The 72,089-nt window shown below is 37.3% G+C and overlaps 1 protein-coding gene and 1 long non-coding RNA gene across 2 annotated transcripts; both read right to left on the bottom strand.

The window, feature by feature from the left end:
- Window positions 1-51,800: 51,800 nt before the first annotated feature.
- LOC132273404 (pentatricopeptide repeat-containing protein At1g71460, chloroplastic) lies at window positions 51,801-54,322 on the bottom strand. The gene has a single exon (XM_059774361.1). The coding sequence runs from the start codon at window positions 54,296-54,298 to the stop codon at window positions 52,181-52,183; it is 2,118 nt and encodes a 705-aa protein (XP_059630344.1). The 5' UTR covers window positions 54,299-54,322; the 3' UTR covers window positions 51,801-52,180.
- Window positions 54,323-55,348: 1,026 nt separating this feature from the next.
- On the bottom strand, window positions 55,349-58,301 carry LOC132273403 (uncharacterized). The gene is made up of 2 exons (XR_009470103.1): window positions 58,032-58,301; window positions 55,349-55,556 (listed from the first exon to the last, which is right to left on the bottom strand). It is a non-coding gene; the product is annotated as an uncharacterized LOC132273403 (long non-coding RNA).
- Window positions 58,302-72,089: the final 13,788 nt, after the last annotated feature.

The raw sequence follows: 72,089 nt of genomic DNA, 5'->3' as shown, positions 1-72,089 counted from the left end.
AGTGTACAGGTCAAGTGTACGGTTGATGAATCTTGTAGCCGGTTAGATGAGTGTGGGCAATGATTTGGTCACTGATTTTTGCTTTCTAACCGGTTAGAAAGATCTCCTAACCGGTTAGATGGTCTTGGGTTGACTATTTTGACCGTTTTGCCCCTGTTTCTTCCGTTAGCCATATCTTATTCATTCGAACCCTGAATCAAGTGATTTTTGAGTTTAAGTTTATTAATTTTTCATTGTCTTTCCAATGGTATGCTCGGTGGTACCCACTTTTAAGCTGGAAATGACGTTTTTTCCCCTAGGTTCATTCTTGTTCGTTTTTGAAACGTTGCCTCCGCATTTGTTTCCTTTGGGTTCCGTGACCTTATTGAGGGTCACATTGGTGTCCTAGAGTCATGTTATATCTCTAGAGACCGTTGTTTGTCTTTTGTTTCCGCATTCTGGATCCGTTATCGGGTTATCTTTCAGTTCATCACTGACGCACCGAGTTGAAAAACTTCATAGGTTCCCTTTAATTATGTATGAAGTGTGGCCAAGGGCCAAACGGACTTTTGAAACCATTTGATAATTTTAGTTTCAAGTTTCTCTTTTAAAAGCCATTTTTGACAAAATTTGAGGTTTAATAGGTGATATTTTGTATTTAGCGACCATTGAAGCCATAGGCTATTGGAACGCGTGTAAATATGTATGTTACGTTTGCGTAAAGGCTCACCTTACACAAAATATCACATTTGTATGAAATGGATGCTTGTTGGTCTCAAGTTTTCCATTTAAAGCATTTTCTTTGTATTTTGAGGTTCAAATAGGTCGTATATTGTATCGGGCATTTTTGGGAGCCGTGGACTGTAATACCCCTAATTTTAAAAGGATATTTCTGGTATTTAATTGCATTTTTTTAATTTTAATTAATTGGTTTGTTATTTGATTTAATTACTTACTTGACGTAATTGATTGAGTTAATTGTTTTAATTGGATTTAATTAATTATTTGAATTAATTGGCTTATTTGATTTAATTGTATTCTTTTTGATTTAATTGAATTATTGGATTTAATTAATTATTTAAATTACATTAAGTGCTGAATAATGTGTAACTTGGATTAATTACCTATTTTAATTACCGTACTTATTTAATTGATTTATTTAATTAATTCATTGTGTATTTATTTTCTTTAGCGTGCCTTAGGATTTTAGGTTTCAAGGTTTTGCCGACTTATGATTTAATCAGTTTCATTCTTGGATTAGAATTGGAATTAGCGTTGAGGGTTTATAAGTCTATATATATGCATGTATACGTTCTGCCTAGGGTTGAAAACAAAACCCTATTCCCGGAGTGAGAGGCAGAGAGAAGAATTGGAGAGAAACACAGAATAACCTTGGGTGATTAATAAAGTAGTTTAAAGAGGATGGCACGGGGCTGTTTCTGGGTTTGAACCAAAGCACTGGAGGAGTAGACTTGTAGTTTAGGACACAAACGTATCATATAGAAAATGTGGAATTAAAGTTTCAAATCTGAAACTCAAAGGTAAGTTCTTTTCTTTCCCCTTCCCATTGGTTTGTGTTCTGTGCACCTAGATAGCCTCTCGGAGGTTAATTGGACATTAATTGAACTGTGCATGACCTTTATATGTTTTACTTAATTATATGTTATTGGTGAAATTTAATTTGAAATCATTCTGACATGTATAGTTTGTATCGTTTCTGTTTTGGCATAAAACGGGCCACTATTTTAATTTTATTTTGAATCTTACTGCATTAAACCAAGGTCTAAATTAATACTAGATGGAATTTAAGGTCTATAAGTTTAATATAGAGGATGTGCAGTAAGGTTGGAGTGGCCAGAGACGGAGAGGATGAGCTGAAACGGAGCAGAAGGAGGCCGGACGCTCTCAGAAGAAGTGAGAGCCGGCTCCATAGAAGTGGGAGCCGGCTCCCACCTATGTAGATCCGGCTCCAAGGACCTTGGAGCCAGCTCCAGGCTATAAGAGCCTGCTCCTAAAGTTTGGAGTAGGCTCCCTCCTCCATTTTACGTTTTGTTTTTTTGTTTTTTTTTTTTTTTTTACAAATTGTTTGATACTGTTGGAGCATGGAGACTATTCTGATAAATCTGGGATTGTACAGAGTGATTAAAAAGATGGTTTTAGGTATTATTAAGACTTAAAATTAATTAGAATTCAGTTCTAATTACTTAGAACAAACAATATCAAATTAGTGTAATTATGTATACTGTTAACGGATGAAAGATGGATTAATTGCTTAATTTAATTTTAGCAATATAATGGGATGTAGGATGTTTATAAAACCTATTTTAAATGCATGGTAGGGTTCTCTGTGTATTTATTTTGATCTATACATGCATTGGGATGTTAATTGACGAATTATTAAACTTTTTCTGCAATTACTTGGATTATCGTTGAAATTTAATTGCTAGAATATTAATAAACATCTCTGCAATTATTTGGATGGTAGTTTGAACTATAAATTACCATCTACAGATTTACTTTGTTCTATACATGCTTTGGGATGATTAATTTTTGAAATATTAAACTTTTCTGCAATTAATTGGATTACTATTGGATTTTAATTGCTAGAATTTTAATTATTATCTCTGCAATTATTTGGATATTAGCTTGGACTATAAATTACTCAGTATGATTTATTTGTTGTAATTTACATGGATATGGAGGATTGTGTACACCAGTATGGGACGGTGGAACACTAGGGACGGCTTGGCTTCAAAATGCTAAGACCTAACCTATCGGATTAATGGAATGGATTGTAAATTGTTGAATCCTAAAATGTGTAGAAGTCAGATCAACTAACTAAGTTAAATGACTTCCCGGATTAGTTAGCTGTGGTCAAGTCATATCAGCTGAATAAGTTGAGTGACTATTTGGACTGTGTTTTATATGTCTCCTCAATGAATAATTGAATGATATACTTTGGATTTGGACGGATTTTAGATTTATGATTATGGTATCACAAGATGAGCTTGAGTCTCAGGTTCGTTGGTTAGGGTGCGTATATGCAGTGGATGCGTAGCTGGATATAGTAGGTAGGTTTACCCTGTTAGGTCTAGGTACTCATGCCCACATTTGGGTGCGTTTTCACATATTACCTTCTATTCAGGTTGAGACCCCTATTATAGTCCAGTGAATGTCCCTAGTGTGGATATTTATATACGTATGAACTAGATAGCTATTGTGAGGATATCTAGGGTGTATCTGCATATCAGGTTGTTGTATGGATTACAATTAGATTAGAACTTGTTCGTGGGCCTGACCCACTCCTTTATTCTTTTCAGGTACATGACGGTTCCAGCCTTAGAGCTTGATTGTGCTGGTTGAGGACAATTTCTCATTCATCGGATTACGTAGGACTTCTCTTTATGATCTAGCTTAGTTTTATTTGCCAGTTCAGTTGACATTTTTATTTAGGTGTCCACTAGATGGATTCCCAAGTTGTACTCATGGAGGTTTTGGATTTGGAGTATTATTATTCAGTTTTATTTAGAGGATTTTATATTTCTTAATTCTTTTAGCTTTGAAATTTTAATTCTTAAATCTTTATATTTTGTGTTCGCTTTTAAATATTAATTGTTAGATATTCCCTCAGGTTTGGGCCTGGGCCTGATCAACCCGTGTCTCGGATTCGAGGAGTATCACAGTTGGTATCAGAGCACTCCAGGTTCAAGTGTCTCTAGGATGTTTCGTATTAAAACTTTCGCGTAATGCTTTCTCTTGATTAGAGCTTAAGGTAGGATTCATTGTATTCTTTTACGGTTCATTTAAACTCGTACTGATATCTATCTTTCTTTGTTAACAACATGGTTAACACTAGAAGGGTACAGATGAACAATCGATAGAGGAGAATGGCACGTAGGTAGTAGGAATGCCTGCGGCATCAGGAAGAGCAACATTTACCAGAGTTTCAGGATAATGGTCAGTTTTATGAGGAGTAGGAGGATGTTCAGCAGACTCAGGATCAGGGAGGAGATCCAGAGTTTCCTCCTCACATCAATGACCTTATTGCTCTGGCTATAGAAGCGGGGGTAACCGCTGCACTTCGGAATCTGCCCCAGGTATAGCTGGCACCATTACCAGCTCCGTTACCAGCACCAGTTGTTCAGACTGATACTTGGGAGAAGGCCAGGAGTTCTTTCACAAAGGGGAGCCCACCTGAGTTCACAGGCTCCACCGATGCGAGAGCAGCTCACCAGTAGAAATAGGACATCAAGAGACATCTTTGCTTGGTTCAGTGCATGGAGGTTCAGAAGTAGATGCTTGCTACTTTTAAGCTAGTTGGGGATGCACTGCAGTGGTGGGAGTCAGTTACCACCATAGAGGAGAGGATGGCATTGACTTATGATGAGTTCAGTGCACGCTTGGAAGAGAAGTACTTCCCTTATGAAGTCAGGGTAGCCATAAAGACTGAGTTTTTTAATCTGTAGCAGGGAAACATGATAGTAGTGGAGTATGAGCAGCAGTTCACACGCTTGTCTCTCTTTACACCGGAGGAGGTGGATATAGAGGAGAAGAAGTGCAACAGTTTCGTCAAGGGACTGATGTGGTCTATCAAGAGAGCTATTACAGGTAGTCCAACCTATACTACCTATGTTTAGGTGGTAGACGCCACTCTATAGCAGTATCAGTTGACCGTGGATTTCAGACAGGCCAAGGGTGAAAAGCAGGGTGACAGAGACTTTGCTAATCAGTCAGCTGAGAAAGGGAATGGGAACGGACACTGACAGAATGACAAGGGCAAATTCCAGGGACAGCAGCCTTGGAAGAAGCACAAGGGTGGTTTAGATGCTACCAGGGATGTAACACCTATTCAGTGACAGTAGAATAGGGGACCATAGGCAAGATAGGGTCAGCCACAGGCTAACCGACAGAGGAGGCCATTTGGTACTTTCCAAGGTAGTTGCTACACTTGTGGAGAGTATGGTCACACTTCCAGGCAGTGTCCTACAGCAAGACAGGGACAGAGACAAGGACAGGGATAGCATGTGCAGCAGGGGCAGAGGGCGCCAGTGCCTTTACCAGCTCCACAGGTTCCACGGATTCAGGGACAGACATATTTGGCTTTACCAGCGCTGCCGCAGCCTCAGGGACAGGCACTGCAGTAGTTACATTATGGCAGGGTGTATAACCCTATGCCATAGGATATGCAGGCACCTTAGGCTGTTGAGGGTAAGTTTTTTATTCATGGTTTACTGGGACGTGTTTTATTTCATATGGGTGCTACACACTCATTTGTAGCTAGATCTTTTGTTACTTTGTCTGGGATGACGACTCGGGTATGCAGTAGACCTCATGGTATTTCTACACCGTTAGGCAATACAGCCATTCTTCATGAGAGTGATGGGCCTGTGGCACTAGATATTGGTAGACTCAGATTTCTAGCCAATCTTTTGGTCCTGGACATGCACACTTATGATGTGATACTTGGGATGGATTGGTTATCGTATTACCATGCCCAAGTTGATTGTTATGATAGGTCAGTTATTTTCACCATACCTGGTCAGGACATATACGTCGTCGCTATGCCGTATTCCAGCGGGGTCACTAGCACCTATTTGTTTCATATGGAGGAGGAAACGGAAGAGGGGATTACTGTATCATTGGATAACATACCAATTGTACAGGATTTTTCGGATGTATTTTAAGAGATTCTAGGGTTACCGCCTAGTCGCGAGATCGACTTTGTGATAGACTTAGCTCCAAGCATTACGCGTATTGCTAGGGCGCCGTATATGATGGCACCAATGGAGATGCGAGAGCTGAGGGATCAGATTCAGCAATTACTCAGCCAGGGTTTTATTCGCAGGAGTACTTCACCCTGGGGAGCACCAGTTCTGTTTGTGAAGAAGAAGGATGGTTCACTTTGGCTGTGTATAGATTACAAGGAGTTGAACAAGGTTACCATTCATAATAAGTACCCTTTACCAGGATTAATGATCTTTTTGATCAATTGAAGGGAGCTACTTATTTCTCTAAGATTAATTTACTGTCTGGATATCATCAACTTTGGGTTCGGGAGTAGGATGTTCAAAGGACAACATTTCTCACTAGATATAGATCTTATGAGTTTCAGGTGATGCCGTTCGGGTTGACTAATGCACTAGCAGTTTTCATGGATTTAACGAACAGAGTCTTCAGGGCTTACTTGGATCAATTTGTCATTGTCTTCATAGATGACATTTTGATTTACTTGAGTTCAGAGGACGACCATGTTAGACATCTACGGATTGTGTTGCAGACACTTCGTGAGCACCAGTTATATGCCAAGTTCAAGAAGTGTGAATTTTGGCAACAGGAGGTAAAGTTTCTGGGTCACGTGGTGTCAGAAAGGGGAATAGCAGTGGATCCAGCCAAGGTTTCAGCGGTGGTTGAGTGGGGACAGCTTACTTCACCTACTGAGATTTAGAGTTTCCTCGGTTTGGCAGGATGTTACAAGAGGTTCATCCAGGGTTCTCAAAAATAACGGGACCACTCACTCATCTGACTAAGAAGGGTGTACGGTTCGTATGGGATGAACATTGTCAGAAAGCTTTTGATGAGCTAAAGACTAAGTTAACTTCTACACTTGTTTTGTCTACCCCACAGAGCAGAATAGAGTATTTGGTTTACACGGATGCTTCATTGCAGGGTGATTTGAGGAAGGATGTGATGACTGAGACTCACCATTCTGAGTTTTCTGTTCATCCCGGGGGTGACAAGATGTTCAGGATATGAATCGGCAATTTTAGTGGGCAGGTATGAAGAAGGACATTGCTCTTTTTGTTTTGCAGTGTAGTACCTGTCAGATGGTTAATATTGGTCACCAGAGGCCGCCAGGAGCTCTACAGCCACTACAGATACCGGAGTGGAAATGAGAGAGCATTTCAATGGATTTTGTGGAGGGGATCACAATTCCATCGTGGACAGTTGACAAAATCAGTTCATTTCTTACCTATTTGCACTGACTTCACCTCGGAGCAGTTGGTGAGACTTTACATTTCGCATATTGTAAAGCTGCATGGCATTCCATTGTCTATTATATCGGACAGGGATTCGAGTTTTGTGTCAGGATTCTGGAAGAGTTTTCAGCAGGCTTTGGGTACAGAATTACACCTTAGTACTGCTTATCATCCTCAGACTGATGGACAGACTGAGAGGGTTAATCAGATCATGGAGGATATGCTTTGGTCGTGTGTTCTTGATTTTAAGGGCCATTGGGAGGATTACTTACTACTTGTGAAGTTTACTTATAATAATAGTTTTCAGAAGACTATTGGGATGGCACCATTTGAGGCGTTATACGGCTAACCGTGTCGATCGCCTATTTGTTGGATGGAGGTTGGCGAGAGCAGATTCTTGGGTCCTGAGTTCATCAAGGATACTTCTGAGAAGATTGCTCTTATTAGGGATTGCATGCGCACTGCCCAGAGTCGGCAGAAGAGTTATGCGGATCGTCGCACATGTGCTTTGGAGTTTTACATTTGGGATCAGGTTGTTCTCAAAGTGTCTCCTATGAAGGGTGTCATGCGCTTTGGGAAGAAAAGGAAGTTGTCTCTGCGGTTTGTCAATCCATTCATAATTATGGATCAAGTTGGAGCTATTGTTTACCGATTGGCACTTCCGGATAATTTGGATCGCGTACAAAACGTGTTTCATGTTTCCATGTTGCGGAAATTTCTACGAGATGAGGATCGATATCAGCATATCGATGTTGGGGAGATTGAGTTGCAGCCGGATGTAACTTATTTGGAGCCACTGTGTCGTATTGTCGACCGCCGGGATCAACTCCTTCGTAATAAGGTTATTCCTTTGGTGCGTGTTCAGTGGAGGCATCACAATGAGGCTGAGTCCACTTGGGAACAGGAGGATGCCATTCGTTCATAGTTTCCTAAAATATTGGAAGAAGGTAAGAGTGAATTCCGATGATGGAATTCCTTTTGTTAGGGGGGAAGAATGTAATACCCCTAATTTTAAAAGGATATTTTTGGTATTTAATTGAGTATTTAATTGCATTTTTTTAATTTTAATTAATTGGTTTGTTATTTGATTTAATTACTTACATGACGTAATTGATTGAGTTAATTGTTTTAATTGGATTTAATTAATTATTTCAATTAATTGGCTTATTTGATTTAATTGAATTATTGGATTTAATTAATTATTTAAATTACATTAAGTGCTGAATAATGTCTAACTTGGATTAATTACCTGTTTCAATTATCGTACTTATTTAATTGATTTATTTAATTAATTCATTGTGTATTTATTTTCTTTAGAGTGCCTTAGGATTTTAGGTTTCAAGGTGTAGCCGACTTATGATTTAATCAGTTTCATTCTTGGATTAGAATCGGAATTAGGGTTGAGGGTTTAGAAGTCTATATATATGCATGTATACGTTCTGCCTAGGGTTGAAAACAAAACCTTGTTCTCGGAGTGAGAGACAGAGAGAAACAGAGAGAAGGATTGGAGAGAAACACAGAGTAACCTTAGGTGATTAATAAAGTAGTTCAAAGAGGAAGGCACGGGGTTGTTTCTGGGTTTGAACCAAAGCACTAGAGGAGTAGACTTGCAGTTTAGGACACAAACGTATCATATAGAAACTGTGAAATTAGAGTTTCAAATCTGAAACTCAAAGGCAAGTTCTTTTCTTTCTCCTTCCCATTGGCTTGTGTTCTGTGCACCTAGATAGCCTCAAGGAGGTTAATTGGACATTAATTGAACTATGCATGACCTTTATATGTTTTACTTAATTATTTGTTATTGGTGAAATTTAATTTGAAATCATTCTGACATGTATAGTTTGTATCGTTTCGGTTTTGGCATAAAACGGGCCACTGTTTTAATTTTATTTTGAATCTTACTGCATCAAAACAAGGTCAAAATTAATACTAGATGGAATTTAAGGTCTATAAGTTTAATATAGAGGAAGCACAGTAAGGTTGGAGTGGCCGGAGACGGAGAAGATGAGCTGAAACGGAGCAGAAGGAGGCCGGACGCTCTCAGAAGAAGTGAGAGCCGGGTTCATAGAAGTGGGAGCCGGCTCCCACCTATGTAGATCCGGCTCCAAGGACCTTGGAGTCAGCTCCAGGCTATAAGAGCCTGCTCCCAAAGTTCGGAGCAGGCTCCCTCCTCCATTTTACGTTTTGCTTTTTTGTTTTTCTTTGTTTTTACGAACTATTTGATACTGTTGGAGCATGGAGACTATTCTGATAAATCTGGGACTATACAGAGTGATTAGAAAGATTGTTTTAAGTATTATTAAGACTTAAATTAATTAGAATTCAGTTCTAATTACTTGGAACAAATAGTATCAAATTAGTATAATTATGTATACTGTTAACGGTTGAAAGATGGATTAATTGCTTAATTTAATTTTAGCAATATAATGGGATGTAGGATGTTTATAAAACCTATTTTAAATGCATGGTAGGGTTCTCTATGTATTTATTTTGATCTATACATGCATTGGGATGTTAATTGACGAATTATTAAACTTTTTCTGCAATTACTTGGATTACCGTTGAAATTTAATTGCTAGAATATTAATAAAAATTTTTGCAATTATTTGGATAGTAGTTTGAACTATAAATTACCATCTATGGATTTACTTTGATCTATACATGCTTTGGGATAATTAGTTGTCGAAATATTAAACTTTTTTTGCAATTAATTGGATTACCATTGGATTTTAATTGCTAGAATTTTAATAATTATCTCTGCAATTATTTGGATGTTAGCTTGGATTGTAAATTACTCAGTATCATTTATTTGTTGTAATTTACATGGATTTGGAGGATTGTGTACACCGGTATGGGATGGAGGCTCACTAGGGACGGCTTGGCTTCAAAATGCTAAGACCTAACCTATCGGATTAATGGAATGGATTGTAAACTATTGAATCCTAAAATGTGTAGAAGTCAGATCAACTGACTAAGTTGAATGACTTCCTGGATTAGTTGGCTGTGGTCAAGTCATATCAGCTGAATAAGTTGAGTGACTATCTGGACTCCTCAATGAATAATTGAATGACATACTTTGGATTTGGACGGATTTTAGATATATGATTAATGTACCACGAGATAAGCTTGAGTCTCAGGTTCATTGGTTAGGGTGCGTATATGCAGTGGATGAGTAGCTGGATATTGTAGGTAGGTGTACCCTGTTAGGTCTAGGTACTCGTGCCCACCTTTGGGTGCGTTTTTGCATATTGCCTTCTATTTATGTTGAGACCCCTATTATAATCCAGTGAATGTCCCTAGTGTGGATTTTTATATACGTATGGACTAGATAGCTATTGTGAGGATATCTAGGGTGTATCTGCGTATCAGGTTACTGTATAGATTGCAGTTCGATTAGAACTTGTTCGTGGGCCTGACCCACTCCTTTATTCTTTTCAGGTACAAGATGGTTCTAGCCTTAGAGCTTGATCGTGCTGGTTGAGGACAATTTCTCATTCATCGGATTACGTAGGACTTCTCTTTATGATCTAGCTTAGTTTTATTTTCCAGTTCAGTTGACATTTTTATTTAGGGGTCCACTAGATGGATTCCTAAGTTGTACTCATGGAGGTTTTGGATTTGGAGTATTATTATTCAGTTTTATTTGGAGGATTTTATATTTCTTAATTCTTTCAGCTTTGTAATTTTAATTCTTAAATCTTTATATTCTGTGTTCGCTTTTAAATATTAATTGTTAGATATTACCTCGGGTTTGGGCTTGGACCTGATCAACCCGTGTCTCGGATCAGAGGGGTATCACATGGACCATTCCCGCGCGCTTAAAATCACTATTTACGTTTATGTGCATGATCATTTTAGCACACAACACTATTTAGGGTTAAATGAACACTTGGTGCTAAGTTGTTTATTTATTTTTCATTGTTTTTGACCTAACCTGATTTAGGGGCATTTTGGAAATTTTTTAAATAAAATAAATTCCGGCCTTGACATGGTAACATGGAAAATGTGATTTTAAGGGGGGTTTCTTCACAACATTTTTCCAGAAAAATGCCGTCTCGGTCTCGAAAACCTCATGTCAAATCTGATTTTGTATACGCACATGCATTTTTTTGAAAAAGTCTGTTGTAATGACATTTTGGGGATGTCACGTCAAAAATAATTTTTTCTTTCAACATGGTTAGCTTGAAAAAATTATTTTGAGGGGGTTTCTTCTTGTTGTTTTTCAAAAAAAACATCGTTTAGTGTCTCAAAACGGTACACGAATTTCAGTATTTTGCCCAAGTTACCCAAGTCACTATTCACTACTGTCAAAACACTATTCATTGTTATCAAAACACTATTCAAGGCTGCGACGACGTCAAAACTTTGTTTTCACTTTTCTCTTCCATCTGGACTCCGAATCAAGTGATTTTTTAGTCTAACTTGATTAATTTTTTGTCATCTTTTGAATAGTGTGCTTGGTAACACCCAAATCTTGCTAGAAATTATCATTTTGCCTTTGGGGCTAAACTTGTCCGCTTTTAAAACGTCGCTTCCGCTTGTTTTCTTTTTGTTTTCGTGGCTTCATGAGAAGTCATGATTGTGTCTTAGGGATGATGTACATTTCTAGAGACATTTCCATGTGAAAAGACCATTTTGCCCTTGAGGGCTTATTTGGTCTTTTTTCAATCTTTTACTTCCGCGTTGTTCTCGTTGGGTCTCATGGAAGGTCACTTTGGTGTCTTAGAGATGCATTGCATCTCTAGAGACTTGATTTTTGTTTTTGCTACCGCTTTCAAATTTGTTATTGGGTCAAACTTCAGTTCATAACAGGACGCACTGGCTTGAAAAATCAGGGCTGTCACATAGGTTATCACACTAAATGAGCTATATGTGATACCCCTCGGATCCGAGACACGGGTTGATCAGGCCCAGGCCCAAACCCGAGGGATATCAAACAATTAAGGTATTTTAAATCAAACACGGAATATAAAGTGAAATACGAAATAATATAATAAGCTGAAAGAAACTAAAAGAAAATCTATCATAATTAATCAAATCCGATAATCCAAAACTCCATAAGTTTACAACTCAGGAATCCATCCATTGGACCCCTTATTAAAAATTCTCAAACCAAAACTGAAATACTAGAAATAAAATCCAAAGCTAACATAGAGAAGATTCCTACATAATCAGAGGAATAAATATCTGTATCTGCTCTGCACGTCCAAGCTCTAACCCTGGAACTGACGAACACCTGAAAAATAAAGGAGTGGGTTAGGCCCACATCAAGTCCTGATCTACTACAATCGAAATAGTAATCTGATATGCAGATACATCCTAGGAAGACTCAATAATATCTAGAATAGTCCATATATGTATATAGTACACACTATAGGACGCTCGCTAGTCCAGTAGGTCTGTTTCAACCTGAATAGAAGGCAACATGCAAATACGCACCCTAAGGTGGGCATGAGTACCTAGACCTACCAGGGAACAACACCTATGTCCAGTTATCCATCCTAGGCGACATACGAGCCCGAACCATGGTCCTGAGACTCAGGCACATAACATGGCACATATAATATATATATATATATATATATATATATATATATATATATATATAAAGTCCGTACTCCTCCTAATACAAAATATCATTCAACTTTGTAGTGGTTTTATATAATGTATAACGCATCAATCCTGAAACCAAAAGTAGGTCACTCAATTCACAATTGATATGACACATGTAGGTGCAGGACTTAGCCTTTATGATTAATCCATACCTTAATCCAAATTAGGTATAACTTAGTGTTTTAACTAGTCCATACCTAGTATGTCACCGTCCTATACCGGTACATACAATCCAATCCATCCAACATAATTATTAAGATAATTATTGTTATTTATCAACCATTATCCAGAATATGCATAAATACAATTTAATACATATCACATGACTTTAGGAAAATCATTACAGAGCCTAAACATCACATTCCATCCATTAAAATTGCCAATATGAGTCATAGCATTCAAATCCTCCATAAAATCCATAAATTGATAGAATTTACAAAATATACTTATCAATTTATTCCATATCAAGAATAGATGATTTCAAGTATTTACTGTTCTTATACTTCTGTTTAAATACAACCAAACAGTAATAAATTATACATGCCAGAAAAATTCCAAGTTCCAGTACATCGTTTAAATGTTCAAAATAGTTAGCAATTCCGAATATTTCTTAAATTTAATTTGCTCCAATCCTTAACCCAATCATGGTTTAATATTTTCCATAGTATAACAGGTTTATTCCAGACCCAACAACAATTTAAACAGCTTAAACAAAGTTCCAATACCCCATACAGACCAAACAGTGCACAGAAACCAAACTGAGTGCGTTCGTTTGAGAGCAAGCTCATTCAGAATAAAGAGCCTGCTCTTTTTTTCAAAAGAGCCGGCTCAATTGTCCTAGGAGCTGGCTCCTAGAATGCTAGAGCCGGCTCCACATTCATTTGGAGCCGGTTCTAAGGTAGAAAGAGCCGGCTCCTCCTCTTTTTAGAGCCTGCTCTTCTCCCCTTAGTTGCTGTCGTCCGTTCTGCTACATCTTCTTCAACTCCGGTGTTTTCCAGACCTCTGTAAGGTTCTTAATGGTTGTTCTAGGGTTCAATCTTCATTCTAGGGTATTCTTAACCCATTGTTAACCAATCCTAACTTGTATAGAACACAACTCTTTTTGAAGCATACAATTACATAATTCTCGGTTCTAAACTTATTCAATTCAAAATAGAGTTTAATCTTAGCCCCATATTAATTACTAATCATCAGTACATAATCATGATCTCAACTTAATCAAAACTTAGACATAAACATCGAGAAGAAACCAATAACAGAAACATCAATGATTACGCAAATTTCTTATGTCAATGAGATTAATATAATTCATACGTGCATAAAAGACTTGATATAATATTCGTTTAATCCATTTTAGTCTTTAAATAAATCCCTGGAGTCTAGCTAGGCATTCACAGAACACGAATTATCGGGAAAGAATAGAATAGAGACCTGCCTTTGAGTTTCAGATTACAAACTCTAAACTATCGTCTCTAAATTGTCCCTTGCTCTGCCTTCCTATGCCCTCTCTTTCACTCTCTGTTTCTTAGCAGTCCCTTGTGATACAGACGTAACTTATGATTTATTTTTCTAAAACCCTAACCGCAGTAAGCTGAAGTATATATAGGCTTCAATTTACCAAACCCTACTCCAACTCTAATTATAAGTCTGCCAACGTTAAATCCTAAAACCCTAAATTCAGATAAATAAAATAACTACACCGTGAATTAACTAAATAACCTAATTAACCAATTAAGGTAAGTAAAACAAATTACATAAAAATAAGCAATTATGTTAATTTAACTCAAGAAAATAATCAAGAAAATAATTAAATGTACCAAAACAATTTAAAACAATTAAATCACACCAAAGAAATAAACAAATGCAATTTAAACAACAAAATAAATACCAGGACTATCCTTTTGAAATTAGGGGTATTACATTCTTCCCCCCTAACAAAAGGAATTCCGTCCTTGGAATTCGTTCTTGCATTCTTCCAAAATTTTAGGAAAGTGCGAGCGAATGACGTCTTCCCGTTCCCAAGTGGACTCAGCCTCATTGTGATGACTCCACTGAACACGAACTAATGGAAGAACCTTGTTACGAAGGATTTGATCCCGCCGGTTGACAATACGACATGGTAGCTCCAAATAAGTTGCATCCGGCTGCAACTCAATGTCCCCAACATCTATATGTTGATACCGATCCTCATCTCGTAAAAATTTCCGCAACGTGGAAACATGGAATATGTTGTGTACGCGATTCAAATTATCCGGAAGTGCCAACCGATAAGTGACAGCTCCAACGCAATCCGTAATCATAAATTGACCAACAAATCGCGATGACAACTTCCCTTTCTTCCCGAAGCATATGACTCCTTTCATAGGAGACACTTTGAGTAAAACCTGATCCCCAACCTGAAACTCCAAAGCATGAGTACGGCAATCAGCATAGCTCTTCTGCCTATTCTGGGCAGTGCGCATGCGATCACTAATAAGAGCTATCTTCTCAAAAGTATCCTTGATGAACTCAGGACCCAAGAATCGGCTCTCGCCAACCTCCATCCAACAAACAGGCGATCGACACGGTCGGCCGTATTATGCCTCAAATGGTGCCATCCCAATAGGTTTCTCGAAACTATTGTTATAAGCAAACTCCACAAGTGGTAAGTAATCCTCCCAGTGGCCCTTGAAATCAAGAGCACACGACTGAAGCATATCCTCCATAATCTGATTCACCCGCTCAGTCTGTCCATTAGTCTGAGGATGATAAGCAGTACTAAGGTGTAACTCTATACCCAAGGCCTACTGAAAACTCTTCCAGAATCCAGACACAAAGCTCGAATCCCGGTCCGATATAATAGACAATGGAATACCATGTAGCTTTACAAACTCTGCAATGTAAAGCCTTGCCAACTGCTCCGAAGTCAGTGCGAATAGGTAGGAAATGAGATGATTTAGTCAACCTATCCACGATGACCCAAATGGAATTGTAACCCTTGAAAGAAGTAGGCAATCCCTCCACAAAGTCTATAGAAATGCTCTCCCATTTCCACTCCGGTATTGGTAGTGGTTGTAGAGCTCCTGGCAGCCTTTGATGATCAATCTTAACCATCTACCAAGTACTACACTGAGAAACAAAGAAAACAATGTCCCTCTTCATACCTGCCCACCAAAACTGCCGCTTCATATCCTGATACATCTTGTTCCCCCCCTGAATGAACAGAGAACTCAGAGTGGTGAGTCTCGGTCATCACATCCTTCCTCAAATCATTAGTAGAAGGTACCACCAAACGTCCCTTGTACCTTAAACCTCCGTCAGTCCAAACATGATAAAATGGAACCTCCCCAGAAGCTATCTATGCAACTTTGTTGATACACTGTTGATCGGTGAGTTGCACTTATAAAACCTTGCGAATGATGGAAGGTGTAACCACCATGCAAGCCATAAGAGCTTTTGAAAACTCATCTACATTCTTCAAAGCATTCTAGTGGTGAATAAGGCAGAAAGACTACCAACAGGTCGGCGACTGAGTGCATCCGCCACCACATTCGTTTTCCCTGGATGGTACTGTATAGAGAAGTGATAGTCTTTCACAAACTTTAACCATCTGCGTTGTCTCATATTTAGCTCCCGCTGAGTGAACAAATACTACAAACTCTTGTGATCGCTGAATAATCTGAAGGACTCACCTAACAGATAATGCCTCCAAATACATAAGGCAAAGACCACGGCTGCCAACTCCAAATCATGTGTCGGATAATTAAGCTCATGAGGCTTAAGCTTCCGAGATCCATACAATTTCGGTCGTTCCTCCTGCATCAAAACACATCCAAGACCCTGCAATGAAGCATTCGTGTAGACCAGATACTCTATCCCGCTCTGTGGGGTAGACAAAACCGGTGCAGAAGTTAACTTAGTCTTCAGCTCATCAAAAGCTTTCTGACAATGTTCATCCCACACGAACCGTAGACCCTTCTTAGTCAGATGAATGAGTGGTCCGGCTATCCTTGAGAACCCCTGGATGAACCTCCTGTAATACCTTGCTAGACCGAGAAAACTCCGAATCTCGGTAGGTGATGTAGGTTATCCCCACTCAACCACTGCGAAAACCTTGGCTGGATCCACTGCTATTCCTTTTTCTAACACTACGTGACCTATAAACTTCATTTCCCACTGCCAAAATTCACATTTCTCAAACTTGGCATACAACTGGTGCTCACGAAGCATCTGTAACACCATCCGAAGATGTCTCGCATGATCGTCCTCAGACCTAGAATAGATCAAGATATCATTAATGAAAACAATGACAAACTGATCCAAATAAGCCCTGAAGACCCTGTTCATTAAGTCCATGAACACTGCTGGTGCGTTAGTTGTCCCAAACAGCATGACACGGAACTTATAAGAACCATATCTCGTGAGAAACGCGGTTTTAGGAACATCCTGCCTCCCTAGCTCTCAGCTTATGATAACCAGAACGCAGATCAATCTTGGAGAAGTACGTGGCTCCCCTTAACTGATCAAACAAATCATCAATCCTAGGTAAACGGTACTTGTTACGAATCATAACCTTGTTCAACTCCCTGTAATCTATATACAGGCGGAGCGAACCATCCTTCTTTTCACAAATAACACTAGCACTCCTCAAGATGAAGTACTCCAGCGAATGAAACCCTGGCTAAGTAGTTGCTGAATCTGATCCTTCAGCTCGCGCATCTCCACTGGTGCCATCCTATAAGGTGCCCTAGTAATAGGCGCTGTACCTAGAGCTAAGTCTATTACAAAATCGATATCGCAAATAGGTGGCAACCCTGGAATCTCCTGAAATACATCTGGAATATCTTGTACAATCGGTATGCTATCCAGTAATACAGTAGCCCCCCCCCCCTCCATTCCCTCCTCCACATGAAACAAATAGGTGCTAATGACTCCGCTAGAACGCAGCATGACGATGACATACATGTCCTGACCAGGTATGGTAAACACAATAGACCTATCAAAATAATTAACTTAGGCATGGTAGTGAGACAACCAATCCATCCCAAGTATCACATCATAAGTGTGCATGTCCAGGACTAATAGATGGCTAGAAACCTGAGTCTGCCAATATCTAGTGCCACAGGCCCAGCACTCTCACGAAGAATGGCTGTATCACCCAATGGTGTAGAAACACCCTAAGGTCTACTGCATACTCGAGTCATCATCCCAGACAAATCAACAAAATTCCTAGCTACAAATGAGTGTGTAGCACCTGTATCAAATAAAATACGTCCATGAAAACCATGTATAGGAAACTTACCCTTAACAGCCTGAGGTGCCTGCATATCCTGTGGCATAGGGTTGTACACCCTGCCATAATGTAGCAGCTGCAGTGCTTGTCCCTGAGGCTGCGGTGGTGCTGGTAAAGCTGGATAAGTCTGTCCCTGAATCCGTGGAACCTATGGAGCTGGTAAAGGCACTGGCACCCTCTGCCCCTACTGCACATGCTGTCCTTGTCCCTGTCTCTGTCTCTTTCCCTGTCTGGCTATAGGACACTGCCTGGAAGTGTGACTATACTTTCCACAAGTGTAACAACTACCCTAGAAAGTACCAAAAGGCCTCTTCTGTCAGTTAGCCTGTGGCTGACCCGTCCTGCGTATGGTCCCCCATTCTGTTGTCGCTGAATAGGTGCCACATCCTTGGAAGCATCCGAACCACCCTTGTGCTTTTTCCAAGGCTGCTGTCCCTGAAATTTGCCCTTATCATTCTATCGATGTCCATTCCCATTCCCCTTCTCAGCTGACTGGTTAGCAGAGTCTCTGTCACCCCACTTCTCACCCTTCCCCGTCTGATATCCACGGTCAACTGGTACAGTTGTAGAGCGGCATCTACCACTTGAGCATAGGTAGTATACGCTGGACTACCTGTAATAGCTCTCTTGATAGACCACATCAGTCCCTTAACGAAACTGTTGTGCTTCTTCTCCTCTGTATCCACTTCCTCCAGTGCAAAGGGAGACAAACGTGTGAACTACTGCTCATACTATGCCACTGTCATGTTTCCCTATTGCAGATTGAGAAACTCAGACTTCATGGCTGCCCTGACTGCATAAGGAAAATACCTTTCTTCAAAATGTGCACTGAACTCATCATAAGTCAAAGCCATCCTCTCCTCAATGGTGGTAATTGACTCCCACCATTGTAGTGCATCCCTAACTAGCTTGAAGGTAGTAAGCATCTGCTTCTGAACCTCCGTGCACTAAACCAATCGAAGATGTCGCTCGATGTCCTGTTTCTACTGGTGAGCTGCTCTCACATCAGTGGAGCCTGTGAACTCAGGTGGGCTCCCCTTAGTGAAAGAACTCCTAGCTTTCTCCCAAGTATCAGTTTAAACAACCGGTGCTTGTAACGGTCCCGGCTGTGGCTGAGGCTGATTCCGAAGTGCAGCCGTTACCCCTGCTTCTATAACCCGAGCAATAAGGTTATTGAGGTGAGGAGGAAACTCTAGATCTCCTCCCTGATCCCGAGTCTGCTGAACTTCCTCCTGCTCCTCATAGAACTGACCTTCCTCCTCCTGACGCTGCCTACAGGCCGCTTCCCTTTGTTGCCGATTGTTCCGTCTGGTTCTTACGTTAGCCATTATGTCAACACAGATAGATAGACATCAGCACGATTAAACCAAACCCTCAAGAATATAATGAATCCTAATACTTAAGCTCTAATTAAGAGAAAACGCTAGGCAGAAGTCTTATACAATAGAATCTTGGAGACACTTGAACCTGGAGTGCTCTGATACCAACAGTGATGCCCCTTGGATCCGAGACATGGGTTGATCAGGCCCAGGCCCAAGCCCGACGGATATCAAACAATTAAGGTATTTTAAATCGAACACGGAATACAAAATGAAATACAAAATAATATAATAAGTTGAAAGAAACTAAAAGAAAATCCTTATATCATAATTAATCAAATCCGATAATCCAAAACTCCATAAGTTTACAACTCGGGAATCCATCCATTGGACCCCTTATTAAAAATTCTCAAACCAAAACTAAAATACTAAAAATAAAATCCAAAGCTAACAGAGAAAAGATTCCAACATAATCGGAGGAATGAATATCTGTATCTACTCTACACGTCCAAGCTTTAACCCTGGAACTGACGAACACCTGAAAAATAAAGGAGTGGGTTAGGCCCACATGCAGGTCCTGATCTACTACAATCCAAACAGTAATCCGATACACAGATACATCCTAGGAAGACTCAACAATAACTAGAGTAGTCCATATATGTATATAGTACACACTATAGGATGCTCGCTAGTCCAGTAGGTCTGTCTCAGCTCGAATAGAAGGCAACATGAAAATACGCACCCTAAGGGGGGCATGAGTACCTAGACCTACCAGGGCACAACACCTATGTCTATTTATCCATCCTAGGTGATATACACACCCTAACCATGGTCTTGAGACTTAGGCTCATACCATGGCACATATAATATATATATAAAGTCCTTACTCCTCCTAATACAAAATATCATCCAACTTTGTAGTGATTTGATATAATGTATAACGTATCCATCCTGAAACCAAAAGTAGGTCACTCAATTCACAATTGATATGACACATATAGGTGAAGGACTTAACCTTTATAGTTAATCCATACCTTAATCCGAATTAGGTAGAACTTAGTGTTTTAACTAGTCCATACCTAGTATGTCACCGTCCCATACCGGTACATACAATCCAATCAATCCAACATAATTATTCAGATAATTACTGTTATTTATCAACCATTATCCAGAATATGCATAAATACAATTTAATACATATCACATGACTTTAGTAAAATCATTACAGAACCTAAACATTACATTCCATCCATTAAAATTGCTAATTTGAGTCATAGCATTCAAGTCCACCATAAAATATATAAATTGATAGAATTTACAAAATATACTTATCAATTCATTCCATATTAAGAATAGATGATTTCAAGTATTTACTATTCTTATACTTTAGTCTAAATACAACCAAACAGTAATAAATTACACATGCCAGAAAAATTCCAAGTTCCAGTACATGGTTTAAATGTTCAAAATAGTTAGCAATTCCCGATATTTCTTAAATTTAATTTGCTCCAATCCTTAACCCAATCATGGATTAATATTTTCCATAGTATAACAGGTTTATTCCAAACCCAACAACAATTTAAAACAGCTTAAACAAAGTTCCAATACCCCATACAGACCAAATAGTGCACAGAAACCAAACTAAGTGCGTTCGTTTGAGAGCATGCTCATCCAGAATAAAGAGCCTGCTTTTTTTTTCAAAAGATCCGGCTCAATTGTCCTAGGAGCTGGCCTCTAGCATGCTAGAGCCGGCTCCACATTCCTTTGGAGCCGGCTCTAAGGTAGAAAGAGCCGTCTCCTCCTCTTTCTAGAGCCTGTTCTTCTCCCCTTAGTTGCCGTCGTCCGTTCTGCTGCATCTTCTTCGACTCCGATGTTTTCCAGACCTCTGTAAGGTTCTTAATGGTTTTTCTAGGGTTCAATCTTAGTTCTAGGGTATTCTTAACCCATTGTTAACGAATCCTAACATGTATAGAACACAACCGTTTTTGAAGCAAACAATTACAGAATTCTCAGTTCTAAACTTATTTGATTCAAAGCAGATTTCTTTGGTGAAATTTGAATACTGTTTTTACTACTTCATTCAGAGTTTAATCTCAGCCCCTAATTAATTACTAATCATCAGTACATAATCATGATCTCAACTTAATCAAAACTTAAACATAAACACCGAGAAGAAACCAATAACAGAAACATCAAAGATTACGCAAATTTCTTATGTCAATGAGATTAATATAATTCATATATGCATACAAGACTTGATATAATATTCGTTTAATCCATTTTAGTCTTTAAATAAATCCCTCGAGTCTAGCTAGGCATGCACAGAACACGAATTAACGGGAAAGAATATAACAGAGACTTGCCTTTGAGTTTCAGATTACAAACTCTAAACTGTCGTCTCTGAATTATCCCTTCCTTTGCCTTCCTATGCCCCCTCTTTCACTCCTTGTTTCTTAGTTCCCTTGTGATACAGACATAACTTATGGTTTGTTTTTCTAAAACCCTAACCCAGTAAGCTTAAGTATATATAGGCTTCAATTTACCAAACCCTACTCCAACTCTAATTATAAGTCAGCCAATGTTAAATCCTAAAACCCTAAATTCAGATAAATAAAATAACTACACCGTGAATTAACTAAATAACCTAATTAACCAATTAAGGTAACTAAAACAAATTGCATAATAATAAGTAATTAAGTTAATTTAACTCAAGAAAATAATCAAGAAAAAAATTAAATGCACCAAAACAATTTAAAATAATTAAATCACACCAAAGAAATAAACAAATGCAATTTAAACAATAAAATAAATACCAGGACTATCCTTTTGAAATTAGGGGTATTACACTACAGGTGCACAATCCCATATTGCCTGGGTGTGGGTGATACATCGGTTAGCTACCACAATGGCTGCGGTGTGATGACTGTGTCATCATTTTTTTTTTTGGGATATATATTTTTTATTATTATTTATTTAATTCTTTATTTAGTTGTTTATCTTTTTTCTTATGACCTAAGGGTTTTGTTTGACCTGAAGTAGGTTTCAGTGTCCAGAACTGATTTTTGGCACCACGTACGTTACATTATTTATTCTTTTACTGCCCACGTAAGTCTTAATTTTGTTGAAAAGTATGCTCATTTATTCTTATTTTCTAGGAGTATGAATGCATAATTTCTTCGAAAACATTTTCATTTTTTGAGATTATTTGTGTAATTAAGTTTTTGAGATATTTTGGCTTAGAGACCGCTTAGCAATTATTCTTTAAGATATTTAGAGGAAGGACTAACTTGCAAATAGGGAAAAAGAGTGACAAGTGTAACGCTTTCTATAGGGTAACTTGTTGACTTACCATTGGAACACTTATTGCCTTAAGATGGTGACAAGTGTAAAGCCTAGATTGATTCTTTTAAGGAGGTCTAGGATGGTCACAAGTGAAGGGTGGATGTGTGTGTGTGAGAGAGAGGTAGTGTTGGTGTAGTACATTTGACTATTAAGGGTTTTAGTTAGTGGAAAAATTAGAGAAAGTCATCTTCTTCACCAAAGCCACCATTGTTAAACCTTGAAACCCTAGACTCCATTTCTGAAATTTGACCCCCTTCCCTTGGGATTTTAGTCTTCCACCTTAAATACAAAGTTCCCTTTCTTCCTTATCTAAAACACGTTTTCTTAGTTTCTCCATTTACTTTCATTTGCCTTGGATTCTAGAGGAACAATCCTCTAGTGAGGTATATTGATGAACTTTGAAACCCTAGCCTCTATTTCTGATTTTCGACCCCCTTCCTTTTAGCTTTTGGTCTTCCACCTTGAAGACTAATTCTTTCTCTCTTCCATCTCTAGAACACTTTTGCTTAGTTTCTTTATTTGCTTTCGTTTGCCTTAGATTCTAGAGATTCAATCCTTTAGTGAGGTAGGTGATGTCATATGTTTATACCCTCTGTGTTTTCATGTGTTCTTGAGGTTAATATGCATTGTATGCATGTATTTTGAATTCTAGGGTTGTATCTAGATTTATATTGCATGAAATTAACTTAGGGCTTTATTTGTTTAGGGCTTTTACATGATCTTTAACTTGTGTTAATTTTGTTTCATTAGGTGATGTTTTGAAATCTAGAGATTTCATTAATGCAATTATATAAATTCTAGATATTTATTATCAATGATTTAATTGTGTATTTGATACTATGTTGTTGTTTAATTCATGGATTTGGAGCTTATAGTATATTAGCATGAATAGATTTCATAGGTTGATTATATAGTAGTACCTTGATTTTGTAATGACCCGGATTTTCACGAATATTTTTTTTTCCGTTGTCTTTCCTTTCTGAGTTCAGTTCCTCTTTGCTTAGTGTCATCTCGAGTGCTCTGGAGTGATTTCTGAGACTCTTTTCTGTGGATTGACAACTTCCTTTGAGGACCGAGTCGTTTCCACATTTTTCGTTTTTTGACACTATTCACTTTTCGTCCTTTTCCCAATTTCGTCCTTTTCCCTATTTTGTTTTTTTCCCGTTTGACACTTTGTTGGCGTAACCATATTTCTTGTGTTTGGAGTTGGTTTTTGACTTCATGTATCTCCATCTTGAGTTGTTTCCACGAAATACGTATCTTTACTTTTGCAAGAAAGTACTCTTATTGCTCCCGGTGTCCATAGGGGCATGGATGCAAAGTTCTTTGAAATTATTTTCTTTTCTTGGGGTGTTTTTCATAAATATCTTTTGAAGATATTTTATTTCAGGGGTTTTTAAAAAAATATTTTTGGAAGATATTTTCATTCTGGGCTATTAGTGTAGTTTTCACTTTTTGGAGGGGCCATTGTGCAATTAATGAAAGTTATTGCTAAATGCCTTGTTTTGAGCTTGGATCCTCGTACGGGATTCATTTGCACTTTTCGTCGAGTCGTGTACTCTTAGAAATTCCTTCTGGTTATTATTTTCCAGTTTCAGGGTTTCAGGCCTCGGTTTGCACCAAACTTGTTTTGGGCATAACTTTCTACTCGGAACTCAGTTTTCAACGCCGTTTCTTCCTTTATTCATATTTTATCATTTTGAATCTTTTTCATTCACAAAGTTTTGCCATTTGAGCTTGTCTACTCAAATTTTACTTTTTCAGATCCGGCGAGGCCCATTTGGGGCACTTTTTGAGATTCTTATAAATGGGGATGAGATATTTCATTTTTCATCTTCTCCCCTCTTCATGCATGACCTGGAGCTCCCATGGCAACCCAAGGGGTGGGGCCATCTTCTCTCTCCTCTTTTGGTTCACTTTTCCTTGATGGAAAGTCTTCGGCTTTAACGTTTGTTGTTCCCCTCGCCGTGCTCTACCTTTCCCCCTTATTAGAATTCAGTTTCTACCATTTCTTGAGTTTGGTTTTGAAGTCAAGTTATGATTTTGATTGGGCTTTCATGGGGCTTATGTTCACGACGTTGTCCCCGACAAAACCTAGTAGTTTCGTCGGATTCGGAGCCGTTCCATTTTGATGGCTTTTGAGATTTTCATCTCAAATTGAGGAAGGGAATATTTTAGGCTTTTGTGTGTATTGTATTGAGTGTTTAGCATGATTATACAACTTATATATATGCCTTGTATCAAATTCTGAAAGTTATTAATTTTTATTTCTTTGTATAAGATTTAAAATTCATGATGATATATAACTTTGATTTGAATTGTGGCATGTTAAAAAATCTAGTTTTAATATGTTTGTTAACATATATTAAATTGGGATTAATTAAATAAGAATTGCTCTTTTTAATTAATATTTATCTTTTGTGAAAGATTGAAGTGCATGGCCGTACCTTGCATGAAATTAAGTTGTAGTATGCTTCTAAATTAGGTTTTGGCATGTTGTTTAACGTACTTTAATTTGAGAGCATTTGGACAAGTATGAAAGTCTAGAGATTTTAATTAAAATGATTAATTAAAATCTAATTAAGGGTTCCGTTGGCCTAATTGAGTGTTTAGCTTGATATTTGTGATAACCATGACTTATGTACTAGCATATGTTAATTTGGGACCATTTAGAGTTGTTTTAGAATTGAGAGATTTAATTATCATGATGTAATTAAATTCTACCTTGTTGAACCATTGATTGAATCATGTAATTGACATTGATAATATTTTTAAGGCATGATTTTAGGCTTATAATGGAATTATGAGTTTATGTTCCAATATTGAATTATATTGTTATAGCGTGTAATGAATCGCACACTAAAGATTTGACATGTGATGTTATTATAGTGAGTAACGAATCGCGCTCTGAAGATTCGACATTGTCATCCTATAGTAGTTGTGGATTTAGAGCATGTGTTGTGTGGTTACAACCTACTTGTGCATGAAGGTAGTTTCGTGTACTATTTAATACGTATATAAGTTGTTAACTTAATTATTTTAGAGTCTTGGGACATTGTTACTGTGATATTGCTAAAGTTCGGCTTTAGTGCGGGAGGTATGAGTTCTCTCCAATTGAGATAGTGAGCACTAGGGTGGTCTTCCCAGCTGGTTAATGCCCTGAATAACCAATTTGTTTTTGGTTTAGTCCGAGACGTGATGTCCAAGTCTTCCACTATTTGTTTTCACATTCAATTCCAAGTTTGCAATCATGTTTATATTGTGACTTGTGGTTTTGGCTATCGGCGATTTGATGTTGTTAAGTACATCTATACTAAATTGTTATATTTAGTTGATTTCACACTTTTAGATTTCTAGTTGATAACTTAGAGAATCTTTGTCTTGATGTGTTGTATTAGATATTCTAATTATGCTAAATTGTTATATTTAGTTGATGTTGCATTTTAGACTTTAAGTTGATAACCTTGAGAACCACTATGTTGTTGCTTTATGTAAGCATGCTCCTATGTTGTTGCTTTGTGTAAGCATGACCCTATGTTATTAAAATTGCATGAATGAGGTGATTGATGCTAGATATGATCTTAGGTAGCTAGGATGCTCCTTGAGTCTCACCTTGACATAGACGTTAGGTGGAATGAACCACAATAATTAAATCATGCAACTTGTAAAACTTTAGGTCGATGCATGCTTATTTCCTATGAGTAGCTTTATGTTACTCACCCCTACGATACTGGGGCATATTTCAGGTACAGGATACAAGATTGGAGATTGCAATTGCTTGGGTGATTTGCTAAGTTGAGCTTTTTTAGAAGCATTCTTGTTCATATGCAAGTGTTAGCATGTTCATGATTTGTCTATGAAATGTAATTTGTCTAACTTGGAGGTCTGACATGTCAAATGTTGTAAATGTATTGTAATGAGGCCATAGGCCATTGTAGCACATCTATTTTATCATATTACATACACTTGCATGCTCACTTTGGCAAACAATACCTTCCTTGATGAAACAAAAACTCTAAGTAGCATTTTTAGGGAGTTTTACCCTATTCTGTTCCAGGGGCATTTCGGGTATTTTACAATGCATTTTTTTCATTTTTCCTTGCGAGTCACATAGAAAACTCAATTTTTAGGGGGATTTCTTCTTTATGTTTTTCAAGAAAACATCATCTTAGTCCTCAAAAATCAATATTTTTCCGAAAAATCCTTGCTGCCAGGTTTTGCAAATTTTTAGTACAAATGTAGTTGGTACTATTCTTCGACTTTTTTTTGAAAATCATCACGACTGATCCGAAACTTCTGGAGGTCTTGTGGGTGTATTTTAAGACTGCATTTTCAATTTAGGCAATTTAAAAACCTCCCGAAGCCCTATTTCCAAAACTTGGGCAGTAGCTCGGATTATTTTTTTTCCTCTTGACCTGATTTTCTTGGGGGCATTCTGGGTATTTTACAATGTATTTTTTTTTTCCGTCTGCTAAGGGGGTAGAAAACTTGATTTTAGGGGGGGTTTCTTCTTTGAGTTTTTCCAAAAAAGTCCGGTTAGATGCTCTTTTTACTCTCAGTTGCAGCAGTGGTGGGTTGTCCTCGTCGAGCCACTACGACATCATTTTTGTTTTTGACCTTTCTCCCCCGTCCGGACTCCAAATTGAGTAAAAAAAAAATTTGAACTTAACTAATTTGTCATTGTCTTTCCAGCGGTGTGCTCGATAGCACCTGAATCCACTCTTTGCAAAATGAACATTTTGCCCCTAGGTTCTTTTTGTCCGTTTTTGAAACAACACTTCTGCATTTGTTTCCTTTGGGTTCCATAACCTCATTGAGGGTCACATTGGTGTCTTAGAGATGCATTGTATCTCTAGAGACCGTTGTTTCACCTTTCGCTTCCGCATTTCTGATCCATTATCGGGTCATCTTTTGGTTATAACTGACATAGCGGGTTTACAAAACTTGGGCCGTCACAAGTGGTATCAGAGCTCCTAGGTTCAAAAACCTTAGGATTACGGGTTTTGGGTGCATATCATGCTTTTGTTGCCATGCTCTATGTGTTTTTATACTTTACGATAACATGTTTTGGTTGATAACATGTTTATGTGCTTACGTGCTACATGTTGTATGCCGTTCGTTTAGCATTGTTTCATTCTAATGTGAAGAGCATGACATGTGACGTATGCTAGATTAGAATTGTATATACATAATTATGTTGCATATTTGGCATGACACGGGATTGGTCATTGAGGCACGAGTTGAGGTTGATGGTGATTGTAGTCACAGTTTTGTGGTAGTATAAGTTGTTGTCGACCTAGTATTGGTTTTAAGGTAGGTGGATGGTCACCTTTTGTTTAGGCTCTCGTGAGATGAGTTGTTTGGCGTTACCATAGTACTGGATTTGTTGGTTTAGGGCCATTATGAGATTATGGACCTCTTAAGATCCTTGATTGTTCAGGATGATTCCTCTGGAACTTGCGTTTTTCGTAGGTGGGTATGTTGTGGGCAGGTGCATGGCACTGTCATGCTACCGTACTGGCATGCTACATGTGCAGTTTGGATAGAATTAGTGTCGATTTTGTTTTGATAGGCGTTGTCCTTTTAATCGATGATGATGGTGTTTGTTTTGAGGATTAGTCGTAGTGATTGATTTGGTTGTTGTTGGTATGGCTGTAGTTGCCATTTTCTTTGAGGAGTTCTTGCGTGATGACCTTTTTGGGATCAAGTCGATTGATTGATCCTTCGGGTAGAGTGAGAGCACTGCATTGTTAGTGTCACTTGTAGTGTCGCCTCTAGTTTCAAAGATGGATTGTTAGAGTCTTACCATTATGGTAAAGGCTCCCGTTTGTTTGGAGACAGGTTATTGTCGCGCTAATTTTTGGAGACAGTTTATGGCTAGGAATTACTTTCCTTTTTACTTAGGCACTCTAGGACACGATGTCCATAGGGTTCATTATTGCATCGTTTTTTTTTATCTTCTGCAATTTCATTTTCTACTATGTTAGTAGTTTGATACATGATATTGTGATCCCTGAGTAGGTGGAGGTCTATTTACATTTGCCTTCTTGTCATGTGGCATTAGCATGCCTTATTTATATGCTTAAAGACGCCATGTTGTTATTGCGCTTTAGTGACATGCTTTTGTGCTTATGTGGAGACGTGTTGCATGTACCTTTGATTTTTATCTATGTGAGTAGATTTTCCCTCTAGTAGTTGCATTCCTTATTAAATACATGATTTTCAGGGTTGGTTTTCCCTTTTGTTTTCCCTCGGTTGCACGTGGAGTGTATGTGGGTTTCCGTAAGGGTTTTGCTGTGAGATTCCTTGTAGAGGAGTTGTCACATCTGTTTTATCTTGAGCTGTTCATTTCCTTAAGGTGGGAAGGATGCTCCATTTTCATGGTTGTCATATCGACACTTGTGGGAGGATAGGGTTTCTTCTCTCTTCTTGGTTCGAGTAAGGGACTTCACAAGGAGTGAGTTTCTTCTCTTCGTTGCGTGGTGCAGAGTTTTGGGGTTGGTTGGTCCGTGAGGATCACTATCGTTGTTTAGAGTCCTTAGTGAGGATTTGATGGGATTTTGGTCGACTTACTTCTATAAAGGGGGTGAAGTCTTTGACCTTGTTGTCTTCCATTTCAGAAATGGATTCGTGGTGTTGTCCTTCTTAGGACTGGTGGATTCCTTTCTTTCGTGTCTTCCCTTGGGGAGTTTTTACCGTGGTTATTGATGGTTGTGGTGCTCAGAGTGAGTTGATTGGTGTGAGGTCATTTTACGGGGACTTATGTCCATATCATTGAGGATTTGTTTGATTTATGAGGTGAGCTCGATGCACTTTTGAGAATGTTTTTCAGAGACTTATTTTCATTTTGGAGGCCTTGATGTGGTTGACTCTTAGGAAGAATTTTGGAGGATTGTTGTTGGATATGGCTTGTTATGGAGTTTCTCTCCTAGTTATAACTAGGCATGGTTTTAAGGAATCGTAGTTCTAGTGGTTGTTTATAGATCGATAGAAATTGAGGAATTTTGATTTAGCTTGGTGTTGCCAAGCATGGTTTTGAGAGATTCATCTTGTGACCTTAGTTGTTGGCATTTTGATGTGTGTGCCACTTGGTGGATTTGTATTTTGAGGATTTAGTTATCCGTGATAGGGATGTGGATCTGATGTTTGATCATGGTGATTGGTCTTGTAGTTGATCTATTTCAGGGAGAAATGTGAATGACTTTCGATGAAATGTCTTATTGTGAGGTTCGTTTTGATTTCTGTAGGCGTTGATTTGTTTGTCAAGTTTTGGATTCCTGATTAATGTTGTTAATAGGGGTATTTTGAGACATTGGAGATGTTGGTTTTGTTGTATTAAGGATTTAAGGCCTTAAGCATAGCGGTACCTATGACATTGTTGTCAGAGTTTTGGGATTGGCTAGGATGGTCTGGCCAGACATCTTTGGACCATATCTCAACTCTCACAAAATGTTGGTCTCCGTAGTGCTTTTGGCAATGATCATTTTTGACATTGATGTCATTTGTATCGAGAGGTTTCTTGGGTAGACCTAGTGGGGGGCAGGTTATGAATTAGTGCCTTATACTACTGTACAACCATACAAAGTTGTGTGTTGTGGGTGAGTACTAGTTGCCGTCGATGCTACCTTACTGACGAGTAAGTGTGGGCGGGCACTAGGCACTGTCATTTCTACCACACATTTAAGTACGTCGTGGGTGGGTTCTGGTCGCTATTCATACTGCCGCATCGTCTTGTTCGATACCCTGATATGATACGTGGTTATCTTGGAGATCTTTTGGTGGTCGTTGTTGGATCGGTATGATGGTTCATCTAGAGGGATGTTTACGGTTGTTTTCTTCCGTTCCTTTGTCTCACCTTGGGTTCTGTGTGTGAGTTCCGACTTATTGGGTGGCCATTTAATCACTTTCCTTCTGAGAGGTTGTCCTGTCATTAGCACGTGGGTGCGAATGACATTGGTTTATGCGTTGTCTTTCAGCTTTGGGATTGCTTTTGTATCGCGTTGTGTGGGATACTCAGAGATGTACTCCGTAGTTATCCTGGTTTCGCCTTTTTGTTTTGGTTGGGGTTGGATTTCGGGGATGAAATCCCTTTAAGGTGGGAAGGTTGTAATGACCCGGATTTTGACGGATTTTTTTTTTTTCCGTTGTCTTTCCTTTCTGAGTTCAGTTTCTCTTCGCTTAGTGTCGTCTCGAGTGCTCTGGAGTGATTTTTGAGACTCTTTTCTGTGGATTGACAACTTCCTTTGAGGACCGAGTCATTTTCACATTTTTCGTTTTTCGACACTATTCACTTTTGGTCCTTTTCCCTATTTCGTCCTTTTCCCTATTTTGTCTTTTCCCCGTTTGACACTTTGTTGGTGTAACCATATTTCTTGTGTTCGGAGTTGGTTTTTGACTTCATGTATCTCCATCTTGAGTGATTTCCACGAAATACGTATCTTTACTTTTACAAGAAAGTACTCTGGTTGCTCCCGGTGTCCATAGGGGCATGGATGTAAAGTTCTTTGAAATTATTTTCTTTTCTTGGGGTGTTTTTCATAAATATCTTTTGAAGATATTTTATTTCAGTGGTTTTTAAGAATATATTTTTGGAAGATATTTTCATTCTGGGCCATTAGTGCAGTTTTCACTTTTTGGAGGGGCAATTGTGCAATTAATGAAAGCTATTGCTAAATGCCTTGTTTTGAGCTTGGATCCTCATACGGGATTCATTTTCACTTTTTGTCGAGTCGTGTACTCTTAGAAATTCCTTTTGGTCATTATTTTCCAGTTTTAGGGTTTTTGGCCTCAGTTTGCGCCAAACTTGTTTTAGGCATAACTTTCTGCTCAGAACTCGGTTTTCAACGCCATTTCTTCCTTTGTTCATATTTTATCATTTTGAATCTTTTTCATTCACAAAGTTTTGCCATTTGAGCATGTTTGCTCAAATTTTACTTTTTCGGACCTAGAGCGGCCCGTTCGGGGCACTTTTTGAGATTTCTATAAAAGGGGGGTGAGATATTTCATTTTTCATCTTCTCCCCTCTTCATGCACGACTTGGAGCTCCCATGGCAACCCAAGGGGTGCTGCCATCTTCTCTCTCCTCTTTTGGTTCACTTTTCCTTGATGGAAAGTCTTCGGCCTTAACGTTTGTTGTTCCCTTCGCCGTGCTCTACCTTTCCCCCTTATTAGAATTCAGTTTTGACCATTTCATGAGTTTGGTTTTGAGGTCAAGTTATGATTTTGATGGGGCTTTCATGGGGGTTATGTTCACGGCGTTGTCCCCGACAAAACCTAATAGTTTCGTCGGATTCGGAGCCGTTCCATTTTGATGGCTTTTGAGATTTTCATCGCAAATTGAGGTAGGGAATGTTTTAGGCTTTTGTGTGTGTTGTATTGAGTGTTTAGCATGATTATACAACTTATATATATGCCTTGTATCAAATCCTGAAAGTTATTAATTTTTATTTCTTTGTATAAGATTTAAAATTCATGATGATATATAAATTTGATTCGAATTTTGGCATGCTAAAAAATCTAGTTTTAATATGTTTGTTAACATATATTAAATTGGGATTAATTAAATAAGAATTGCACTTTTTAATTAATATTTATCTTTTGTGAAAGATTAAAGTGCATGGCCGTACCTTGTATGAAATTAAGTTATAGTATGCTTCTAAATTAGGTTTTGGCATGTTGTTTAACATACTTTAATTTGAGAGCATTTGGACAAGTACGAAAATCTAGAGATTTTAATTAAAATGATTAATTAAAATCTAATTAAGGGTTCCGTTGGCCTAATTGAGTGTTTAGCTTGATATTTGTGATAACTATGACTTATGTACTAGCATATGTTAATTTGTGACCATTTAGAATTGTTTTAGAATTGAGAGATTTAATTATCATGATTTAATTAAATTCTACCTTGTTGCACCATTGATTGAATCATGTAATTGACATTGATAATATGTTTAAGGCATGATTTTAGGCTTATAATGGAATTATGAGTTTATGTTCCAATATTGAATTTTATTGTTATAGTGTGTAACGAATCGCACACTGAAGATTCGACATGTGATGTTATTATAGTGCGTAACGAATCGCGCTCTGAAGATTCAACATTGTCATCCTATAGTAGTTGTAGATTTAGAGCATGTGTTGTGTGGTTACAACCTACTTGTGCATGAAGGTAGCTTCGTGTACTGTTTAATACGTATATAAGTTGTTAACTTAATTATTTTGGAGTCTTGGGACATTATTACTGTGATATGGCTAAAGTTCGACTTTAGTACGGGAGGTATAAGTTCTCCCCAATTGAGATAGTGCACACTAGGGTGGTCTTCCCAGCGGGTTAATGCCCGGAATAACCAATTTGTTCTTGATTTAGTCCGAGACGTGATGTCTAAGTCTCCACTATTTGTTTTTGCATTCAATTCCAAGTTTGTAATCATGTTTATATTGTGACTTGTGGTTTTGGCTATCGGCGATTTGATGTTTTTAAGTACATCTATACTAAATTGTTATATTTAGTTGATTTCACACTTTTAGATTTCTAGTTGATAACTTAGAGAATCTATGTCTCGATGTGTGGTATTACATATTCTAATTATGCTAAATTGTTATATTTAGTTGATGTTGCATTTTAGACTTCAAGTTGATAATCTTGAGAACCACTATGTTGTTGCTTTGTGTAAACATGCTCCTATGTTGTTGCTTTGTGTAAGCATGACCTTATGTTGTTAAAATTGCATGAATGAGGTGATTGGTGCTAGAAATAATCTTAGGTAGCTAGGATGCTCCTTGAGTCTCACCTTGACATAGACGTTAGGTGGAATGAATCACAATAATTAAATCATGCAACTTGTAAAACTTTAGGTCGATGCATGCTCATTTCCTACGAGTAGCTTTATGTTACTCACCCCTACGATACTGGGGCATATTTCAGGTACAAGATACAAGATTGGAGATTGTAATTGCTTGGGTGATTTGCTGAGTTGAGCTTCTTTAGAAGCATTCTTCTTCACATGCAAGTGTTTGCATGTTCATGATTTGTCTATGAAATGTAATTTTTCTGACTTAGAGGTTTGACATGTCAAATGTTGTAAATGTATTGTAATGAGGCCATAGGCCATTATAGCACATCTATTTTATCATATTACATAAACTTGCATGCTCACTTTGGCAAACAATACCTTCCTTGATGAAACAAAAACTCTAAGTAGCATTTTTAGGGAGTTTTACCCTATTCTATTCCAGGGGCATTTCAGGTATTTCACAATGCATTTTTTTCATTTTTCTTCTTGCGTCACGTAGAAAACTCAATTTGAGGGGGATTTCTTCTTTGTGTTTTTCCAGAAAACAGCATCTTGGCCCTCAAAAATCAATATTTTTCCGAAAAATCCTTGCTGCCAGGTTTTGCAAATTTTTAGTACAAATGTAGTTGATACTATTCATCGACTTTTTTTTGAAAATCGTCACGACCGATCCGAAACTTCCGGAGGTCTTGTGGGTGCATTTTAAGATTGCATTGTCAATTTAGGCAATTTAAAAACCTCCTGAAGCCCTATTTCCAAAACTTGGGCAGTAGCTCGGATTGTTTTTTTTCCTCTTGACCTGATTTTCTTGAGGGCATTCTGGGCATTTTACAGTGCATTTTTTTTGTTTCCATTTGGAATTGGGGTAGGAAACTTGATTTTAGGGGGGGTTTCTTCTTTGAGTTTTTCCAAAAAAGTCCGTTCAGATGCCCTTTTTACTCTCAGTTGCAGCAGTGGTGGGTTGTCCTTGTCGGGCCGCCACAACATCATTTTTGTTTTTGACCTTTCTCCCCCGTTCGGACTCCAAATAGGTTCTTTTTGTCCGTTTTTGAAATGACACTTCTGCATTTGTTTCCTTTGGGTTCCGTGACCTCATTGAGGGTCACATTGGTGTCTTAGAGACGCATTGTATCTCTAGAGACCGTTGTTTCACCTTTCGCTTTCATATTTCGGATCCATTATCTGGTCATCTTTTGGTCATAACTAACGTAGCGGGTTTACAAAACTTGGGCCATCACAGATTTGATTCATTTTATGACTTGTTCATGTAATTTGCCGTTATAGTCTTAAAGACTTGATTGTGTAGATAATGAGTAGTCTATATTATTTTAGTTTTGTGACATTTTGATATATTTACTTGTGAGTAAATCATAGTGTGTGTGTTTGTGTGTGTGCCACTTTGGCCTTAGGAGCATGGTGGTCATCATTTGGTTCATAAAGTTCATTTGGTTTTAAGTTGTGTGTGCTCGACATACATAACAAGATTAAAGGATAGACGCTATCCAAACATTGAAAAAGTGGACATTGAGTCCATAGGGTTGAAAGTCCCTAAGAACACTTAGCCAGTGGGGTGTGGAAGTGCACCATTTGTTTAATCAGATTGATTTCTGGTAAAGCATCTTATTGCATCCTGGAGTCACATGCGTGAGTTGCATCATAGTGGAGTCTATATGTAAGTTGTATTGTAATTCTTGGAGTGGTGTAAACCTTGTCATTCTTCTAGCTTTGTGGTAATTGTTCTTCCAATATTTTCATATTGTTTGATTTCGCATTTCGTTTCAAAATGACATTAATTAAATGGTAACTTCTTGTTGACATTGGAAGCACCATTACTGTTTAAGATCTTTTCCTATCATGGATTGTGTTTAAATTGTTTCAAAGGTAGCCTTAGGATGATCCCTTAGCTCCACATTGAACTTAGACATTAGGGAGCATGATCCATGTGTATTTGTTTATATTACACTGACAAAACCATTAAAACTTTAGGTTATACGCATGCTCATCATCCTACTGAGTAACTCGTTTACTTTGATTTGGGTCTTTTTCAGGTAAGGAGACATTATTTTTGGATGCTCAACATCCATAGCTTGACTTGGCTCACTTGGGCATTTTTTTTTTATATTTTTGCCATGCAAGTGTTAGCATGATTTTATCCTCTTTGATGTTGTTCAATGTATCACTTTTTTAGAAGCATGAATTGCTTTCTTTTTGACATGTAATATAAACCTAAGTACCTTATTTTGATTCTACTTCAACATATATGTAATGAGGCTAAGGGCCAAATTCTTTTGATGTATTGAATATATATCAAATTTTAGCTTGTTTTTACTTTCATGACCTAATCAATCTTGGGGCCATTTTGGTCATTTTAAGTTGCATATTATTTTTGGTTCGGACCATAGTTGATTAGAAGACTCATTTTTTAGGGGGGGTTTTTTCACAAAATTTTTCCAAAAAGTCCCATTTTAGCCCTGAAAATCATGTGTTTTAGGAAAATAACTGCTCGCAGCCAAATGCTTTTTCTTCTTGACATACCTTGAACTCAGGGGCATTTTGGTCATTTTTAATTACTTTTTGTTGATCAGAGAACTCATTTTTAGTGGGGCTTTATTCACAAAAGTTTTCCAAAAAGTCCCGTTTTAACTTTGAAAATCACGTGTTTTCGAAAATAAAACTGCTCGCAGCATATCAATCTTACCAGGCACATTTTGGCAACCTTTTTATAAAACTTCGAAAATTTGTATCTTATTCGTTCTAACTCCAAATCAAGTGATTCTGAGTTAAAGTTCATTAATTTTTGTTCTATATCCAATGGTATGCACGGTAGCATCCATTTCTATTTGAAAAGACCATTTTACCCCTAGTGGTTCACTTTGTCCATTTTAAACCCTAGCTTCAGCATTTGTTTTCTTTTGAGTTCCATGACTTCTTAGAAGGTCACTTTGGAGTCTTTGGGGTGGTAACCATCCCTAACGAGCACTTTCCTTGTTAATTACTTCCGCGTTCGGGATCCGTTTTCGGGTCAGTTTCGGGTTACTCGTTGACGCATCGGGTTCTTTGAAATTCAGGCCGTCACATGCGGAGTGTGTGGGCAGGTGACTAGCACTGGTAGCTACCACAATGTCCTACATGTCATAGTATCTCACATCGCCTGGCGTAAGGATTTATGGATTTTATTTTGTGATTGTTGATGTTTTCGAATATGCGAAAACTGTTGGATCTGAATTTTCGAGAACGAAATTCTTTTTAAGTGGTGGAGAATGTGACAATCCAGATTTTTTAAATTTTAATTTATATTTATTTCATTATTTTTAGTTGTTAAAAATTGATTATTTAATTATGATTGGAGACTTAGTTAATTGGAGATTCTGATATGATGTTTTAGTTTATAAGGATTGATTTTGGATTATTGGTATTTTGTTCTTTAATGTTTGTTTTTAGTAAATTAGTTTTATTTATTTATTTATTAAGTAGGTGGGTTTTGATGGAGTTTCATTATAGGAATGCTAGATATGTAAGTATATATATATATTGGCGATGATGGAAAGAAGACAAAGATAAGGATAAGAGGGTGGTTGTTTCATGAAAAATGGAGAAGAATTGGAATGCAACTAGGAAGGTGGCGGGGTCCACTGAAAGTGGCTTATCCTTTGCCAATTTTTCTTTTACTTTGACCACATGGGTAGCATGTGATGGGTGATGGCTGTTATATTATTTTTTCAATGTGTATATATGTATATTATGGTGAGATATGGTGCCGAAAAAGCAAAAGAAAGGAAAAGGTAATGATGATGTGGTAGGACCACTAGAATATTTGATTCCGGTTTTGCATGCATCCATGATATTTAAATTCCATGCTATGTGTATTTTCACTTTTGTAGAAAAGCATGCTAAGTGCTTACTTTTCTTGTAAAGGGTATAGACGCATAACCTTTTTGTAATTTTCTTAACTTTTGGGGTTTTTGTGTAATTACAGTAAAGTAATTATTTTTCGTCTTAGGGACCATTTTGTAATTTAATTTGAAAGATATTTTAGAAAAGGACCTCTTTGCAATTTTCAGAAAGTGTGACAAGTGTCACTCTCATTGGTCCACTTGTTGACATTTGTGTGGAGACACTTTGAGGCCTTGGATGATGACACATGGAGGGTGAAGATTCACCCACTTGTTGGCCTAGGATTGGTGCACTTGTTGGCTTGGATGGTTGACAAGTGTAGGCTTAGGATTAAGCCTACAATGGATGCTTGGATGAGTGACAAGTGTAGGCTCACAATTTGATCTTGCATTAGTGTGTGTGTAAGAGGTAGTGTAAGAGCACATAATGAGTGGAGGATCTCTATCCCCTCCACTCACATTTCATCATCATTATTTTCCATTTCCTCCCTCTCTTGTAAAGAAAATCCTAGCCTCCATGGATGGAGCCTAAAGCCTTAAGCTTTGACCTTGATTTTTCATAGCCTTCCATTGATTTCCAAGTTTGAACTTGGGAATACATTTTGTTCCCCTCATCTTCCTCTTCATAACCATAGAAGGGTTTGCCATTTTGTGTTGATTTGCCTTGGATTCTAGAGAGACACTTCTCTAGTGAGGCAGAGGATGTTATAGGGTTATATTTTTGTTTCTTGCATGCTATTGATGCTTATATAAGTTGTATGCATGTCTTTTTCTAACTTGAGAAATTAGTGATTTATCATATCTTGCATATGAATCATTTTAAACTTGGTAAATGGCATGACCATGAGTTAATCTTTGATATATATTAATCTGGGTTGATTTAGATGAGTTTTCAAATCTAGAGATTAAATTAATTTAATTTGATTTAAATTCTAGTAAATTGTGTTTTGCCTGTAATCCATATTAGACTTGGTATATGGTATGACCATGACTTAGTGCTTGATATATATTAATTTGAGATCATTTGGACAACTTTTGAAATCTAGAGATTTGATTAATTTAAATTAATTAAATTATATATGATGATATCTTGCTCATTTGACACTTTTGATTTGATATATGTAATGAGCATGCTATGTTGTTTAACATATATTAATTTGAGGTTATTCGAATTTGATTTGAAATCTAGAGAATTTAATCATCTTGTTTAATTAAATTCTATCTAATGGCTCCATGGATCTATTGGTATTCTAGAAGTTGTTTCTATATTCAAATCATGGACTTGAACTTGTTATGTATTCACTTTGTTGTGTTTTGAGCATTGGACAACTTTATTGTTATACTTATATTCATGAGAACATGTTTTCTTTATGGAATATATTAATGCCATGTGTAGTGAATTGCACACTTTATAATTGACATTATGTATGTCATTTTAGAATTGAAACTCTAAGGCATGGATTGTGTGGTTTCAACCTACTTGTGCATGGAAGGTGTTTTCATGCATTATATAAGTTATGTATAAGTTGTGAACTTATTTGGTTTATTTTTGGAATCTTGGGACATTGTTGCAACAAGTGACATGGCTAGAGTTTGGCTCTAGTGCAGGAGGTATGAGTTCTCCCCAATTGAGATAGTGCGCACTTAGGGTGGTCTTCCGTGCGGGTTAGTGCCCGAAATAACCATTGAGGTCTCGGCAGAATTCTGAACTTAGATGTCCAAGTCTTCCACTATTTAGTTTCGCATTCAATTCCAAGTTAACAATCATGTTTATATTGTAACTTGTGGTCTTGGTTATTGGCGATTTTGATGTTGTTAAGTATATCCATGTTTATGATTTTAATAAATCATTTTGATGTTGTTAAGTACATCTATGTTTATGATTTTAATGAATCATTTTGATGTTGTTAAGTACATCCACGCTTAGGATTTTGATGAATCATTTTGATGTTGTTAAGTACATCTACGTTTATGAATTTAATGAATCATTTTGATGTTGTTAAGTACATCCATACTAAATTGATATATTTAGTTGATTTCACACTTTTAGATTTCTAGTTGATAACCTAGAGAACCTATGTCTTGATGTGTGGTATTAGATATTCTAATTATGCTAAATTGTTATATTTAGTTGATGTTGCATTTTAGACTTCAAGTTGATTACCTTAAGAATCTATATGTTATTGCTTTGTGTAAGCATGCTCCTATGTTGTTGCTTTGTGTAAGTATGACTCTATGTTGCTAAAATTGCACGAATGAGGTGATTGATGCTAGAAATGATCTTAGGTAGCTAGGATGTTCCTTGAGTCTCACCTTTAACATAGACGTTAGGTGGAATGAACCACAATAATTAAATCATGCAAACTTGTAAAACGTAGGTCGATGCATGTTCATTTTCTACGAGTAGCTTTAAGTTACTCACCCCTACGATACTGGAGCATATTTCAGGTACGTGAATTAAAGTTGAGACTCCCATTATGCTTGGATGACTTGTGGACTTGAAGACTTCCATTTTTGTGAAGGTTGGCTCGGAATGCCAATTGTAGTCTTATTTGTCAAATGTGTATATTTGATTCCATTTATGTAATGTGCACATGAGTGCACTCCTTTCAATGTATTTGACATGTATGAGATGAGACCAGAGGCCAATGACATGTATTTGTATTCTATGTACTTTTGACTTCATAAAATATTATGAAAATATTGAAAAATGTTAAGTTATTATCTCACTATGTTTGCATCGGCTGTGGGAATTCCGTTTTGATTCTTCCGTAGGATCTCATTAATTATGCATGAAGTGTGGCCAAGGGCCAAACGGTAATTTCCAATCATTTGCTAATTTTGGTTTTCAAAATATCCATTTCAAATTCATTTTCGCCTTTTTAGCCGTTGGGGGGTCGGATTTTGACTCGACCATTTCTGGGAGCCGCGGACCATTCTCCCACGCTCAAAATCACTTATTACATTTGCGTGCATATTCGTTTCAGCCTAGAAGTGCATTTGGGGTCAAATGTATGTTTGGTGCAAATTCACATTTTTGCTGTTTTGAGCCTAAACTGAGCATAAGGGCATTTTGGGGTTTTCACATGAAAAATAAAGTTTTCTTTTGGCATGGTTGGCTAGAAAACATGATTTTGAGGGTAGTTTTTTCTTTGTGTTTTTTTCAAAAAGGCCTAAAAAGTCCTCAAAATCACATTTCAGACTCAGATTTCTGCTAAGCTTTGAGCAGAACGAGCGCTCGAAGATGTCGCTCGAGCGCTCAAAGTTGGGGCAGAGAGTTTTGGCCCTTGGGCATGTACCATTCGAGTGCTCGAAGCCCTTGCTCGAGCGCTCTAGGTACTGTTCATATGTGTGTGTGTTTGTGTCTTGGTTCAGCATTGCACCTCCGACTTCAAACTATCATATCTTCTTCGTTTTAACTCCGAATTGGTCCGTTCTTGAGTCTAAATTGACCGAGTTGAAATAAGATTTCCAATGGTACCAATTGGACCTTCAGATTATTCTTATAGCTTAAGATATTCAAGTTTTAGTATGGTAGTGTCTGTTTTTGGTTCGAACCGGGATAGGGTTTCCCTTCCTTCGACTTCAGAACTTGATATCTTTGTCGTCCGGACTCCAAATCAGGTGATTCTTGAGTCTAAATTCATTAATTTTTTGTTGTCTTTCTAATGGTGTGCACGGTGGCACCTATTTTAGTGTGGAATGACCATTTTGCCCCTAGGTTCATTCTTGTCCAGTTTTGAAACATTGCTTCCGCATTTGTTCTCTTTGGGTTTCGTAACCTCATTAATGGTCACATTGGTGTCTTAGAGATGTGTTGTATCTCTAGAGACCATTTTTCTATCATTTGCTTCCGCATTTTGGATCCGTTTCGGGTCATCACAGGACACACTGGGTTAAAAAATCCAGGGTCGTCACAGGTGGTTACAAAGCTCCTAGGTTTGAATACCTTAGACAATGGTTTTTGAGTGCATTTCATGCTTATGTTTCCATGCTCTATGTGCTTATATGCTTCATGATAACATGTTTTATTTTGATAACATGTTTATGTGCTATATGTGGTATGCTAACTGTATAGCTTACTTGGATTCCATTGTAAAGAGCATGACATATGATGTATGCTAGATTAGATTTGTATATGCATAACTGTGTTGCATATTCGGCATGACACGGGATTGGTCATTAAGGCATGAGTTGAGGTTGATAGTGATTGTAGTCACAGTTTCATGGTAGTGTAGGTTGTTGTCGACCTAGTATTGGTTTTGAGGTAGGTGGATGGTTACCTTTTGTTTAGGCTCTTGTGAGATGAGTCATTTGGCGTTACCGTAGTGGTGGATTTGTTGGTTTTGGGCCATTATGAAGTTATGGACCTCTTGAGATCCTTGATTGTCCAGGAGGGTTCTTCTGAGATTGCAATTTTTGTGGGCAGGTACATTTGTGGGCGGGTGCATGGCACTGTCATGCTATCGTACTAGCTAGCTACAAGTGCAGTTCGGATGGAATCAATGTTGGTTTTGTTGTGATAGGCGTTGTCTTTTTGGTTGGTGATGATGTGAGTTTTGTTTTGAGCGTCTGGTGTTGAGATGGTGATTGATGGTCGTTTTAAGGATGATTTTGGAGATTGATTCGGTTGTCTGATTGTATGGCTAAAGTAGCCATTTTGTTTGAGTTCTCTTTGTGTGATGATACTTTTGGGATCGAGTCGATTGATCGATGTTTTGGGTTGGTGAGAGCATTGCATTGTTAGTGTCATTTATAGTGTCACCTCTAGATTCGGAGTTGGATTGTTGGAGTCTTACCATTATGGTAAAGGCTCACGTTTGTTTTGAAACAGGTTATTGTCGCATTGGTTTTTGAAGACAGTTATGGCTAGGACTGGTCTTTCCTTTTTCTTAGACACTTTAGGACATGATGTCCATGGAGTTCATTGTTGCATCATTTTATTTTCTGCAGTTTCATTTAATACCATGTTAGTAGTATGATTTCAGATATTGTGATACATGAGTAGGTGGAAATGTATCCACATTAGTCATCTTATTGTGTGACATTAGCATGCCTTCTTTATATGCTTAGATATGCTATGTTGTTACTGTGTTTTAGTGACATGATTTTGTGCTTACGTGGAAACTTGCTACATGTACCCTTGATTTTTATCTATGTGAGTAGATTTATTTATTTGGTAGTTGCATTCCTTGTTATAAGCATGACTTCCATATTCAGTTTCCCCTTTTGTTCCCTTTTTGTGTTTGTCGTGTTGACATTTGTGGGAGAATAGGGTTTCTCATCTTTTCTTGGTTTGAGTAAGGGACTTCACAAGGAGTGAGTCTCTTCTCTTCGTCGCCTTGTGCACGATTTTGGGGTTTGGTTGGTCCGTAAGGATCACCATTGTTGTCTTGAGTCCTTGGTGAGGATTTGGTTGATTTTGGTCGACTTACTTCCGTGTAGGGGGTGAAATCTTTGAACTTGTTGTCTTTTATTTCAGATACTGAGTCATGGTGTTGTCCTTTTTAGGACTGGTGGTTCCTTTTCTTTCGTGTTTTCCCTTGGGAAGTTTTGCCGTGGTTGTTGATGGGTTATGGTGCTCGATGTGAGTGGATTGGTGTGAGATCATTTTAAGGGGACTTGTGTCCATTTGATTGAGGATTTGTTTTATTCGTGAGGTGAGCTCGATGCTCTTTTGAGAATGTCGTTTGGAGACTTGTTTTAGTTTTGGAGACCTTGATGTGGTTGACTCTTAGGAAGAGTTTTGAAAAATCTTTGTTGGATATGGCTTGTTTATGGAATTTTCTCGTCCTAGTATGACTAGGAATGGTTTTGAGGAATTGTTGTTCCAGTGGTTGTTTATGGATCGATGGAAAATTAAGGAATTTTGATTTAGCTTGGTGTTTCCAAGTACGGTTTTGAGAGATTCATTTTGTGACCTTGGTTGTTGGCATTCTGATGTGTGTGCCACTTGGTGGATTTATATTTGGAGGATTTAGTTATCCATGATAGGGATGCGGATTTGATGTTTGATTACGGTGTAGTCTTGTAGTTGATCTGTTTTAGGGAGATATGAAGGACTTTCGATGAAATGTCTTATTGTGAGGTTCGTTTTTATTTTTGTAAGCGCTATTTTGCTTGTCAGGCTTTGGATTCGTGATTGATGTTATTGATAGTAGTGTTTTGAGACGTTGGAGTTGTTGGTTTTGTTATATTGAGGATTTAAGGCCTTAAGCGTAGCGGTACCTATGACATTGTTGTCAGAGTTTTGGGATTGGCCAGGATGGTCCGGCCGGACATCTTTGGACCATACCTCAACTCTCACAAAATGTTGGTCTCCGTAGTACTTTTGGTAATGATCATTTTTGACGTTGATGTCATTGGTATCGAGAGTTTTATGGGTAGATCTAGTGGGAGCCAGGTTATGAACTAGTGCCTTATACTGTCATGCTACCGTATTAAGTTGTGTGTTGTGGGCGAGTGCTAGTTGCCGTCGATGCTACCTTACTGACGAGTAAGTGTGGGCGGGTACTAGGCACTATCATTGCTACCGCACTTTTGAGTACGTCGTGGACGGGTTCTGGTTGCTATTCGTACTGCCACGTTGTCTTTGTTCTGTACCTTGATTTGATCTGTGGTTATCTTGGAGTTCTTTTAGTGGTTATTTTTGGATCAGTTTGGAGGTTCATCAGGAGGAATGCTTACAGTTGTTGTCTTCCATTCCTTTGTCTGGCTTTAGGTTATGTGTGTGACTTTTGACTTGTCGTGTGGCCATGTAGTCACTTTTTCTTTGAGAGGATGTCTTGTCATGAGCACGTAGGTGTAAATGACACTAGGTTGTGGGGTTCCTTTCAGCTTTAAGGTCGCTGGTGTAGCGTGTTGTGTGGGATACTCAGAGATGTACTCTCTAGTTTTTCCTAGTTTCGCCTTTTGGTGGTTGGGGCTGGATTTCGGGGACGAAATCCCTTTAAGGTGGGAAGGTTGTAATGACCCGGTCATTTTCTTTCCTTTCCTTTTCTCAAATTTTCACGGATTTTTTTTTTCCGTTGATCTTTTCCTTTCTGAGTTCAGTTTCTCGTCACTTAATGTCATTTTGAGTGCTCAGGGATGGCTTCCGAGACTCTTCTCCTTGGGTTGACGACTTCCTTTAAGGACCGAGTCATTTTCACATTTTCACTTTTGTGACACTATTCACTTTTCGTCTTTTTCTCGGTTGTCACTTTGTTAGCATAACCTCACTTTTCGTGTTCGGATTTGATTCCGGTTTTGCATGCATCCATGATATTTAAATTCCATGCTATGTGTATTTTCACTTTTGTAGAAAAGCATGCTAAGCGCTTACTTTTCTTGTAAAGGGTATAGACGCATAACCTTTTTGTAATTTTCCTAACTTTTGGGGTTTTTGTGTAATTACTGTAAAGTAATTATTTTTCGTCTTAGGGACCATTTTGCAATTTAATTTGGAAGATATTTTGGACAAGGAACTCTTTGCAATTTTCAGAAAGTGTGACAAGTGTTACACTCTCATTGGTCCACTTGTTGACATTTGTGTGGAGACACTTTGAGGCCTTGGATGATGACACATGGAGGGTGAAGATTCACCCACTTGTTGGCCTAGGATTGGTGCACTTGTTGGCTTGGATGGTTGACAAGTGTAGGCTTAGGATTAAGCCTACAATAGATACTTGGATGAGTGACAAGTGTAGGCTCACAATTTGATCTTGCATTAGCGTGTGTGTGAGAGGTAGTGTAAGAGCACATAGTGAGTGGAAGATCTCTATCCCCTCCACTCACATTTCATCATCATCATTTTCCATTTCCTCCCTCTTTTGTAAAGAAAACCCTAGCCTCCATGGATGGAGCCTAAAGCCTTAAGCTTTGACCTTGATTTTTGAGAGCCTTCCATTGATTTCCAAGCTTGAACTTGGGAATACATTTTGTTCCCCTCATCTTCCTCTTTATAACCCTAGAAGGGTTTGCTATTTTGTGTAGATTTGCCTTGAATTCTAGAGAGACACTTCTCTAGTGAGGTAGGGGATGTTATAGGGTTATATTTTTGTTTTTTGCATGCTATTGATGCTTATATAAGTTGTATGCATGTCTTTTTCTAACTTGAGAAATTAGTGATTTATCATATCTTGCATATGAATCATTTTAGACCTAGTAAATGGCATGGCCATGAGTTGATCTTTGATATATATTAATTTGGGTTGATTTAGATGAGTTTTCAAATCTAGAGATTAAATGAATTTAATTTGATTTAAATTCTAGTAAATTGTGTTTTGCCTGTAATCCATATTAGACTTGGTATATGGCATGACCATGACTTAGTGCTTGATATATATTAATTTGAGATCATTTAGACAACTTTTGAAATCTAGAGATTTGATTAATTTAAATTAATTAAATTATATATGATGCTATCTTGCTCATTTGACACTTTTGATTTGATATATGTAATGAGCATGCTATGTTGTTTAACATATATTAATTTGAGGTTATTCGAATTTGATTTGAAATCTAGAGAATTTAATCATCTTGTTTAATTAAATTCTATCTAATGGCTCCATGGATCTATTGGTATTTTAGAAGTTGTTTCTATATTCAAATCATGGACTTGAACTTGTTATGTATTCACTTTGTTGTGTTTTGAGCATTGGACAACTTTGTTGTTATACTTATATTCATGAGAACATGTTTTCTTTATGGAATATATTGATGCCATGTGTAGTGAATTGCACACTTTGTAATTGACATTATGTATGTCATTTTAGAATTGAAACTCTAAGGCATGGATTGTGTGGTTTCAACCTACTTGTGCATGGAAGGTGTTTTCATCCATTATATAAGTTATATATAAGTTATGAACTTATTTGGTTTATTTTTGGAATCTTGGGACATTGTTGCAACAAGTGACATGGCTAGAGTTTGGTTCTAGTGCGGGAGGTATGAGTTCTCCCCAATTGAGATAATGCGCACTTAGGGTGGTCTTCCCTGCGGGTTAGTGCTCGGAATAACCATTGAGGTCTCGGCAGAATTCCGAGCTTAGATGTCCAAGTCTTCCACTATTTGGTTTCGCATTCAATTCCAAGTTAACAATCATGTTTATATTGTAACTTGTGGTTTTGGTTATTGGCGATTTTGATGTTGTTAAGTACATCCATGTTTATGATTTTAATAAATCATTTTGATGTTGTTAAGTACATCTATGTTTATGATTTTAATGAATCATTTTGATGTTGTTAAGTACATCCATGTTTAGGATTTTAATGAATCATTTTGATGTTGTTAAGTACATCGACCTTTATGACTTTAATGAATCATTTCGATGTTGTCAAGTACATTCATACTAAATTGATATATTTAGTTGATTGCATACTTTTAGATTTCTAGTTGATAACCTAGAGAACCTATGTCTTGATGTGTGGTATTAGATATTCTAATTATGTTAAATTGTTATATTTAGTTGATGTTGCATTTTAGACTTCAAGTTGATTACCTTGAGAATCTATATGTTGTTACTTTGTGTAAGCATGCTCCTATGTTGTTGCTTTGTGTAAGCATGACCCTATGTTGCTAAAATTGCACGAATGAGGTGATTGATGCTAGAAATGATCTTAGGTAGTTAGGATGTTCCTTGAGTCTTACATTTGACATAGACGTTAGGTGAAATGAACCACAATAATTAAATCATACAAACTTGTAAAACGTAAGTCAATGCATGCTCATTTCCTACGAGTAGCTTTATGTTACTCACCCCTACGATACTAGGGCATATTTCAGGTACAAGAATTAAAGTTGAGACTCCCATTATGCTTGGATAACTTGTAGACTTGAAGACTTCCATTTTTGTGAAGGCTAGCTCGGAATGCCAATTATAGTCTTTTTTGTCAAATGTGTATATTTGATTCCATTTATGTAATGTGCACATGAGTGCACTCCTTTCAATGTATTTGACATGTATAAGATGAGGCCGAAGGCCAATGACATGTATTTCTATTCTATGTACTTTTGACTTCATGAAATATTATGCAAATATTAAAAAAAAATGTTAAGTTTTTGTCTCACTATGTTTGCATCGGGTGTGGGAATTCCGTTTTGATTCTTCCGTAAGATCTCATTAATTATGCATGAAGTGTAGCCAAGGGCCAAACGGTAATTTCCAATCATTTGCTAATTTTGGTTTTCAAAATATCCATTTCAAATTCATTTTCGCCTTTTTGGCCGTTGGGGGGTCGAATTTTGACTCGACCATTTCTGGGAGTCGCAGACCATTCCCGCACGCTTAAAATCACTTATTACGTTTGCGTGTATATTCATTTTAGCCTAGAAGTGCATTTGTGGTCAAATGTATGTTTGGTGCAAATTCACATTTTTGCCGTTTTGAGCCTAAACTGAGCATAAGGGTATTTTAGGGTTTTCACATGAAAAATAAAGTTTTCTTTTGGCATGGTTGGCTAGAAAACATGATTTTGAGGGTAGTTTCTTCTTTGTGTTTTTTTCAAAAAGGCCCAAAAAGTCCTCAAAATCACATTTCAAACTCAAATTTCTGCTATGCTTTTAGCAGAACAAGTGCTCGAAGATGTCGCTCGAGCGCTCGAAGTTGGGCCAGAGTGTTTTGGCCCTTGGGTATGTGCCGTTCAAGAGCTCAAAGCCCTTGCTCGAGCGCTCGAGGTACTGTTCATATGTGTGTGTGTTTGTGTCTTGGTTCAGCACTGCACCTCCGACTTCAAACTATCATATCTTCTTCGTTTTAACTCTGAATTGGTCTGTTCTTAAGTCTAAATTGACCGTGTTGAAATAAGATTTCCAATGGTACCAATTAGACCTTCAGATTCTTCTTGTAGCTTAAGATATTCAAGTTTTAGTAAGGTAGTGTCTGTTTTTGGTTTGAACTGGGATAGGGTTTCCCTTCCTTCGACTTCAGAACTTGATATCTTTGTCATCCGGACTCCGAATCAGGTGATTCTTGAGTCTAAATTCATTTATTTTTTGTTGTCTTTCCAATGGTGTGCACGGTGGCACCCATTTCAGTGTGGAATGACCATTTTTCCCCTAGGTTCATTCTTATCCATTTTTGAAACATTGCTTCCGCATTTATTCTCTTTGGGTTCCGTGACCTCATTGAGGGTCACATTGGTGTCTTAGAGACGTATTGTATCTCTAGAGACCATTTTTATATCCTTTGCTTCCGTATTTTGGATCCGTTTCGGGTCATCACAGGACACACTGGGTTGAAAAATCCAGGGTCGTCACAGGCTGGGAACGTTTGTGGTCATGGTACTCCTTCATGTCTTTTGGAGAATTGGTAATCTTTTGGAGGAGGGCCATACCAAATATCCTTTTGATCCTGGTATTAGTAAGAGCTCCTTTGTTTACTGTTTTGCTCTATATTTTCTCCAATTCCTTTTTGCATCTATTTCTTTGTTGGTTGTCTGTTTTCTCTCATTCCCTCTAACTAAGATGTTTGCTAGTGGGGATGACGATCAGCCATCAAGCTCTCTTAAAATCAGTAATCTAGACCCGCTTTTCTTTGTTAAGTGTTCTATTACCTTGGCGGGTTTGCTTTTTTCCTTTTGTAGCAACACCAGTCTATCAGTTTCAGCCACGAACATGCTTTATCACTGCATCAATTCATCACTTGAATCCATGGTGGTGCTAGACGGCATCACTTCTGGTCTGTGGATGGGTACCTAGGAAAATAATGGTCCGGTAGAGCATCGGATTATTAACGGCGTTTTGGTTGCTAGTCTGGGTTGCTGTGGTTTCTCTGTTGTGAAAGATTCAACATTTAAGGATTAGTTAGTGACAACAATTCTTCCTACTTCTTGGTTGCCGGCAACTTAGGGTTCTGCTCGAAACCTACGTCATTTAATTATCAATCAGAATGACCCTTAAAAGTCAAAAGTCATGATGGTTCTGTTTCATTAGTGTGGTGGGCACGTAAATTTGGGGGTCTATATTGAAGCAGTGGACCCTATGGGTGGCTTATCTTGTAACCACCAAACCACGTAGGCAGTGCACAGATAGTTGTTTTACTGGTGCCTACAGACTTTGTGGATGTGGGCTTTGTTTTTCGTCAGACCCAATTTCTTGTCACTATTGTGGACTGTCCATCTGTCTTGTCATCTGACCTCGTGTTTGTTACGCTTTCTTTGCGTGTGGCCAAGATGGGAAAGATAGTATAGGCCTAGGTGAAGATCTTAATGGATGTTGGAGTGAGCAGAACCAAATGGGCCTTTTTGGTTATGGCTTAGCCCAATCAATGGTGGGTCTGTTCAATGGAACCGATGTTCAATTAGGTGCTATTTTAAGCCCATATTTGTGGCTTGCAATTAAGCATTACCAGATGACTATGGGTTTTATCTTTGGTTGGGCCGTAGATTGCTTGTATGGTTGTAGGATCTTTGTGATCGTATCTTGTGGTGGCTTTGTTTGTTGTCTATCCTATGCCTTTGTGTGTAAGGTTGTTTTGTTTGGTTATGCTTTGTAGATGTCGTGTGGCTTTTTCTTATTGCTAGGAAAAAAAAAAAATAGAAATTGCTAAGAGAGAGAAAAATTCGAGTAGTATAGAGAGGAGGCAGAGAAGGCTGTGAAGGCAGAGAAGGCTGAGAGTTTGAAGCTTGGATAATCCGGAGATGAATAATTATCTTTCAGTGTATAGCTTAGGGTGATTTTGCTTCAAATATTTTGTTTACTGTTATTTTGCTCAAATTGCATATATGTATTTTGTTCAAAAGCATATGTATATTTTATGAAGCTAATTTTCATGAAACCTCCCTAAAATTCTTATTATGGTTTTTCATACTGGAACTTCCCGTCTCACCACCTTCCAATTTCAAGTACAGAGGATGAATGTGGATTGTTAATTTCGGGCTTGGCTGGAGGAGTTGGCATTGTGGATTTATTTTAATTATTTGGAGATTTTTTTATATATACTAAGTTTTGTATAAATCAAGGGTATTTTTTTTTTTTTTTTATGATTCTAGGAGTATATTGATGTATTTGTAATTTGAAAAAATTGAGGAATTTTATTAGATTTTTCAAGTCGTTACACTTGTGCCTTATAATGAAAACATGCATCATCCTTCACAACATAATCATTGAAGATGAGTGCCATGCCAATGTTGGAAGATGGACTCCGCCACTGGAGGAGACAATCTCGATTCCCACTTTAATTCAAAATCCATCGGTTTTAGCGGCACACATCACATTTACTCTCGCCAAGTCCAAATTCGCAACAAAGAGACAAATATGTAGTTGAGAAAAGATTTAATTGAAATTTTGTGGAACCGCTTTGGTGAAGAAAATGTTTAATTTATGTTGCATTTAATTATTTTAAAATTGTTATAAAGTTTATGTAATGGAATATTTATTATGTAATATTTTATTTTGAAATAAATAATTAAATTGTTTTTTGATTAAATTATTTAGCCAGTATGTATGAAATTTTATAAACAATACAATATCTAATATCATTTGATTTATTAATTTATAGAGGTGAAAACAAAGGTTCAAATTTTTTTTTTTTCAATAAAAAAATCATATTTTAAAATAAATTTGAATTTGTTTGGGACAAAAAATAAAAAAAATTGTTTGGTTAGCCAATAAAGCCGTTAAAGCACTGTTTGGGTCAGCCAAACAGTGCCTAAAACGGCTATAATGTCAATAAAAACATTAAAATTTTACAAAAGGAAAAAAATAAAAAAAAATAAAAAAAAATAAAAGAAATCACTTTTTTTCAATTGTTTTAAACTTTTTTTTGCCCCAAAAAGCCTTTAAGGCACTGTTTGTGTCAGCCAAATAGTGCCTTAACGGCTCTTTGGTTCAATTATGTTGAGGGGAAAAAAAAAAAACCAAAATAACCCAAAAACCTGATTTTTGGGTAATATTTCAGCCAAACACGCCCTTCAAAACAGTAGCCTGGGCTAAGCTACAGTTAGTCGGGCCACAATTAAAAAAAAAAAAAAAATAGGCAAGCCCACATGGTAAGCCCGCAATTGCTAACAGGGTCTTTGGTGACCCATTTCCCGATCCAAATGGTGTGGCCCAATTTTGGTGACCCATAATGGAGCAGATTGGGTCCCCTGTTGGACCTGCTCTTAGGAGATTGAAATTGGAAATTGTGAAGAATCAACATCAAACACTGGTGAAGAAATGATGTGTAGTTTGCTATTGATTGTAAGTATCCAAAGTTTGCAAACCATACAAGAGTTCGAAGTGGTTAGTGGGTGGGTTCATTATTCGTAAAAACACTTTCGGAGAAATTGGAGCAGAAGGCTAAGGAGATGGAATCCCTGCAGTTTGCTCACTAACAAAAGGAAATGGGAAGACAGTTGAAGGTGTTAATGGTGATGGGACAAAGGCTAGAACAATGGAGCTTTCAAGAGACTAAACTTGATCTCTTGACCACAAATCACAATAAATGAAGGCCAATAATATACCATAACTTGAAGGCTTTGATTTCCCTCTATTTTGCTTGATTTTGAAAGAGAGACAAACTTCTATTTATTGACTACACCTTTAGTACGAATTTATTAACATTCATCTCCCCTCCCATGATTCATTTCTCCTAACATCATTCATCTCCCTAAACAACCATTATTCTAAATTCAAAAGTCACACAAAAATATACATTAACCATAATTAATTATGCATGTACGTAGGAAAACAAAAGAATCTAGATTAACATTCTAACAAATGGCAAGGCAGTTGTTCTAGAAGATAAAGAGAAGGGATTAAAGCTGCCGGTAGTGGCAGCGTCATCAACTGCTGGAATGGCAGAAACACACTTGATCTCATCATAATGTATCAATGGATGCAAACATTTTAGCTCATGCTTTCTGCCTTTCATTGGCCTAAAAATAATTATTCATTTATATATCATGATGAATGAACTACATATACCTATACATTCGCTCAGCAAAACATAAGAAGTTGGCGGATGTATCTTGCTGATTCTCCAGACAAAACAAGGCACAAGCAGCAGATCTCGATCTTCTCCTGTCGGTCATGCCAAGGATGATGATGATCTGAGTTGGATGTATCTTTGAGCCTCCCCAACACGACCCACATTGCTGAGAAGTCCAATAATGCTAGAGTAATGTTCTTCTGATGCTTTAATTTTATATTTTCGAGTCATTAAACTGAAGACTTTGCACGCCTCGTCTGCAAATCCAGCTCTCTCGCATATAGATAGAACCACTTTAAAAGTGAAATGGTTAGGAGAGAAACCATCAGATTTCATCTTTTCAAAAAGATTAATTGCATCTAGATACTGACCATTATTACCATAAGCCTCTATGATGGCAGTCCATGTCATTGATCCCTTTACAGGGATTGCGTCAAAAACCAACATTGCTTTATCAATTAGTCTACACATTCCATACATCTTCACAATCTCTGCAGAAACAAAAGGGATTGACCCTAAATCTTTCTTTAATATCTGTCCGTGTATCTCCTTCCCAAGCTTCAAAGCTCTGAGTACACTGCAAACACTCAACACCCTTGCTATGGCAACTGAGTCGGGCCTGTGTTTCGACACCTGCATCGACCTAAACACACAAAGTGCTTCATGTAGACACCCACTTCCCATGTACGAGTCAATCATGGCCGTCCATGAGATTACATTCCTCTTCTCCATAGCATCAAAGAGTTTAAAAGAATACCCTAAGGAACCACATTTTGAGTACATCATCATTAAGGAAGTAGTGATGGATACATTGGGGAGGAAACCATTCTTCACAACATAACCATGAATCTCCTTTCCTTGCTTCAAAGCCCTCAGCTGTGCACAAACCGGAACAATTGTGGCGACTGTGACAACGTCAGGTTTGAACCCTTCTTGCTGCATCCAAACAATTGATTTCAAAGCTTGCTCGAGCCTCCCATTTGAGATGTAACCGGACATCAAAGCAGTCCAAGAAATAGCATTCCTTTCCATAGATTCATAGAACACCTTTCTTCCTGAACCCATGTCCCCACACTTGCAATACATATCAATTAAACCAGACTGAATAAACAACTGCTTTGAGTAACTCTTTGTCTTGATTACATAAGCATGAACCTCCCGCCCAAGTTTTCGAGCCCATACTTCTCCAATCACAGGAAGAATTATAGTCAATATAACTGAATTCGGATATATCCCTTCCCTTCTCATCCACCTCACATACGCCAATGCTTCCTTTTGCAGCCTATTATGTGCAAAGCCCGCAATCATCGCTCCCCACACCACAATATCTCTCTCACTAATTTCTTCAAACATCTGGCGGGCAAGCTTGATTTTGCCACATTTAAAGTACAAGTCAATCAAACTCGTCCCAAGGATGGAGCTGCTCAACAACCCATTCTTCATCAAAAGGGCATGTGTCTTTAAACCTTGCCTAAGCGCCGAAGCCCCTGCAAAACTCTTGATCAAAGAAGAAAAAGTGTACACATTCGATTTCACGCCCAATTCCCGCATTTCTGAAAATGTACCCAGTACCTCTCGATATTTCCGCCCACCCAAAACCACATTGCCCCTAAGCAATGCATTCCATGGGTAGACACTTCTGCAAGGCATTTCATCGAACACCTGTCTGGCGTCGTCAATGGAACCACAAGACGAGTACATGTGGACAAGCTTGGTGCATAGAAACTCATTGTTTTCAAGCCCATTTATTCGAATATGAGCGTGAATTTGTTTTCCTTGTGTTAAAGATTTCAATCGAACACAAGCAGCGATGAGGGAAGAGAAAGTGGTGGGATTAACTGGGATACCTTGTTTGTCCAAGTAGTCTAAGATGATGAGAGCCTCCTGGAGTTTGTTTTGGTTAGCAAATCTTTGTATATCTTTACAAATGACATGTGGGTTCTTGGTGTGAAGTGGTAAAGACATCGGGAATGCATTTTCTTCTGCGAATCTTCTTCCCCTTATCCTGAATGTTTGCTTAACATGCTTAGTTTTCTTGAGTGTTTGAGGGGACAGAATTGATGATTGGATTATGAGATGGTGGTGGTTGTGAAGGAGCAAAGATTGAGGTAGTTTTACTTTTATCTGTGTATTGGCCGGAAATGGGTTGCTCAGACCTTCCATTGGAGTAGAAGGAGGGTGCGTGCCATCAACTTCCACTTCGTGTGTGGATAACATAATAACAGGAGTACTTGTGGAGCTGACATTATTTAATTATTTAAAGAATGCAACAATATTGGTCACCACCCCTTTTTTATTATTATTATTATTATTATTTTTTTTTACCGGAACCCTCATAGCTAGGGCCCATTCGGGACCCACCTTAGGTTACAAATATGAGAATACTGTCAACGGCCCCACACCTCAGCACCAATTTTAGTCAGGAAATATAATGAGAATGGACGGGTTCGAACCTGGGACATATGACACCCCAGGCTGTTGCCTTACCAACTCTACCAAGCCCCTGGGGGCGTCACCACCTTTTTTCGCTAACGTGTTTTTGTTATCATTTGAATGATATCAAAGTACTTGTAAATAATAAAAAATATTTTTTTTGCTTTTGCACTGTAGTTATTGTTTATCAAACTAAAAAATAAAAGAAAAGAAAAAAGAAAAAACTCAAATGATATTTTTAATCAACCATTTAATATTTTAAACTTGAAACACTTTTTTATTATATTTATTTTCATATTTTTGTTTCTAAAAATCTAATAACTAATATACTTTATCAAATAAATTTTTAAATAGCATTTAACACACTTCTAATCATAAATATCCCCCCCTCCCTGTAACGACCCAGATTTCTCAACCCGATGCGTTAGTGATGAACCGGAAGTTGACCCGATAACGAACACGAAATGCAGAAGCGAAAGAAGTCAAATGACCTTAAGAGATGTACGTCATCCCTAAGGCCCCAAAATGACTCTCCATGAAGCCACGGAACTCAAATGAGCCAAGCAAATGAAGCAAGAATGCCTAACCCGAAAAGAGATGAACTAAGGGTAAAATGGTCATTTCTCACTGAAAATGGTGCCACCGTGCACACCATTGGAAGGACAACGAAAAATGAACAAAATTAGACTCAAGAATCGTCTGATTCTGAGTCCGAGCAGAAAAGATATGAAATTCCAACACCCGATGCGAAAGTTATGAAGTAATGACTCAACATTTTCCAATATTTTCATAATAAACTTTGAAAACAAAAGTGCATAGAAAACGAGATACATGTTATTGGCCTCCGGCCTCATCTCATACATGTTAAATATATTGAAAAGAGTGCACTTACGTATACTTTAGATATACGAATCAACGAATACAAGTTTAAACAAATAGGGCTACAAAGAGGCATCTTATGCTAACACTTGCATAAAATAAAAACATAGAAACTGTAAGCCATCTAAGGAGCAATGGAATCTTCAAATCCTGAGTCCTGTACCTGAAATATGCCCCAGTATCGTAGGGGTGAGTAACATAAAGCTACTCGTAAGAGATGAGCATGCATCGACCTAGCATTTTACAATTTTATTACCTTATAGTGAAACATGTTAAAGGGGCTCATGCCACCTAACGTCTATATCAAGATGAGACCCAGGGAGCATCCTAAGCTACCTAGATCATTTATATCATAATCACATTGTTCATGCAATTCAAACAACATGGAAACATGTTATATAAGGCAACAAGATATAGATTCTCAAAGTCTTCAACTTGAAATCCAAAATACGAAAACAACAAGGGTGGGTCATGCCACCTAACGTCTATGTTCAAAATGAATCTATAAGGTCATTCTTAAACTACATTTGAACATAAAAACACAAATTATGATATCGATGCAATTTAACCAACAATGGAACTTCCAAAACAACGCATGAAACATGTTTTCACAAAGCTACATCTTAAGCTCAAAATAGGAAATCAAATAAGGAACAACAAGTTACGATATCATCTAGTTATCAACTTGAAATGAAATTCGAAATCAAACAAAGTGGATACTCGGGCGTCACACCGGATCAGACCGACAACATAGTTACTTTAAGGTTACTAGCCCATGGGTAACCTCCCTATGTGCGCACTAGACTGTATAGAGGGACAATCCCCGTACTAGAACCAAGTCCTAGCCGTAGCCAAACAACGACATCCCCAAGTTTTCAAAATCAACAAATTGTGCAACAACGTATATATATCAACATGTATATACAAGATATCAACTATTTACCAAGCACAATCCAAATTTTGGAAACTTATATAATACAATTTCAAAATTCATAACTACTGTGGCATGTAAGATGTCAAATACAAAGTGTGCAATTCCTTACACATAGCAACAATATATTCAATAAGGAAAAACATATTCTCATGAATATAAAAGTAACAACTATGTTATCCAATGCTCAAAAGTAATCAAGTGAACATACATCAAATCCAAATCTATGATTTAAATATAGAAACAACTTCCAAAATGCAATTAAATCCATGGAGTAATAAAGTAGAATTTAATTAAATATAAATAATTAAATTCTCTAAATTCCAAGTTAATCCAAATAACCTCAATTTAATATATATTGAAAGACATGTCATGGTCATCATATATATAATATCAAATGACAAGTTAAGTGGTTAAAACACTTAAAACAAAATTAATCAAGCTAATTAATTAATTTCCTCTAGATTTTTAAACAATTCCGAATGCCCTCAATTTAATCTATGTTAGAGAACATACCAAGGCCTATTATAATACCACATTACAACTTGATTTAATGCTTGATACAACCATGTGAATTAAACTTTCACTAAAGATAAATATTAAATAAAAGTTGTAATTCTTAATCAAATGATCCAAATTTAATATATGTTAACCAACATATCTAAGCATAATTTCCTAGCATGTTACAATTCAAATCAAAGTTATATATCATCATAAATGTTAAATCTTATACAAAGAAATAAAAATTACTAACTTTCTAGATTTGATACAAGGCATACATATATGTTGTATAATCATGGCAAACACACAATACAACACACAAATAATCCTAAAACATTCCCTACCTCAATTGGAATGAAAATCCCAATTACCACCAAAATGAAATCGCCCCAAATTTTCGGTCCGCAAAATAGATTTTTCAGCTTGCTACCTTCAACTTGTAAAATTCATAAAAAATTCAATTCTAACCCAAATTGAATGAATCCAAAGCCCAATGAAAGCTTAAACACTTTAATTTGATAATATCAATTTAGTTTAACAAAATATTTTCCCAATTGAAACAGTTTTGAACCACAACTTTGAAACAAATTTTGCCCAGAAAACACATTTTCAGCCTGTAGCTTCCAACTTTGAAAATTCGTGAAAAATTCATTTGACATTCAAATTGGGAAACCTAATTTATTTTGGAAGTAAACATATGAGAGTGTAAAACTGAAAATTTAAGCCATGATCCAATGTCAAAAGGTTAGTGAAATAAATCATCTAAAAATATGTTTTCCAGCTGCAATAAAAACATGGACAGCAGATAGTTTTGGATTTTTAAAAAAAATTAGAAATGCTCTAAAATCGTGAAAATTTTTTGAGTAGTGTAAAACCCATGGGGGAAGTTTCAGTAAAAATTTCAAGGCAATTGAAGCACCAAAGCTCTATATAAAAATTCATTTCCGGACCAAAAAGGAAAAGCTTCAAATTTCCAACAACTAGCTTGCAATTTCAAAAATTCATAACTAATTCATTTTAAACCCAAATTACATGAAACCAAAACTAAATGAAAGCTAATTGAGTATATTTTCATATTCTATATTTAATTTGACAAGATTAATTTCAAGTTAAAGCAGTTTAAGGGCAAAATACAAGTCCTTCTCTTCCATGCATATAAAATACTCAATAATGACATAAAAATACTTCAAAATAATAGATCAATACCTCACTAGAGAATTGAATCTCTAGATACCAAAGTAAAACTAGGAGTTAGGCTAGATCCTTCAAGGGTTTTGAAGAGGAGGATGAGGGGAACAAAAAGTATTCTAAGTTCAAAGTTCTAAGGTGAGTGAAAAGACACCAAAAATGAAGTCAAAGCTACTAGTCAAGCTTTTCTCCAATGGTGGCTTCCTTAGGGTTCTTGAGAGGAAAGTGATGAATGAATTAAAATGTGTAAACCCTAAGCTAAATTGGTGGGCTTCTCCACTCACTAGGTGCTCTTGCACTACCTCTCATACACACACTAATGCAAGACTAAAGGTGAGTCCTACACTTGTCATGAATCCAAGTAAGCTTCCAAGATTAAATATTAACCCTACACTTGTCAACCATCCATGCCAACAAGTAGACCAATCCTAGGACAACAAGTGGGTGAATCTCCACCCTCCATGTGTCATGAGATTAAGCCTCCAAGTGGTTCCACCACAAAATCAACAAGTGGCACCATAAGAATATGACACTTGTCACATTTTTCGGAAATTGCAAAAAGGTCCTTTTTGAAAATATCTTCCAATTTAATTTGTAAAATGGTCCCTAAGACAAAAAATAATTACTTTACTTAATTACCCAAAAACCCCTCAAGTTATGGATAATTACAAAAAGTCTTGTTTTTATGCCTTTTATAAAGAAAGTAAGCATTTAATATGCATTTCTACCAAAGTAAAAATGTAGATGTCATGAAATTTAAATATCATGGACGTATGCCAAGCCGGAATCAAATCCGAGCACAAAAAGTGAGGTTAAGTAAGGCAAAATGAAAAACGACTAAAGGACGAAAAAGGGAAAAGACGAAAAAATGAATAGTGTCAAAAAAACAAAAAATGTGGAAATGACTCGGTACTCAAATGAAGTTGTCAATCCAAAGGAAAGAGTCTCAGAAACCATTTCCGAGCACTCGAGACGACACTAAGAGGCGGGAAATCGAACCCGAAAAGGAAAACAAAATGAAAAAAAAAAATTATCCGCAAAATTTGAAGAAAGGGAAAGAAATGAAAATGACTAGGTCATTACACTACCCTCCCCTCCCTTCCCCAAATGCAAATGGTCCAATGTCGAATGAAGGCGATTTGGTGTTATATACGTATCAAATAAATTTTTAAATAGCATTTAACACACTTCTAATCATAAATATCCCCCCCCCCCCTCCCCAAATGCAAATGGTCCAATGTCGAATGAAGGCGATTTGGTAATTCTTGATTGGTAGCTTTTGTTTTACTATGGTTTCATGTTACGGGATTAGGAAGCAAAACTATAAAGGTCAATATTGTTTCATTCTCTATTTGTTAATAACCAGAGAATCACTATTTTGCAATTTCTACGCGTTATAGAGCATTCAATCTTTTTCTTTTTGCTACGTTTGGTGTGTGTAGGTGTTGAATATATCTCACTTTAGATGACCCACATTTCTTGGTTAAACAGTCAACGGAATATGCCACATCATCAACAATAGCCCACAAAGTTTGGTTAAATAGTCAATAAGCGACACCACATTAGAAATGATGGCCCACAAGTCAAACGATCAAATGGTTTATGACTTGAATAGAAGATCGAAGACTTGAAAACCTGAGTTGGGAGTAAAACTCAGGATTACTTAGGATCTGAGGAGGTTCTTGATTTGGTGGATGCAGTTCAAGGCTCGTCGAGTCAACACTTGACCTGACTCGTAGAGAGAGATACCATTTTGACTCTCATACATTTTAGACCCATCTTAATTAACATTATTTTATAATGTTAATAGGCCCCACATATGATGTCATATGACATCACCCAACGTCTCACTTGGCCTATATAAGGATATGCTCCAAGACTAAGTGGAGGTAGAGCAAAAAGGGTAGAGGAAATAACCTCTCAGAAAGCAAGAGCTCTCATGCTCTCTTACACCCACACTTTCTCCATACACCTTTATAAAAGGAGTCAATGGTGTACTTTTACACTGCCATCTTCACCCTCTCTCTTGAGTTCACCTGTGCTTCCACCTCTCTCAGTCCACCTCGGATTCTATTATGTTGTCTGGATCACTCAGATTTGTGTATGATATCACCATTTATATTTATTTTATTGTTTTATGAAAACGAACCCCTACAATTTGGCGACTCCGCTGGGGATATCAACACAAAGACGATGGACTCAGACGATCAATCATCCGTAGTTCACCACTAGAGTTCGAGGTCTAATTCAGTTCACCTCTAGAGTTCAAGGTCTAATATCTCATTCTAGTGAGCTCTTTCCAAACTCAAACCTTTTGTTTATTGTTATCCCTGCTTCTGATGCATAAGGTCATGACAATAAACATTTCAAGAACTCACTTTCTTCCTTGATATATGACTATAACCTTGGCTACTGATTCGTTACTGACCTTTCATAAGATCTTAGTCGAGTCCTTAAAAGATCATACCATTTTCTACATTTACTTGCTTATCAGGACTTATAATTGTCTATTTCCTTTCTCTCTTTCTATATATATATATATAACATATATATATATTTCGTGCACAAGACTTTTACCCAGAACTTACATTTTCTCATCATTTTCAAGATCATCCACATATATGTATATTAGTGTGTTCTCTTTCTCAAGGTCGCTTTAAACACCTAAAGTTGCAATGAAAGTGTGGCCAAGTTTAAATTTATAAAGTGCCACTACTACCTCTAACTACTAAAATAGTTAGGGTGAGTAAGGATCGTCCCAAGGGATTGGGGGCTATGTTAATATGTAAACAAGATCGGATTAATAGGTCGAATGATCAAAAGATTGTTTGTTGGTTAATTAAACTACGATGTAAATGAATTCAATACTAAACAACTAAAGTAAATAAAAGGGTAGAGAACAAGAGAGAAAGGTCTTGGGATCTAGAGGTCACCACTAAACATCACCATTCTAGACATTCAATGTGTAATGAATGAAGGGAAACATGTGTTAGAATTCAAAGAGGTGTGATTAATTGAATCAACAAGCATGGATTGACTAATTAAACATACATTGTCTAGACAACCTAGAGAATAACACAATCAAATTAAGCCATTAATCCTTCCTTTAAGCTCACAATCAATACACTAACAAGTTAGAGAATCATACTACTTGCATTCATAAGTATGGAACATCAAACAACAAGCATGGATTGTCCTCACATCTAAGAAAGTAAAGCAACTACACTACTTCTAAGCTAAGGACATAAAAATTAAACTAATTAAACTAAGGTAGAGGCATAATCCATCAAGAAATGAGTATGAACCGTCAAACAAACCACAAGAGTATTCTATTTAAGCACTATGCCTTGACAATCTCTAGATTCATAGCATCAATACACATAGACATGCATCAATATCATAAAAACCAAGAGATAAATACATGAACATCTACTTTAGCATAAATAGACATATGGGTAGAATGAAATGATTAATTGGAAGTATTAATCAACACAAATCATTGTAAGAACAAGATTCATATATAAATCAAGTGTCAAGACAACATTACAACACAAATCCCCTTAAAATACAAAGCATTAAGGTCTAGAAGGCATGCTTAGGGCTAACTCTAGCCCCAAGAAGATGTTTAGCCACTCATGGATGTAGTCATCCAACCCTCAAGGGCCATCTCCATGGTAGAAATGCTCTTCTCCTTGATGAAAACCCTAAAAGAATGGAAGAACTCCCAAAATAGTGTATATCTCTTTAAGTTCTAGCCTCCTTTCCAAGATATGTGATATGAGATGTATGAGTTATCAAGATTCTTATGTAAAAATGGCTCAAAATCCTTTTATAGGTAGCTCAAGTGTGACACCCAATGGTCAGGTCTCGTACACTAGGGTCTCTTTAATAATTGTACCATGAGTCATCTTTTAATGAGCTGGACTCTATTTTAATTTGGACTTGAGGAGGTTCGATCGATCGAATTCAGATGAGATCGATCGAATTGTGGCTAGATCCATCAAAGTTAGGCTAGATCGATCAATCCTTGGCGGCACCTTTTTGGAATAAGACAAATCTGAGATATTTTAGGGATATTTTGGGAAAAAGACATAAGTGGTAGGTGGGAATAAGATCAAGGAAGTTTGATTGATCTGAAGAAAGTTAGATCGATCGAAAATGGAAATTCTTTGAGGATAAGGACAAGGGGCCTGATCCATCTTGGTGAGGTGAGATTAATGTGAGATCGATCAAAAGTATTCCTGATCGATCGAAGTTTGTTGATTTCCTCCACTTTGCTCCATTCTTCCATTCAGCTTGAGATTGCTTCTTTTATGCTCTAATTTGGCTGAATTGACTTATTTTGGGGATAAGCACCTGAAAAGGGCAATAACATGAAATTAGTCTAAAACGGGAAAGTAAGATAGATAAAGGTCCTAGAATACTCGAGCTTAAGGGGTTTAAATGCGCACTTTTCAGCACTCATCACACCCCCAAACTTAAATATTGCTAGTCCCTAGCAATGAACTACAAATTAAAGGAATAAAATAAACATCTATACAACTATAAACTAGAAAGTAATAAATGGATAACGCCACTTTCGTAGGGAACACGATTGCATTTAGCATATGCAACAAGCCTTTTAAACCCCTAGGTTACCCTTAGTGGACGAGTGAAGTCTTGTGAGGGTTTCCAGAAATGATACCCACAAACATTAAGCCCATTCTCACAAAAAAGGCACCAATATTCCAAACAAACATTGGGAGAAAACTATCTCAAGTATGCAATTTTTCAACCATTTCCAAGCAATCTCCCAAAATTTTAACATCAAATAAGCAAGTATGGTCCTCCACACATCAAGAAAATGATCATGCAAATCAAAACAACTCTAGAATCCTTTTTAAGTGAACCGGCATCAAATATGTTGCTATCTAAGCCAACTAAAGAAATGATCACATCCTTACCCTCAAACTAGCACACAAATTTAGTACCGATCATCGAAACAAAGAGTGGACCTTTTATTAATGCTTTATTATTCTAGATGTGCTTATTCTTTTCACTCGATTTTTTTTTTTTTTTTTTTATATTTATTTTATCCCTAAGGATTAAAGATGGAAGTATAGTGCAATGTGTTGATCTATTAAGCTTTTTAGTGATCCATGAGGTCGAGCGTTAGGTCAATGACTCCCAAACCAGACGGCTTTAGGGCATTAGGTGTTCAAACACCCCTAAGGACTTACAAGCTCAAATAAACTAGGTTATAAATCAAAACAACCTCCATCTAATCATTTCTTACTTTTCACCTTTTGGGAGAAATCCTCACTTTTTATTGATTTGCAATTTTTTTTTTTTTTTTTTTTTTTTTTTGGTGTAAGTTCAATTATTAACCTAGAGTTTGGGCCTTCCACCTTTCAGCGCAAGAAATTCAATGCTTGATGAGGTTAGAATCCCGGCTACTCAATGAAAAGGGTTTGTTATCCACCTTTATTAAGAATGAAAGCTTTCAATGCACTACTAGCTCAATTGGGATATAACCAATTCAATAATCAACAAATCATGTACCCCACAAATGAATGTTAGTGTGCACCTGTGCCAGTGTAGAATCCTAGAGTGAATCTCAAAACAATCACAAAATCAGGATGATGTGGACCACAAGTGCAAGCATGATATCAATCTTTCGAAAATTTTTCTCCTAAATGGCATCCACAAGGCATATAAGGAGTATTGGACTCTCAAGTTAAGCAATTTTTAAATTTTAAGCAATATAGTCCTCAAAAGATCAAAATCGTAGCTAGTCATGGACCAATAATAGAAAATACCTCAAATACACAAGTCATGCTCAAAATTTTGAATTGAAAGCAAACACTGCAAATAACACCCATTACCCTCAAACTTAAACGGTACAGTATCCTCAATGTGCAAAGAGAACAAAGGAAAGAGTATACCAGTGCAACTAAGTCAAAGAATGGCCAAGACACAAATATTCGAAGTGGGTGGTACAACCCCTCCCAAACTTGGAATTGACTATGGTCCTGAAAAGATGGCACTGGGATGAAATCTCATCAGATAACAAAAGGGATAATAACAGTGCACAGTGGGCATGCAAGTGTAAATGGGATAATAAATGAATTAAGGAGAGAGGAAAAATGATGGTCCTGAAAAATTTTGGGCAGCACTCTCTCACTGAAGTCACTGGAATGCACATGATAATGGAGTCAAGAACAGATAGATGTATCAAAATAAGAATCTGACATCCAAGCATAGCATGCATAGAAAGAGAAAAATAATATACAGTACATCACAGTATTAGGGGCAACAGACTGGCAGCAAAAATAGCAAGTATCACAGATATATATAAAAAGATGAAAGAGAGGTATAGAGATCAGGCAAAGGAGGTTGGGCGAGCGGGGCGTGATTCCCGAATATCTCTGGATAAATCTTGCAGCGCAGCCAAGACATCTGAGCGGAGAGTAGTCACGTCAGTACTGAGAAAGGCCACATCTGACCAAAGAGAGATAACCGCGTCCTCCAAGGTCTGGATACGCTCTCCTAGGCTAGGTGTCAGAACTAAAGCGTCAGGGATAACTGGATCATGAACTGGAGGTATATCCTAACCCTGCTCTTGAGAATGCAATGGCGACCCTACCGTAGAGTGACGGGGTGACTTTGCTGGAGGCTCTCGCTCTAAATCTATGTCCATATGCAAGTCTGCAGCCACCAGTGGGTCTGCTGGATCATCTGCTACTGTTACTCCTGCTGCTCCCTTTGCCTCCTCCAACTCCGCCGCCTCCTCAGCTGCCAAAATAGCCTCCTACTCTAAGCTCTTGATAAGAGCATTATAGTTCTTGTTCCAATCCTTCTTGCCATAGTGGCAAGCCCCTGACTTAAGATGCTCATCTGGATGGAAAGGGTAGTGCTGATCTCGGAGAATATGAGTAATAAGATGTCCAAAGGGGAGGAAAGTGGCTCGCTTAGGCTTGGCCTTGCTGATGTAACTTGCATATAGCCTCATCATGACACTTCAGATGAGTGCAAGAATAGAGAACCAGTGTCCTGTATAGAAGGAGTAGAGGGCAGCCAAAAATTCTGAACGCCGCTGGATCTTATGGCCCGCCATAAACACATTTCGGTATAAGACCGAATCGAAGAACCAACGATCATCAGGCAGATAAGTCCTCGTGGCGAATATCTCGCCATCACTGTAGTGGCTAGTCAGGGCAACGGCCATATCTGCATTAGATGGCCTCTGGAGAATAGGATAATGAAGGTACGTGTGGGCATCGAGAAGTAGTGGCCAATGACTCAACAGTAATGCGGATGAGGTGGCCATCAATAGTAGTCCGTAGCTCCGATAGGTCACTCGGTGCCGGCTGGAGGTTCTGGTAGAACAACCAAACGAGCCTCAGGTAAACTGGATAAGTGACTGGAGCAAAAATGTCTGAAATGCCCCGCCGATCAATATCATCAAATGCCGCCCGTGTCAGAACCGACTGGGAAAAGAAGGCAATGTCAAAGACCAACTCATGCGTCACCTGAAGGTGTGTATATCTCCTACTAGGTCTATCTTGGATCTGGCCTGATAGTGCTGGTGGTGGTGAAGGAGGTGGTACATGCTTAGCCTTATCAGAAGAAGATGATGCGGAAGCAGACGACTGTAATCTGGTATCTGCTGATGAGGATTGAGCTGTAGCTGGCACTAGAGCTGGGTCCTGAGCATGGGAAGGCTCTGCGGGCTCCTCTATCCGCCGTCTCACTTTGTGCTCATACTGCCTACGGGCGACAGTCTTTACTTGAGCCATGGCCTGCAAAAAGAAAAGAAAACTTATAGATGAGGTCAGTACAGGAATAAATAATTAAAGTACACTATATAAAAACACCCAAAGTTGCAATGAAAGTGTGGCTAAGTTTAAATTTATAAAGTGCCACTACTACCTATAACTACAAATATAGCTAGGGTGAGTAGGGATCGTCCCAAGGGATTGAGGGATATGTTAATATGGAAACAAGATCGGATTAGTAGGTCGAATGATCAAAAGATTGTTTGTTGGTTAATTAAACTACAATGTAAATGAATTCAATACTAAACAACTAAAGTAAATAAAAGGGTAGAGAACAAGTGATAGAGGTCTTGGGATCTAGAGGTCACTACTAAATATCACCATTCTAGACATTCAATGTGTAATGAATGAGGGGAAACATGTGTTGCAATTTAAAGAGGTGTGATTAATTGAATCAACAAGCATGGATTGACTAATTAAGCATACATTGTCTAGACAACCTAGTGAATAGCACAATATATCAAACTAAGTCATTAATCCTTCCTTTAAGCTCACAATCAACACACTAACAAGTTAGAGAATCATACTACTTGCATTCATAAGTATGGAACATCAAACAACAAGCATGGATTGTCCTCACATCTAAGAAAGTAAAGCAACTACACTACTTCTAAGCTAAGGACATAAAAATTAAACTAATTAAACTAAGGTAGAGGCATAATCCATCAAGAAATGAGTATGAACCATCAAACAAACCACAAGAGTATTCTATTTAAGCACTATGCCTTGACAATCTCTAGATTCATAGCATCAATACACATAGACATGCATCAATATCATAAAAACCAAGAGATAAATACATGAACATCTACTTTAGCATAAATACACATATGGGTAGAATGAAATGATTAATTGGAAGTATTAATCAACACAAATCATTGTAAGAACAAGATTCATATATAAATCAAGTGTCAAGACAACATTACAACACAAATCCCCTTAAAATACAAAGCATTAAGGTCTAGAAGGCATGCTTAGGGCTAACTCTAGCCCCAAGAAGATGTTTAGCCACTCATGGATGTAGTCATCCAACCCTCAAGGGCCATCTCCATGGTAGAAATGCTCTTCTCCTTGATGAAAACCCTAAAAGAATGGAAGAACTCCCAAAATAGTGTATATCTCTTTAAGTTCTAGCCTCCTTTCCAAGATATGTGATATGAGATGTATGAGTTATCAAGATTCTTATGTAAAAATGGCTCTAAATCCTTTTATAGGTAGCTCAAGTGTGACACCCAATGGTCAGGTCTCGTGCACTAGGGTCCCTTCAATGATTGCACCATGAGCCATCTTTTAATGAGCTGGACTCTGTTTTAATTTTGACTTGAGGAGGTTCGATCGATCGAATTCAGATGAGATCGATCGAACTGTGGCCAAATCCATCTAAGTTAGGCCAGATCGATTAATCCTTGGCGATGCCTTTTTGGAATAAGACAAATTTGAGATATTTTTGGGATATTTTAGGAAAAAGACAAAAGTGGTAGGTGGGGATAAGATCAAGGAAGTTCGATCGATCTAAAGAAAGTTGGATCGATCGAAAATGAAAATTCTTTGAGGATAAAGACAAGGGGTCTGATCCATCTTAGTGAGGTGAGATCGATCAATGTGAGATTGATCGAAAGTATTCCTGATCGATCAAAGTTTGCTGATTTCCTCCACTTTGCTCCATTATTCCATTCAACTTGAGATTGCTTCTTTTATGCTCTAATTTGGCTGAATTGACTTATTTTGGGGATAAGCACCTAAAAAGGGAAATGACATGAAATTAGCTTAAAATGGGAAAGTAAGATAGATCAAGGTCCTAGAATACTCGAGCTTAAAGGGTTTAAATGCGCACTTTTCAGCTCTCATCATATATGTGTGTGTATTATATCTTTACAAAACTTTTATCTTCATTAGCACACACTGCACAAATCAAGTCATATTTATTTGAGATTGCATTTGAAGTGAACATCACATTAGTTGGCTTCTTATTTACTTTATCTCGAAAGGCCTAGTGACCCTAGTCTTTTCATTTGTATGCAGACTAGACTTAGCTTTGCAGATCTGTTTTTCATCTGATACATCTTGTCAAAATTATGATTTATTGTCTATTATGGTTGCTTTTTAACCCCACAAAAGCCTTGATGTTTGACCCACTAAAACTATTCAAGCAATGTGTTTTGTTCCAGTACGCTTCATTCCAGAGCAAAAGTGATTATAGGTTTTGACTCCATGCCCCTACACCTCTGTACTGTTATGAGACATAAATTACTAGCTAGCTTTTACATCTATTAGTACTTGTATGCATGCTCAACATGCCAATTTCTCTCTCTTGCAAATAATATGCATGTAATATATATATATATATATATATATATATATATATATATATATATATATATACACACACACACACACACACAAAGCAAAGACAAAGTAAATTCTATCACCTAGAGAATCACTAAAATGCACTCTTTTTGAGGCATTGTTTATATATCTTTACAGCATTACTTTTTACTACTTTACGTCTTATCACTACTTTTGTAAGCCAAACCCATTTACTTGTCTTTTGTATTTTTTCTGAAGATGTGACTAGTTTATTTAATGGTTTAAGCACCATATATTTTAGACAATTAGCCATCCAGACACCATCTACCTATCCAATGATACAATGGATCTTTGATAGGCCATCGACCAACCACTTGCTCTGAGATAGCTAAAATATATATATATAGATTATTCACCCAAGCCACACCATCCCTCAAGGAGCCCACAACCTCTTACACCTGTCAATCCATTATGTTCTCGACACGTCAACTCCCACGCCTCGACCTAACAGTGGTCCACACCTCGACTCAACAGGGAGGGCCTATGACCTTTGGCGTAACCTCACGTGTAATCTGGCAAAACGCCATCCTCACTTGATTTATTTAAACAGTTTTTGAAATTTAATTTTTGATTTTGACTTTCTAGAGTTTATACTTGGTACAATATATTATTTCAAAAACAATTAATCCAAAAGGAGATGCAACCATACATGAGGATGACTGGGGTTTTTAATTATCCCACTTCCAATTTCAAAGTTCACATTCTGGCAACCTAAAAACAACAAAACTGTGACACCCCCAACATTTTCCACGCATAAGTTGATCAGGCTTATACATGAAAAACGAGGGATATCAAAAACAATTGGCAATATACAAGCTTGGAATACAAAATGATAATAATAAAAGAATTTAGACAGAAAAGGAACACTAAATAATAAAACATCCATCCATCCTTTATTTAATACAGTACTCCGTTACAACTTGGAAATCCTATGTCAAGGATCCCTAAATATAAATCCTGAGAGTTCAACGTCAAAAGTAAATAAAAACTGAAACTGAAGTAATACATAAAACTTCTACCCTGAACTGGATCGTAAGAGTAGATGAATTCGGATGGTAGTCCCACACTGCTAGCCTCAACCTTGGAACGAGTATTGACCGTATCCTGAAATAACAACAATGGTGGGTCAACCCCACGAGCAAGTCCTCTCTATTATGACCCAAATTAGAGAATCAAATAAATTAATCATTTATATCCGGATGAGTACTATATCTGTATTCATCCTAATGGAACTATCCAATGTATAACATGACCTCAACCAGAATAGACGGTGATCACTTGACTCACACTAGGTGGTTAAGTGTCACCTTTCCCTACCCGGGAAATCAGCTATTATACATGGTGTACAGTACTGACAACACAGACTGTAAAGACTACACAGTAGTAACGCATCTCAATGTACTAATGAGTTACTGAGCATAACAATTAGGCAACACATGCCAATAATAATACTAAATATACTAAGTATGTCAATTAGGCAACACATGCCAATAATATGAATAAATATACTGAGTATATCAATTAGGCAACACATGCCAATAATACTAAACCACATACCCTGACAGCCACACATCTGTCTATAGCAACGAATGCATAAGGTATAAATGAGTCTAAACTTATTAGCCAGCTCACATGGTTCTATATGGCAACACATCCATATAATATAAATGTGACATAATAAACAGTCCATTTATTCCCTGAAATGCACACAGCATAATAATCATGGTTTATATATGATTAACAGTATAAATATTCCATAATATATAATGGATCATTTATATGAATAAAACCAAGCACTAATTAATTTAACATTAATGGTTATTACAGTTTAATAAAATAATAATACCATTAACAGTCGTTAAATTAATTACATACGTTTACTAGCGATTCGCACTTTAACTGATACAATTAATATTTAGAAATATTAATCGGACAATTATAATAGTTAACGGGAGATAAAATAATAATATAATGTCCCGTTAATTCCAAAAATGCCAACCCGAGGCCCCAAAATGTATAGTGAAGGTCCTGGAAATGATAAAACAGTCCCTAGGGGTATTCTGGACTTTTCCAGTAGCTGCAGAAGCCCTTCACGCGCCCCCATGCGCCTCCCAGAGCTCCCCACACGCGCCGCCAAGCTTTCCCATGCGCGCACGCGCTCACACGCGCCGCCACGCTTATGTGGCATCCTCCACGCGCGCGCACGCGCTCCCACGCGTGCACTAAGCCCACCTGATGACGTGGCTCGTCCTGGTTCGTTGGCTGCATCATCCTGCTATGGGCGCGCTACACTGAATCATCTCACCCTATCTTCACTCAATCCAACGCTCTTAGATCCGGGTGTACTGCGGTAACATGGACCGCGGTGCACCGGATCAATCACCCTTTTAATGGCCCAGATGCGCGCGCATACCCTCATATGGTGCGCCGCATCACACCGGATCACTCCGGTCATCTCCCCCACTGCCGGCGACCGGAAAACTCGCCGGAGGGTCGCCAGAAATTGCAGAAAATGCCCGGAAACTTCTAGAAAATTCTAAAAAAACCCCAAATGCCATAATACTTATTTTTTTAACTATATTTTAATTACATAGGCCATAAAATAATTATCTACCACCTTTAATAATTAAAATTTTCTTTCTTTAATAAACTAAAAATTAATTTAATAAATTTCCTAGCATGATCTCTATGCTCTATAATTATTTTAAAAAAGCTAAACAATTAATTTATGGATTCAAAGGGGAAAAGTAGATAATAACTTATCTTTAGGATTTAAAATAAATCCGCCGGTTGCGCGTAATCGGGTAAAATCGCCTACACCGGTACAGGCTCCTTTCTTTCTCTCTCTTCCTTTCCACACTTATACAATGGCTTACTGTTAATTTACTTTTCCTAGCATGCGTGAGCTCCCTCAGTGGTAAGATAACTAATATATATATACAAACTTATATTATATATATAATACAAATATCAAATTACATTTAATTCTCACCCATTCCTCACATTCCTACCTATAAGGCTTAATGGTCATGCCTCCTAAGTCCACCCAAATAACCCAAATGTCTACTATAGGAATTAAATCCCAATCCAAATGTCAATGTTTTCATCATTACATTTAATTAATAATAATATAATTACATTATTATCTTATTATCATTATTATTATTTTATTAATCTTATTATTATTATTATTGTATTATAATTTAATACAACATAATCCATACAATATAACTACTAACATTACAATATGTAGAGCACATACTAAACATATTATATTAGGCACATTATAATATTATTTTATTATTTATTAATCTTACTTTATATCATTATAAAATACAATTAAGTAGAATATAAAAACTAACCTTATAATATATAGAGCACATAATAAATACAATTAATTTAATAATAGATGAATAAACCTATACATTTTTAATATAACATTAATTTAAATAACCACTGAATTTAAATAACCACTTCACAAATACACAAATACGGGGTATTACAAAAACTCTCACTTTTTTAGTGTCAGATGCCTCATACTTGGCTCGCGCACACACTCCATTGTGTTCACCCTATGTAAAAACAATGGTACAGTAGTGCATAATAGTTTTAACTGGCTCATTCTCTCTACTACTATGTATATTGTCCATATATGCGATAGACTGGTACAGTATATATAAGGTAAACCCATTTTCACATAATCTGAGAGTACGAGTACCCATGAGCCCACCTCATTTTAGACTCTCGAGCCTTCAAACTATTAACTTCACACTTCTTGAAGTACGAGCTCATGTCTCATAACCAACACGTACAACTTATTAGAAGCCTTGTCGATGATGCTTTGATGTTGGGCCACCGCGTTGTTGATGACGAGGCAGCAAAAACCTTTTGA

The sequence above is a fragment of the Cornus florida genome, unplaced genomic scaffold (genome assembly GCF_030987335.1).
Source record: "Cornus florida cultivar Cherokee Brave unplaced genomic scaffold, ASM3098733v1 CherokeeBrave_3.0.0_Hap2_Chr09, whole genome shotgun sequence".
Lineage (NCBI taxonomy): Eukaryota > Viridiplantae > Streptophyta > Magnoliopsida > Cornales > Cornaceae > Cornus > Cornus florida.
This window is presented reverse-complemented; position numbering and strand designations above follow the sequence as displayed.

Coding starts and splice junctions, on each gene's coding strand:
- LOC132273404 (XM_059774361.1), bottom strand. CDS start 54,298: ATGTTATCCACACACGAAGTGGAAGTTGATGGCACGCACCCTCCTTCT.